The sequence below is a fragment of the Gekko japonicus genome, unplaced genomic scaffold (genome assembly GCF_001447785.1).
Source record: "Gekko japonicus isolate JY-2015 unplaced genomic scaffold, Gekko_japonicus_V1.1 scaffold176, whole genome shotgun sequence".
NCBI classification, from domain to species: Eukaryota; Metazoa; Chordata; class Lepidosauria; order Squamata; family Gekkonidae; genus Gekko; species Gekko japonicus.
In genome coordinates, this window is record NW_015160840.1 from 650,068 (window position 1) to 721,539 (window position 71,472).

The 71,472-nt window shown below is 43.8% G+C and overlaps 3 protein-coding genes across 5 annotated transcripts in view; 1 reads left to right on the forward strand and 2 right to left on the reverse strand.

The window, feature by feature from the left end:
• Window positions 1-11,638, forward strand: part of ITGA2 (integrin subunit alpha 2) — a 69,599-nt gene extending 57,961 nt beyond the window's left edge. The window contains exons 25-30 of the mRNA XM_015419005.1: window positions 873-983; window positions 1,975-2,079; window positions 4,414-4,527; window positions 5,490-5,579; window positions 9,534-9,650; window positions 11,549-11,638. Coding sequence (XP_015274491.1) covers window positions 873-983; window positions 1,975-2,079; window positions 4,414-4,527; window positions 5,490-5,579; window positions 9,534-9,650; window positions 11,549-11,638 — 627 coding nt within the window. The remainder of the gene's footprint in view (window positions 1-872; window positions 984-1,974; window positions 2,080-4,413; window positions 4,528-5,489; window positions 5,580-9,533; window positions 9,651-11,548) is intronic.
• A 14,255-nt stretch (window positions 11,639-25,893) lies between these two features.
• Window positions 25,894-38,049, reverse strand: LOC107117002 (molybdopterin synthase catalytic subunit-like). Of its 2 annotated transcripts, XM_015419044.1 has the most exons (6): window positions 37,972-38,049; window positions 36,294-36,427; window positions 34,237-34,390; window positions 30,802-30,925; window positions 27,751-27,867; window positions 25,894-26,392 (listed from the first exon to the last, which is right to left on the reverse strand). In XM_015419044.1, exons 2-5 carry the CDS (start codon window positions 36,412-36,414, stop codon window positions 27,799-27,801), a joined length of 468 nt encoding a protein of 155 aa, XP_015274530.1. In that variant the 5' UTR covers window positions 36,415-36,427; window positions 37,972-38,049; the 3' UTR covers window positions 25,894-26,392; window positions 27,751-27,798. The 2 variants fall into 2 exon arrangements, with proteins under 2 accessions (XP_015274530.1, XP_015274524.1); XM_015419038.1 differs by lacking the exon at window positions 25,894-26,392 and having other exon boundaries at window positions 27,447-27,867.
• LOC107117019 (molybdopterin synthase sulfur carrier subunit-like) lies at window positions 34,358-43,630 on the reverse strand. Of its 2 annotated transcripts, none has more exons than XM_015419060.1 (4): window positions 43,540-43,630; window positions 40,354-40,475; window positions 37,972-38,118; window positions 34,358-34,390 (listed from the first exon to the last, which is right to left on the reverse strand). In XM_015419060.1, the coding sequence occupies exons 1-3, from the start codon at window positions 43,549-43,551 to the stop codon at window positions 37,992-37,994; spliced, it is 261 nt and encodes an 86-aa protein (XP_015274546.1). In that variant the 5' UTR covers window positions 43,552-43,630; the 3' UTR covers window positions 34,358-34,390; window positions 37,972-37,991. The 2 variants fall into 2 exon arrangements, with proteins under 2 accessions (XP_015274546.1, XP_015274538.1); XM_015419052.1 differs by lacking the exon at window positions 34,358-34,390 and adding an exon at window positions 36,351-36,427.
• Between the last annotated feature and the right edge of the window lie 27,842 nt (window positions 43,631-71,472).

Consider the following 71,472-nt stretch of genomic DNA (forward strand, 5'->3'; position numbering starts at 1 on the left):
ATATGCTAAACTGCCTGCTGTATTTGGAACCCAGACTTAAAATTCTTGTGGCTATTGTAGCAGAACTGCCTTCATGTACAGTTGCGGAGAAAATATTCTAGTGGATATGGACCCAGATGTTACCCATAACTTTATGTGTTTTGCCTGTGAAGAAAATCTATGTAAAAGTTGTGTCTGAAAGCCATGCTTTTTTGTTTTTACAGTATGGAACACTTTTAACATTTATACTCTTGCTTGTTTGGATAGGATGAAGCTTGCTTGATGGTTGGCAACCTGTCTTGTTGATTGTTTTTAGTTTTGTCACCATCCGTAATTCATGTTTTACTTAGTAGAGTAGATATATTTTTATTGCATGTGACCATTACAATATCAGACTAATGTTAAAAACATTTGTTTTACTGTACTATACTAACAGAAATGGAGCTGCGGTGGCTCATGTGGTTAAGACGCTGAACTGCAGGCTGTGGAAGGTCGGTAGTTCAGCAGTTTGAGACCTGAGTTGCCGCATGATGGAGTGAGCTCCCGTCTCTAGTTCCAGCTCCTGCCAACCTAGCAGTTTGAAAGCAAGAAATTGCAAGTAGATAAATAGGTACCACTTCGGTGGGAAGGTAATAGCGTTCCATGTGCCTTGGTGTTTAGTCATGCCAGCCACATGACCACGGAAACGTCTTTGGACAGCGCTGGCTCTTCGGCTTTGAAATGGAGATAAGCACCGCAACCCTAGAGTCGGACTCGACTGGCTTTCGAGCAAGGGAACCTTTACCTTTTTACTAACAGAAAACTAGTCTCACTGTCTAGAATGTTCAGAACTGATAGCCCATGTATGTGATTTTTCATCCAAAGTTTATCTAGTTAATTGTCCATTTTTTCAGGTCACAAGAGGAAGTATTCCAGTAAATATGGCATCATTGAAAATCCATATTCCTAAACACACTGAAGGGAACAATCCATTGATGTATGTGACTGCAGTGCATACCAGTCAGGTGAAGTCATGGTTTATTAGCATTACTTGTCATGTGTAATGAATGCAGTATGAGACCAAAGCAATGCAGCAAGAACTAATATTGATATGATAGTCTACACCTGCAGCCAGTTTGGTGTAGTGGTTAAGTGTGCGAACTCTAATCTGGGAGAACCGGGTTTGATTCCCCACTCCTCCACTTGCACCTGCTCTGAAGGACTCACACGAGACACGATCTTTGAGGGTAGAAGCACTGGTCTGCCCTTTGAGGCAGTGGGAGTTTATTTTACACACTCTGCTCTCAACATGATGAGGCTGGGGTTTACACAATACGTGAAACAAAGGAGAACCAGATGCTCAGGCAGAATGCCTGGAATGTTTGCATAGCATAATTACCAGTGATAACAAGCTACTCCCAGCGCCTAAGACGCCTGCATGGACAAGATGGGCAAAGGTCAGAATTAGTCAGATCAAGTCACTGATCTACTTTATGTTAACAGAGGCAGGATGTAGTGGGATCAAGATCAGTGTGCCATATCGTTAATCCTCCCTACATTGCTGGATGACCTTGGGCAAGCCATAGTTCTGTCAGAGCTGTTCTTGAAAAAGAGCAGTTTCTGTCCGAGCTCTCTCAGCCCCACCTACCTCACAGAGTGTCTGTTGTGGGGAGGGGAAGGGAAAGGAGTTTGTAAGCCGCTCTGAGACACCTTTGGGTAGTGAAGGGCGGGGCATAAATTCAATCTCTTCTTCTTCTTCTAATGTTTGATGCTGCACTGTTTCCCATAATGTAATTGGGACTGCAAAGCAGTGACACTTTCTGTTGGTCCAGGATCAATATGCTTCTTTAATTTTTGTTAGTCATGTCTTTGTAATACTGACGTGATTTAAATACATGGACTTCAAGTATTTTTCTAATGCATTATGTGGAATCATAGTAAAGTTATATGTTACGCAATCATCTATACAAAATTTCCTTCGGCTCCTTTATGTGAAATTTTGCATAATCTTTCTAGGGCAGTGATGTCACCTGTGATGCAAAGATCAATCCATTTAGGATAGGAGAGCAAGCCTATGATGTATCATTCCGGAAGGAAAACTTCAAAGCCGTGAAAGAACTGGTGAGTTCACTTTAGGAAATCACGATCTAAGTGTGTGGTTCCTGCATTGTTATTCAGGGAGGCTGAATTATTAATTATACCGTAGTCTACCTGAATGTGCCATGTATCGTATAGTGTGTGGCATGCAAATAAACCACTTCTCTAGATTTGCAAGTAAATCTGGTTGCTCTTGTGGCCCTGGGTGGAATTCGCTGATGGATATTCAGTTGGGAATTCGGGTATGTCGTAGTTTTGCATTATTTATTTATTTTAGTTATAGTCTACATTTCTTGGTCAGACTCAAGGCAGATTACAAGATATAAAAAGTGGAGCCAGACAACTACTGAACAATGCAATAGCACTATGAATTATAGAATTCTGCAGCATGATAGAAGTATGGGAGCTTTCCTGGCTTCCTCAGGCAGACTGTGCCAAAAGGTGGGAGCCACCACTGAGAATGCATGCAGAATGGCACCTTCAGAAGGGTTTGCTTGGATCAGCAAAGATGTCACAGCAGAGCATAGCAGGGGAGGTGGTTCTGCACGTGTGTGGGTCCAAGGCCATTAAGGGCCTTGTAGGTGATAACCAAAACCTTTAATTGAACTCTGTAAATGGTTGGTAATCAAAGGAGGGTAGACAGAATGGGTGTGACCTGTGTTTTCCACCAAGAGGCAAATAGTAACTAGGCTGCGGAGTTCAGCACCGACTGGAGTTTCTGAATTGTTTCTAAGAGGAAATCCACGTGGCCAGGTCAGCTGAGTCAAGTTGGTGGGGGCGTCTTCCAGGCTAAATGAGAATTCTGAATCCTGAATTTGGTTATCAGGACCTGATAGAACTTTGGCTTTTGCTGGATCTCTTTTAAACATGATATATCCAAATCCTGATAAAAGAGGTCTGTGTCCAGTTCTCTACTTGCTGTATCACCAGACAGGGTATAAATAGGACATATATCCAAATGCCAGTGTTGTTCATGCTGCATTACTTTCAATGCATATTTGGACAAACATCCATATTAAGGTTGGAATAGTCATCTGGGAGGACTGTTTTCAGTGTACGCCTAGACAGGGGGTAGAGTGAGAATCTTAAGTCTAGAAACGTTTCCGGCAGAGAAAGGCGCTTCTATGTGGTGGTGGCGCAGGTGGTAAAACGCCTGCTGGTAACATCAGTGAACAGCTGCTACAGCTGTTCGAGACCCACTGCGGCCAGGGTGAGCTCCTGGCCCTAGTCCCAGCTCCCGCCCACCCAGCGGTTCGAAAGCAATTAATATAAGCGAGTAGATGAATGGGTACCTGCCCTTAGGTGGCAGGGGGCACCCTCCCTGTATGGGTGTGTGTGGCAGGAGCAGTAGAAGCAACAGCAGCGGCAGCGGTGATGGTGGAAATGGCGGCGATGGAGTGGCGTAGCGTCGGAGCGGCAGAGCGAAGGCAAGCGGAGCGATGGAGGTGGAGACAGAGGCGGAGCCACAGAAGGACGTGGTGACGTGACGCAAGCGCAGTGGAGCCGTATGGACATTAGCTGGGCTGTAAGTCGATACGACCCACATACCAGACGGGCCCGCCGAAAGAAAGAAAGAAGCCGCCGGGCCGGACGACCACACCAGGAACTGAGCACTGACACCCGAAAGACCGCCCAGGAAGAACAACCAAGAAAAACAGCGAGCCCTGCTACCTGGGTGCCGGTAGGCAGCCCCAACCCCAACCCCTGTAGACATGTGGCCTTAGCTAAGGATAAATTCGGAACTTGTAAGCCGCTCAGAGACCCTTCGGGGTTGGAGCGGGGTAGAAATCGAAGATATAAATAAATATGTGGGCTGAGATAACTGTCCCACTGTGGGGATGTAGTGACAGGGTCTTAGGTGGCTTAAGAAAGAATTAGCAAATTCATGAAAGATATGACCACCAGAGTTTATTAGCTTTGATGGCTAAATAGGACTTCCATGTTCAGAGGCAGCATACTTCTAAGTGCCAGGTGCTGGGAATGAGGTTTGGTCTATTGCAGCAAAATTAAACAAGATGCTAGTGGCACCTTAAAAGCTTAACAGAAGTTTTTACTCCAGCATATGTTTCTGTGCACTACAGCATACTTCTTCAGATGCAAGGGAGTACTATAATGAGGGAGTATCCACCACATGGGTCTTCAGGTTCATCTAGTTAGCCTCTGTGTGAAATTTAGGCTGCTGGACTAGACAGATTATCTGATCCAGTAGGGCTGTTGTGGTGAGCAGGTAATTTTTAGTTGGAAACTATGAATGCCTTTAAAAAACTTCAAGATGTGAATTGCCATACTGAACATTTGCAAAGTAATGATAAAATGTGTATCTGTTCTAAATTATCCTCTTTCCTCCTTACCTGAAAGAACTGCAAGAATGTCATATGTGAAACAATTTCATGCAAGTTAAAAGACCTCACGCTGAAAGCCGAGTATTATGTTAATGTTTCCACCAGAATCTGGAATGGGACTTTTGCAGCTGTGAGTAACATCCATGTTTTAATGAGTTACCAGTTCCTAAGTATTACATATTTATGAAATAAAACAGTAAAGAAATCTCTTTGTCTTTCCATTTGGTAAAATATTATAAAGGCTAGATTAAAGCTATTATAACAGATGCTGGTGTAGAATTCAAAACATAGACTGCTTAAAATTGTAAGAACCCTATTGAACTGCTAAAGGTAAAATTGTTTAATGTACTTCACACAAAATGAACAGAAGCCACACCAATGCAGCCTTTAGACTGGTTGTTACTGCACTTACATCCTGCCTTTCCTCCATCATGGAACTCAAGCCTGGATACATAGGATCTCCAGAGGTCTCCCACTGATCTTCCAGCCATTGATCTGGTATCAACTTTGGTTGTTCTAGAACAAGTTATTTACCAGTTAAAATCCCTGAAGGATTCAGTGTTGACTTTAAAACCGGCTCCTAAGATGGACCAATGTAGCACTACGGGGTTTGTTTTCCTTTTAAAAGTTAGACGTTACTTTTGTATAATGTCTTAGTTGCTACACATTAGCAAGTCATTTCTCTGTCTTTTTTTTTACTACTGAAGTTGGTTCCAGCTGACTGTCCAAATTAATTGTGTCCTCACTTAATTAATGGTTGCTCTCCTAAACAAAGTCCAGTGAGGCCCATCTTTTTATTTTTTTACTGTATATGTTTAATTTGTAACTACTGCTTATGCAGTTGGTTAATTATAGTTTTATTGGTTCTGGTAACAGTTTATATTAATGTTTGAAACTGTTGGCGTTCGTATCTTTTAATTGGCTAGTTGTCAATTTTGTATATTGTTGGTTGTATGTGTTATATGTTACAGATTTTATAATGGAACTATGAAGATAGGCAACTCTTTAAAATCTATTGGGATAGAAGGGTGGGAGAGACATGCATGTAATTAATTAAAGTTTTTTTTCTATTGTAAATTGCCATGTTTTTAGTCAACTTTCCAGATGTTACAGTTATCTCCAAGTGCACAGATTGATACATTTGACTCAAATATATTTGTGGATGGAGAAAATAATTTATCAGTGAGTAGGACTGTTTTATGTCTTCAATCTTGCTATGCTATTTCTTTTTTTAATCCCCATTAAAAAGCCATATGGCATGCCACAAAACTGTATCTTCCTCTTATAAAAATGTTAAATTGCTGTTGGTCTCATTTATAAAAAATTTATCTTCTGAGTTTTAAAGTTATTGGAAACTCAACAGATTTGACGTGCCAAGGATTACCATGAACATGACGTTACATGTGCCAAAACTTTGATTGGAAGGAAACTTAAAACTCCCCAGAACACTTTTATTAACCAGCTTTGTATAAAGTGGCTCCAGTAAACATTTATTCAGTATGGCAGTTTATCAGCTGAAGCCCTTTACATCGGGCAGGAAGGGAGGGAAGGGGTGGCCGGGCAGGTGGTTGCTCTTGGGGGCAGGGCTTGGGACACCCCAACCCACCCCCAGAACGCCCCCAAAATCCCCCTGCCAAAGTGACAAAGGGACCTGGCAACCCCCTACTTGCTGCTGTTTTGAATGGCGGTGACCAGAAGATTGAGTACTTTGCAAACTGCAGCTAGCCAAAGCATTAAAAAAAAAAATCCTTTATAATCTTTTCTGCTTAATGTGCAGCAGCTACTCCACTATGGCTGAGGTAAGGGGAGAGGCCAGTTGGCAATGCTCTTGTGTCCTAATCTCTATGGTCTTCTACCGCACAGACTAAGGCTGAGATCGCGCAAGCCTTTAGATTCGACATAGCCGCAAATGCCTGACGGATCTAAAGGGCGCGATCAGACAGCAACATCTGGGAAACATCCCACAGTCATCAGCAACCCATGCTGCTCTTCCACACAGGGCTATTTTTGGGCAGGAACGCACAGGAACGGAGTTCCGGCTGGTTCCCAAGTTGGCCACGCCCAGCAGAAACTCATTAGCATAACAGGCCACACCCAACAGCAGAAACTCATTAGGATTGGCTACATTAGGGGTGTGTGGCCTAACATGCAAAGGAGTTCCTGCTACAAAAAAAGGCCCTGGGTTTTGACAACAAACAAGGTAAACAGAATAACAAGCAAAAGGTGGGTGTGGTTGGATAACCACACTTCTGGTAACATGTGGGTGTGGCCTAATGTGCTAATGAGCTGTGCTGTCAGGGGTGTGGCCCGATATGCTAATGAGTTCCTGCGGTTGGGTGTGGCCTATTATGCGAATGAGTTTTTGCTGGGCTTTTTCTACAAAAAGAGCCCTGCTTCCACACAAGTGGAGTTAAAAGACACCAGGGAAAGTCTGGCTGTAATGGGTTCCGACGGGCCACAGACGGACTTTCCCCTGTCTGATCACATAAGCACGCTCTCATGCTCTTGGGATGGTCTGATCATGCCATCCTGGCTCAGTGCCGTTTCCCCCCCTCCCTTTGCAGTATGCGCATCATCACATACTCCATGGGGAGCCCTCAGTGCAGAGGTGCAATTCCCCATTCAAGCACATGGGAAACAAACAGCCAAAAAAAACCCCGACTCACCCGCGGTTGCATCTGATCACACAGTGATGGGCTGAGCACACAGCTTGGAAGGGCTGTGTGATCTCGCAACTGCATGTCAAATTCCTCTGGAGGAGATATCCTCGCTTCCCCTCCACTGCAACTGGCGCGTGTGACTGCAGCCTAGGAGGAAAAATTCATAGAGCATCCCTATGATGGTGGCCATTTTTTCTCTCACTCTCTAGTCTTTCCAGATCAGGAGACTGGGGCTAATAGCAGGAGTTTGCCAATCCGCAGCTGGTAAATGACTTCACGAATCGTTGTATTTTTTGTTAAGAGCTGACATTTCTTCAAACACCTTTCCTGAGTTTCACATGGTATTTGTGGTTCTGCAAAACAAATCTGAAGGCTTTCAAAGATTTATTTATTCAGAAAATTTGTATCCTCCTTTTGTGCCCTTACAAAGGCCACCAAGGCAGCTAACAATTCAAAACATACATGATAAAATCCCATTTTAAGACCAAATACACATCATTAAACCAATTTTTAAAAACAGAGTATTTATTTACAAAAAAGATCCAGATATATCATAGGATCATAGAGTTGGAAGGGACCTCCAGGATCATCTAGTCCAACCCCCTGCACAGAACAGGATATTCACAAATACCTCCCCCTCCACACCCCCAGTGACCCCTGTTCCATACCCAGAAGATGGCACACAAAAAGACACCCTCCAGGATCTCCAGCCAAACTGGCCTGGAGAAAAATTGCTTCCAGACCCCAAAGTGGCAATCAGCATTTCCCTGGGCATGTAAGAAAGGGCCACAAGAACTGATGCAACCCTTCCTGCCCTCCCTCTCATGATCTCCCTAAGTTCACAGAATCAGCATTGCTGTCAGATGGCCATCTAGCCCCTGTTTGAAAACCTCCAAAGAAGGAGAACCCACTGCCTCCCGAGGAAACCTGTTCCACTGAGGAACCGCTCTAACTGTCACAAAGTTCTTCCTAATGAACATGAGTCAGCCATGTGGTGTGGTAGCTAAAAAGGCAAATACAATTTTGGCCTGTATCATCAGACGTATAGTGTCCATATCACACGAAGTGATGATATTGCTTTACTCTGCACTGGTTAGACCTCACTTAGAGTAGAAGGATATAGACAAGCTGGAATGTGTCCAGAGGAGGGCAATGACCTGTATGTAGAAATAAGCTACATAATCAAGTTATTTAATTTAAGCTAATTTGCTTCAATGTAACTGCTGTATGACTAGACTTTATAAAGTTGGTGAGTAAAAAAAATTGAGATATATATTTTTCCCCACACTGTCAGAGAAAGCTACCATTTAAGACTGATTCACCTGCTAAAATCATTACCACAGTGGTTCTGTTGCAAAGTATGTGGGATGACAGCCACAATGAAATGTATAGATATATCTACACCCAGACCAGCATAATAAAAACCTATTCCAGTAATAAATTCTCAAATATCTGAGTGGTTTTAGGGTGGAGCTCCCAGAAGTCATGAGTTTAAATTACATCAGTCAGTTTCATTGTAACACTTTGCGCATCTTGCACTTAAAAAGAAAATGTTCTTCCAAAATTTCAAAGCTCATTTTGGGTTTTCATAGATTTTTGAAACAGTCTAAATATCTTTGAAAGCCAGCAGGCACATCTGTATTTCTAATCAGATTCATGAAAAATTGGCAAGTGCCTCAGTTAATGTCTTACTGTTTGAGAGAGAGGACAGAAAGTGGGCAGCTCTTTAAATTCAGCATTCACTTCAGATTCTCTAGCCTGTGGGAGCCATAGCTATGTGTAGGGACTGAACTACTGAGTAAAGCCCTACAGAATTCTGCACTCTTCCAATAAGAACCCTGCAGAATTCTGCAATCTTCCAATAAAGGACGGGGGGGGGAGCTGTTTGGTCCCAAGAATCGTGAGCAAAGCCCTGTTTGCAGAACTGGATTTTCTTATTGCCCCTTCCTTCCCTCTGCATTCCCAGAAGAGTTACTCTTATGAGTCAGTGAACTCTTCATTTCAGTGTGGATATCAGAAGCCCTCCCTCTGTAAATGGAAATGCCTTCTGGCATTTCAAGGAGCTGCCTTGATCTTATCCATTGGTCCCTGGCTTTCTGGGTCCAAGGCAGTGAATAAAACTGGGCCCTTTGCAGCTGTATTAATCATCATGTAGCTTTCCTCCAGTCCACATCGTATGCATGCAGATAGCATATGCTGATCAGGGACATGCTGATCGCCACTTTGGGGTCAGGAAGCCATTTTTCTCCAGGCCAGTTTGGCTGGGGATCCTGGAGGTTTCTTGGTCATCTTCTGGACATGAAACAGCGGTCACTGCGGGTGTGGAGGGGGTGTGTGTTGGTGAATTCCCTGCATTGTGCCGGGGGTTGGACTAGATGACCCTGGAGGTCCCTCCCAACTCTATGATTCTATGAAATGCTGCTTTCATGTAATAGGCACTTCTGGTTTAGTGACAAATGCCCTTGTTTCTTTTCAGATCCCACTCACAATAATAAAGCCTGATGCTAAAGCAGAAGTGCCAGTCGGGGTTGTGATAGGAAGCGTCCTGGCGGGCCTTCTTTTGCTGATAGCACTGGTGGCTGCTTTGTGGAAAGTAAGTAAACACTTAGGACTTTTTTTCATCCAAATCAAACCAGAGGCTCTTGTTTCCTGAATGTATAGCTAGCACTGATTCATCTGTTATGTATTTCAATCTATATACTCTGTCTTTTATCCTGGAAGGTAGCTCAAGGCAGCTTTGGGAAAAAGCAGGTTTCGGCAATCATGGGCACAGCAGTCATATAAGCATACTTTCCCCTGTAGAATGTCTGACTGTATTTGGATCCCATGGGATGTACTCCCGATGTCAGTGTACCTTTTATTTATTTAAAAAATGTTACCCTGCTATTCTCCTTAAGTAGATCCTAAGTGGTTTGCCACAACCCAGAATTATAACTATTAATAAACTAACAAACAAAACTGCAGACCAGTCCTGGATTCAGTGACAGTCTCATCCAAAGGTACAGAATTGCAAGTCAGGCTGAGACTAATTACCAAGCTTCTGTCCTTGGGCCTCTCTCAAGCTTTATGCCTGCAACAGGAGGGGAGAACAAATGCAACCAACTCACGGCAACCTATGAAGTTCCACCTCAAGGTGTTTTCAAGGCAAGAGATGAGCAGAGGCGATTTGCTATCACCCTCCTCTGTAAAGTAGCCTCCATCTTCCTTGGTGGTCTCCCATCCAAGTACCAAGTCTGCTTAGCTTGTGAGCTCTGATGAAACCATACTAGTCTGGGCTATTCTTGATGCTACAGTAGACCTGAGGATCTATTAGCCACAAGGTATAGATAGGGACTCTGGGGCAAGTGATGCTCTGTCTTCTTGGTGCTTGGGAGGGCCAACAGTGGGAGGGCTTCTAATGTCCTGGCCCCACTGGTGGACCTCCTGATGGCACCTGGTATTTCTGGCCACTGTGTGATACAGAGTGTTGGACTGGATGGGCCTTTGGCCTGATCCAACATTGGCATCTCTTATGTTCTTATGTTCTTATCATGAAATATAGACAAGGCGTCTGATGTTCAGTTTTCACTTTTGTTCCAGAAGCACCTGCACTAAATCAGTTGGACTTTTTATTTTCTGGTCCTGACTAGTAGTGGAGTCATAGTCTTCATGTTACGTGTGCAGTTATTGCCACAATGACGTCTGTTTTGTGATCCTTGCTCAATAATAATCCCATCGTTACCTTCCAGGTCACTGAATCTAAGACATAAAGCAGGAAATCTCTGGTTGTGCTTCTTTCCCACCAGATGTTCTCCAAGTGATTTACACAAAGAAAGTAAAAAGAAAAACGTCCTAAAACGTAACAGTTAACAATATATAAGAGCATTCATCCTGAATGGTGCTTGATCTGAGTGTGGAAATGATGCCTGGATGTTCCTTAAATTCAGAGCCTGATAGTATTTTAAAATATGGAGCTGCTTTATACTTGAGTGAGTGCTTTGGCTGCCTGTTGTCTTCTCTGATGGGCAGTGGCTGTGCAAGGTCTCCAGCAAAGTAAGACCTTTCCTGGAACCATTTATTTATTTTATTTTATTTATTTTGAGATTTATATCCCGCCCTTCCAAGCAGCTCAGGGTGGCTAACAAGCGGCTAATGCCGGATTAAATAGATAAAATACAATAAAACAATATTATATAGCCATAATAAAATTCATAACAATATTTAAGGTGCTCTATTATCCTGTATATAAATCCCCAAGATGGACAGTAATCCCAAATCGATGGCCATCTTTATTAAATAGCGAGGGCTCCAGCAGTGATGTTCTCCCCACTTCCGCCAGGCGACACATACCCCCCCCCATAATAGGGGTAGATGATGGAACAGTACCACGGTGGTGGAATAGTGATGGTGGCAGCTCCTACTCAAAAGCTTTTAATTGAAGATGTTAGGGATTTGATCTGGGAGTCCTCCTGGCATTTTGGTATTAAGAAAACTTCTGAAAACTTCTTACAGCTCGGCTTCTTCAAAAGGAAATACGAGAAAATGGCAAAGGATGCAGAAGATATGGATGAAGCTACAGAACTCACTAAGGAGACTGAATGAATCTAGCAGTACCAAGACTGTGTGTGCCAATCTACTGAGCCACAAATGGTGCTTTCCGTCACACTAGTTCAGCCTTCAGATTACTGTAAAGGTTTACTCCTCTGGGTTTTTTCCCCCCCAATACTGAAAATGTCTTATGCTTTTATAGATGGAAATATTTTACACAGACTGTTTTCTTTTTACAAATAACTGCTGGTCAGTTTGGGGTTTTGTTTACAGGGGTTTAAATATTGGAGGGGGGGGGGGTTTCCCTGGTATGTTTGTATTGTTTTATAAGAACTTCTGAATTGGCAGGACCAGAGGCAGAAATATTGAACTGTGTCACAAAATCTCCAATGTTTTGTATCATGTGTGGTCAACTGGGCCAAGGAAGAGTCACTGGTACAGCATGGAAAGATGTGTTACCTTTCAGTCTGTGATCTAAACAGTTCATTTAGGTATGCAAGAAGGTTTACATGTAGTGATGGGCATAACCTGGGAAAATGTGGTTTGTATCAGTTTGTGGTTCATGGCATATCCACTTCACGAACCACGGACCATCACAAACTATTTGATGGTAGACGAACTGGTTTGGGTTGTGACATTCTTGATGTCATATAATTTCCCCCCCCCCCCCAGCGTGCTAGAAAAACCAAACTCACAGGGAATATCCGGCTGACTCTCTTCTACCTGCCCTCCATGTTTAGTGAGAATTGGATGTACAGGGTCTGAGTTACAGCCTGCCAAAGAAGGTGCCCCCAGGAAAGTGCTTTCTGAGGAGATGACAAGTGCAGGTTCAGGAGGTTCAGGTGTATGGAACAGCTCCTGTGCAGGCTGGAAACACCAAACTCACAGGGGATCTCTGGCTGACTCTCCTCTACATGCTCTCTATGTTTGGTGAGGATTAGGTTTATGGGGTCTGATTTATGCTCCCCCCAAAGAAGGTGCCCCTATCCTCTATTATTTCCAATGGAGGGGGGAAAAACAGCAAAAGTAGCAAGGGCAATAGAAGCCCAGCAGAACAGAATAAAAGTCCCTGAGAATCTCTACAGTAGAAATTTAAGGTGGGGAGCATTTTTGCAAGTCAAAGAGAACCAATGCAATGTGCCCAGCAGAACCAGTGCCACTGTGGCACTGCAAACCCAACACTAATGTCAACCCAGGAAAGTGCTTTGGGGGGAAATGTCAGGAGCAGGTTCAAAAGTGTATAGAATGGACCCCTTCCCTGCAAGCTACAAATGCACAGGGAACCTTACCCTTCCACCCACTCTTCTACAATCTCTCCAAGTTGAGGGCGGATTACATTTCTGCGGTCCTGGTTACAGACCCCCCCCCAAAAAAAGGTCTCCCCAGTGCTCTCTCTGAAAAAGACAACTGCAGTTACAGGAGTCTTGGTTGGGCAAGAAGCTGTAAATAGTCTTTGTTTATTATGCAAAACAGTTTGCATCACTAATCACTTGAAATGGAAAACTCTGATTTCCATTGGTCTGGTGGGGCTGGGGTGCCCGCCAAGCTGTCGTGGGGTAACTTTGGGGAGCCCCCATTGGAAGTCTCTTGCCTTTCTATTGTTGCTTCACTAATAACTTTAAATGGAAAACTCTGATTTCCACTGGTCTTCATGGCAGACCTCTGGAGCAGCCAGGAGGACTGTCAGGACAGGAATGACAGTCCTGCCATCAGGTTACAAAGCGGTTCTGCTCCATGTGCACGGAATGTATGCAGACCACACAGTGCAAAACATTGCTGCTGTGTGATAAACAGAAGCCTGAGGGAGTTGGGTGGGCAGTGGCAACACCTCTGCTTCAAACAGCCCAACCTGGGGAAAGACCCACTACTGGTTGTCAGTAGTGAACTGAGAGGTCAGGAGCAATGGGGGATACCAGGCATGCAATGGCAGGGGATTTGGCAGAGGTGATCGTGTGACAGTACCTTGCCAAGTCCCCTGAGACTGCCGATGTCAATCTGCTGCAGTACTGGTCATGCAAAGCTGTCATCTGGCCCAACCTCTCTTGCATGGCCATGAGCCCTGAATCCACTTAATACTCAATCCCCAGCAGGGGAGAGAAGTTCACAGTAAGGAGGGTATAAAATGTGGGTCCACACTCAGCCAAGTCAACCAGTAACTAACCCCCTGTGCTTGGCATGAGCAGAGAGACGGGGTGGCTCAGAGCCCTGAGTCCACCTAACACCCAAACCCCAGCAGGGAAGAAAAATTCACTATCAGGAGGGAGTAAATGAGTGTGCTCTGCCAGTCTACTTTTAACAAGTTCCCTGCCTCTCTGTGTAACTAACAACAGACAAGAGGGTGTGTGGAGCTGAACTGAGTACATATATTGAGCTTTCTGATCTCATAGAGCAGAATGGGAACTCTCTTATTGACAGCCAGCAGTGCGTATTGAGCTTTGGAGGGCTCCTATTGGTGTTTCCAAGGTTGGAGAATTCTGCCCCCCCCCCATTGCCTTGGGGTTTTGTAAACAGTTTGAGTGAAGACAGTCTGTCTGGAGATGTACCGTTCACGAACCGCCACAAACTGCCACAAACAGCAGCCTTCCATGAACATCGCTTGCTAACCACAAACCGGCCAAAATTTGTGACAAACTTTACTTCGTGAGCCGGTGTGTGCCCATCCCTATTTACATGTGCCCAGCTAGGATAACTGCATCATCATCTCCTTTACCTTCCTGTACTGCATTCTTCTTTCGAAGACCTTCCTAACTTAAAAGACAGTTTGGGATGTTATGCAATAACAGATATTTGAAGTGGAGTTGAGGAGAGTAATAAGGTACTTGAGCTAATAGTGGGTTTCATTGTGGCCGTAACCCCCTGGAAGCCAATATGTTTTGATTTAGGGAGAAACCTCATGCATTGCTTGCATACGACGTTCCAGGGATTGGCACTTCTTGTCATTCCTGTATGTGGGACGACAGGCAGCGTGTGCTCTGCAGAGAGCCCATGTCACCCCAGAGGATACGGGCCAGGAGGGGAAGAAGCTCAGGACTGAGGGGCGACTGGCTGGTCTCCTGACTTCAGGAGGGCCAGACGAATGGGACCTCAGCTCATTCCCACTGAAGGCATGCTCTCTGCTTCCTCTTGGAGCTGACCACTCAGGCTGAACAGGGTTCAAAACCCTTCCATTTTATAGAACTATTTCATGAATGTAAAGAGTAATTTTTGTTTTTAAAATGTGCAATTATTTGATATTTTCTGTAACTAGAAATAGTATATGCAATACATTAAAAATTTATTTGGTATATTAGCAGGCTGGTAAAGACTTCTGGATGGTACTTACTGAGTTGCTATGCCCGTCTCGAACCATAAGCTACTGGGCTGGCTGTGGATGTGATTTGGGTCATCCCTGGAAGGGACGCGGCGGCATTTTTTGAAGACAGAAGAACCTGGACAGCAGCTCTGTACAAGGACAGGCCTGGTAACATACAGTGCAATCCTAAAACTAGGTACACCATCCTAAGCCCATTGACTGCAATGAGCTTAGTCGAGTGTAACTCTGTTTAGGATTACACTGAAAGATAACAATATACGTGCAACCTGATTAGGGACATATGTGTGTCCTCTGGCTGCACGGTCTACAAATGGGTGCTCAGTGCATTGTTCCTGGGGCTTAACGCGGTCCCTTTGGCATATGGAGGCTGCAACTGCTGCCTGGGCTGCTGGGTGGGAAGGGGTAAGCAATTGGCTGCACAGCAGCCCCTCAGCTGAACTGAAGCACCGTTCTGTAATTATGGATTGAGCTGTGTAATGCAAACTTTGGTGCCCGATATATATAACCTGCTGTTTTCAGGTATCTGCATTGACTCACAAAGATGCAACTGTGGCCAAACTGGTACCAGCCGGTTCCAGTGTCATAATTAGTTTATTATTCAGGATTTTGTGGCTGTTCTCCAGAACGCCCTGACAAAAGCTGTAGAGTTTGCAATCCTGGTGTGTGGACATGGGTCTGTTTTTTTCCCTCACATATTCCACTAAACCACCATGTCATGTGTTATAATTCCCAGTAACTGATGTTTCTGTTATTGCACTTTTCAATGTGTATGACTTCTGCAATCCTGCTAAAGATGTGATATAAATATGTAGTTTTATAGCAAGCACAGTTTGTCTTCTTTTATAAAAATGTATTTAAATTGTATTTAGGAATTGGAAGTTTCTGAAAGAACACTATTTTAATAAGATGGGATTTGAAGCAATGTTAAAAGCCATGAAAGAATCAAGGTCGTTGATTACTAAAGGATGAGGCTGATGTAATGCTACTCTGCTGTTAACTAGGGGTTAAAACAGGGGTCTCTAACCTTCAGCCCATGGGTCCCTTTGGAATTCTGACACAGCACGGAGGTCACAGCCACAAAATGGCTGCCATGGGACATGGAGCCTGCCTCAAAATGGCTACCACAGCTTAAAATTACACAGTGAAGATCCTTGTGTTGTGGTGGCAGTTGCTGCCGAAACAGTATTTTTAAAAAATCTGCACAGCCAATCAAATTCCCAGTAGCCAATCAAAAGCCCTGTTTGGCAAAAGCCCCACCCACTTTCTAAAAACACTTGACAGATACCAGGAAATGTGTCAATGGGTGCAATGGCACCCATAGGCACCATGTTTTTTTTGGGGGGGGGCATGGGTTAACTGAACCCAAGGTTGTATAGTGCCTGTCCCTAAGCTCTTCCCTTAGGGCTGCCAAGTGGGCCCGGGGGGGCGGGGAAACCCCCGCTTTGGAGGCCCGATTTCCGCTGTGGCAGAATCGGGCCCCAGGGGGAACTCTGCCCCCCACGTTGCTCACGTTGGGGGCGTGGCCCAGATCGTCGGGGGGGACCATATGGTTTCCCCCCCGATGATCTGGGCCACGCCCCCAGCGTGAGCAACGTAGCACGTCACTTCCTGTGACGTGCTGGTGGCGTGCGTGCACACGCCGACGAGGAGCTCATGGAGCCCAGCGAGGCTCCCCCGCCGGGCAAGGTAAGACCACTTGGCAACCCTATCTTCCCTTCTCACAGGCAAAACCCCCATTTCTTTTTACCACGGATGATTCACATCTGATCAAAGTTTTTGGAACACAGAATCCCAAAAATCTAACTGACTTTATATTTGCATTGGCCCTAAAAGTAAAACTTTTCCAACTAGTGGATTGAACACCTACAATACTCAAAAATACCCTACTTTGAGTTTAGACCACAGTATCTCTTGCATTTCAGCAAAAACAGCTTTTAAAGTAGATTTTTCAAAATCTGTACATTGTGCAGGAGGTCACATGGTCTTTCCCTGGCAGCCATAGAGAGCAAAAGGACATTTCTGGGCAAACACCTGAAAGCTGCTGCAGTTTTGCTAGGATGGGTTATTAAAGGGCCAAACCAATAATTTCCTCCCAAAAATAGATTACTTCACTTGGCACAAGCATGAAAATTACTGAAGACCTGCAGCCAAAGGACTGGCTGGTTATTTCACAACAACAAACAAAAGATACTCAGCCCTTCTCCACTGACCCTTCAGTTTCAGTATACATATGCTGTGCATATGAGACTTTTTAAAAGCAGAATTGCATGTATCTTTATAATGAAGCTCACAATACACTGGGAATGTGTTTCATGCATACTGAGAAAGGAAGGGAAATTGCACAAGAGAAGGAACATACTCTTACACAGTTCAAATTCATCCCAGTGGGGTTTACCCAAGAGATATTCTTGATACATTGTTTCTGTCCCAGTATGGGTGGGGACTGTTTATTTGTTTGGGGGGTTATTATTTGTTTACTGTCTTTTAAGTACAATGTAGCCTTTAGTAACATGTTCTCTTTCTGCATCAAGGGAGAGATTCATGGATGATAACAGTTTGACTGTTTTTTTGTATATTTTGCACTTTGTTCTACAATCAAAAGAATCAGTGTACTCAAAGTGAGTGTGTGAAATAAAGACTGAACTGCTTGAGTGTATTTGAAACCATGCTGGTAACTTTTTGTCAGAGCTGCCAAAGTTCCCTCTTCTACACAACAGAGGAACCATGTCCTTTGTTGAATCCGGTTATACCATGATAGGTTGATCAGGTTACCAACCTCCAGGTGGCGCCTGGAGATCTCCCAGCATTGCAACTGATCTCCAGATTGCAGAGATCAGTCCTTCTGGAGAAAATGGCTGTTTTGGAGGGTGGGCTGTATGGCATGATACCCTCCCATTCCTTAATACCACCCTCTGCAGGCTCCATCCCCAAATCTCAAGGAGATTCCCAACAAAGAGTTGGAAACTTTTATTGGCTGAGTACAGGTAAACTTGTGTTGCAAAAAAGAGAAATAAGTAAAGTTTCTACAAAGCTGGCATTAGAAAAGAAAATGAAATGCCCAGGAATAACAAATGATATGATTAAGAATACAGAAACTAAAGACATTATAAGACAAATTTTAAAATCTGTAAGGAAATTGGATGTTACAAGTACATCAGTTAGGACATGCAGGGTATATTCGACACTCCATTTGGGAATTGCCCTCTCGATGCAACTGCCGAAATATTTTTATCAACTGACAGTCCCAAAACTAAGAAGAGCTTTTACTTTGGCAAGACTGACCTTCCTTCGGCAGTTTTGGAGGGCAGGTATAATAAGAGTATCATACTCTAATAGAACATGCAGGTGCTCATATAATACAATCGAAACCATCGAACATATGATTATGAAGTGCCCTATATTCAACAAGTTGAGGGCTAATTTAGTCACCCCTTTACTTCAAGATACGGAATTGCTAAATGTGCACGTCTACTATCGGATACAAATTATTGTGTCACCCTCCCAGTGGCAAAATTCATAGGCACAATAATCAAATATAAGAGAAATAATACTGAGTAAGGTCTTTTAAAATATTTTGGTTCTAATTTCTGCTTAAGGCGATAGCTGTATGAGCAGTACCAGACAGACAGATAAAAATCTGGCAAATATTTTTATAACTTTCCAATGGATCACATATCTTCAACAATCAAGAAAGACAATATTCATTTATAATAAATGCCTATTTCATCTTTTATACAGAAACCAAAAAAAAACTTTAATTTTATTATTGTTGTAGCTGTTGGGTTATTTTCTTAAACATAATTCCCTGGGTGTATTTTTGTGTACCATAATAATCTCTCCACTGCCACCTACTGGCTAAATTCCCCAATGCACACTCACTATTGCAGGTCTAAATACTACTTTTCAAATTCACAAATTCCTTTAGAAGTTTGGCAAGGAAAAATCCATATTTATACATTCCCATAGTGAAAGTCACCGGCAACTTCAGTTTTGACCAAAGAGCTCTGGATTTCATCTTCCCACAGAAGCTGTAGCTGCAGTTTTGCCCTGTTGCAGATCTTGCATTCCTTCGTATAAATTCTTGCATATCCAAAACCTGGGAGCACAGGAGTTCAGAGGGTTCCTTCTTAATGACTGAGTCCATGTAATCTCATCTACTTTTGCCAGTTACTTTACATTCCACTGTTCCTAGACAGCCTTTCTAGAGAGCTCAGTACGACATGCGAATTACCCAACTACAGAAAAGCAAAAAACTTCTCATATGTATTCAGGTATGTCACCTTGTCAATGGAAATACAATAAACAACATGCTGACTTGATTGACTTTTTTTCTCCAACAATAAAATACAACTATTCATGAGATGCCAAAGTATGGACAATTGTAATGGCAATCACCATGTTTATTATGATTTGCATCTTTCTCCCTTTTTATTAATACTGGTTTATTTATTTATTTATTTATGTTTGGATTTATATCCCGCCCTACCCCGAAGGCTCAGGGCGGCTTACAGGGGCACTATGTGCCAAGATTATAACAGTAAAACACATAATATTTTCCAGATTTTTTTAGGGTGCTTCGAGTAGTATTCTTGGAATAAGAACAGTCGAGTCATGTACGGTGTGATCACTTTCATTCTGTTGCATTTAAAGCTCTTTTGACTTGGCGTGTTGCTTGTACAAGAGCTGTTCAGGTGCTTGTCATGGCTGCTTTCATGAAAACAATAAAAAGTAGCAAAGAATCATAGAATGTTAGAGGTGGAAGGGACCTTGCAGGTCATCTAGTCCAACCCCCTGCATTCTGCAGGAGCGTAGCCAAAAGATAGCCCTACAACATACCCAAAAGATGGTCGTCCAGCTTCCGCTTGAAAACATCCAGCGAAGGAACATCCACCACCTTTCGAGGCAGTCTGTTCCACTGCTCAACCACACTTACAGTTAGGAAGTTTCTCCTGATATTTAGCCGGTATCGACTTCCTTGTAATTTCCACCCATTAGATCTAGTCTTGCAATCCGGAGCAAGAGAGAATAGATCTGCTCCATCTTCTACATGACAGCCCTTCAAATATATTCAAATAACAAAAAACAACTGTGAGCTGAATTTCCCGCAAAATATTCACAAAGGAGACTTCATCAAAGTGAAATGCATCTATTGTCTGGAATAAATCTATCCATATAAACCAATCCAGGAAAATGCAGAAGCCAAAGAAGTCCATCATAGGAAAATGCAGAAGCCAAAGAATAAACATACAAGATAAATATCCAAAAAGTCCAACATTTTTCCTAGATAATTCTTCCAGCGTTTCAGACTTCTGGTCCTTCCTCAGGAACAAAGAGCAACTACTGAGAGTCTCATTCCATCTCCTTTTAAGATAATTTTTTTTATTACGTCAACAGTGGGCAAGGTCTCCTTAGCTCTAATCAGCACCCCTAAAGGCTGCTTCAATGTATCGGGACCAAAACCTGATTCACCTTAATTCTGGTCACCTAGGAGCAAAGTGTATAACCATCACTGTTTGCTGTGATAGTGGGCTGATCTTTCAGTGGCACTACTTAACAATATTTCTCCCCACAGGTATGACATCAAAAAGAGGGTTGATTTTAGATTCTCATACATCAGTTATGAGAATACTGAAAGACATATTGTACATTTTGGAGGGGGTTGTCTTCTTTTTGGTTAAAGGTGTACATTTGACAAAAAAGTAATTTGCCTGTCTCAGGTAATTTACCTGCACAGCTTGTAACACACCAAGCTGAAGACAGTCCTCCAGCCTTGTGTAACAGATCACCAGGTACTCAAGTAGATCTCCCATTTCTGCTGCTTGCCTCTGATTTCAAAAATAGCTGTTGGAAGGGGGGATTATCCTTGCAGGTCACTACAGGGCCTTGCACACTGCTATTGGCTTGGTGGATAAGACATTGCGGGCCTTGATCCCTTTTATACTTCAGACAGGACCCCTCCTTGAGGGCAGTTGCATGCAAACAGTATTACAATAAACCTGAAATACTAATCTCCCTTTTTACATTCCCACTGTAGCATGTGTTCTTCCCTGTTATCTTCTTCCCTTTCTCTCACACTATTACATTTATTCGTTTCAATTTATTTACATTATAGTCTGTTTTCCTCACAGGGACTCAAGGCAGATTACACAAAGCAAAATCAATGAAATGGGGCATTCAATAACCAATGCATTAGGATTTTAGAAGTCTGGAACTACCAGAAAGAACTAAGCATAGCACATGACACATTAAGCGGTACAGGAATTACATAATAGGATCCTACTTGAATAAGCTATACACAGGTGTATAGACCACAGTCCCAAACATTTATCCAAGTGAAGTTCATGAACCATTTTGTATAGTGCAACCCTGTTATTACCTGTGCAGAAAAGCCCTCTTGAATAGTTTAGTTTTACATAGTTTGCAGAAGGCCAGGAGAGTGGGGCCTGACCTCTTCAGGGAGGCCATTCCACAAGGCGAGAGCCACAACAGAGAAAGCAGGTGTACTCCCAGGTGTTGATTTTGCTCATTTGCAGGTTGGCACCTGAAGAAGACTCTGCTGACATGAGCGGAGTAGTCATGGCGGAGCACAGGGAGAGAGGTGGTCCCGGAAATAAGAGGGGCCAAGGCCATGAAGGGCTTTGTACATGACAGCCAATATCTTAAACTGAGCCTGGTAACAGATGGGCAGCCAATGGAGCATCTGCAGAATGGAAGTAATATGCATGCTTTGTCTAGCTCCTGTTAACAGCCGAACCGTGGCATTACATAAGAACATAAGAGACGCCAATGTTGGATCAGGCCAAAGGCCCATCCACTCCAACACTCTGTATCACACAGTGACCAAAAATACCAGGTGCCACCAGGAGGTCCACCAGTGGGGCCAGGACTTTAGAAGCCCTCCCGCTGTTGGCCCCCCCAAGCACCAAGAAGACAGAGCATCACTTGCCCCAGAGCCCCTATCCATACCTTGTGGCTAATAGCCACTGATGGACCTCTGCTCCATATGCCTATCTAATTCCCTTTTGAAGCCGTCTGTGCTTGTAGCCGCCACCACTTCCTGTGGCAGTGAATTCCATCCCCCCCAAGCACCAAGAAGACAGAGCATCACTTGCCCCAGAGCCCCTATCTATACCTTGTGGCTAACAGCCACTGATGGACCTCTGCTCCATATGCCTATCTAATTCCCTTTTGAAGCCGTCCGTGCTTGTAGCCGCCACCACTTCCTGTGGCAGTGAATTCCATGTGTTAATCACTCTTTGGGTGAAGAAGTACTTCCTTTTATCCGTTCTAACCCGACCGGTCAGCAATTTCATGGAGTGCCCACGAGTTCTTGTATTGTGAGAAAGGGAGAAAAGTACCTCTTTCTCTACCTGTTCTTTCCCATGCATAATCTTATAAACCTCAATCATGTCACCCCTCAGTCGTCTTTTCTCCAAGCTAAAGAGCTAGCTGGACTAGCTGGAGTTTCTCACTTAATTCTGAGTGGAGACCAATGTACAGTGCATTACAGTAGTCTAGTCTCAATGTTATTGTGTGGATCCAGGTGGCCAGGTCAGCCAGGGGCCATCTTACGGGCTAGGCTGAGTTGGTAGAAAGCCTTTTTTGCAAATACTTTAACTTGCTTCTCCAGGAATAATACAGTCGGATCCAGTATGACCCCACGGTTTTTAACTGAGTCAGCAAGGATCAGTTGAACTCCATTAAAAGTGGGAGAAAGATGTCCTTCGAGACCCCCTCCTTCCCAACCAGCATTATCTGTCTTCAGGGTTTAGTTTCGGTTTCCTTACTTTTAGACGGATAACCACCACGGCCAGGCAACACTTCAGGACCTCTACCACATCATCAAGAGATCTGAATAAGAATATGTAGAGCTGAGTATCATCAGCATGACAACCAACCCCAGAACTATGAATGATTGTCTTATGGGCTTTATATAGAGATTGAAAAGCATGGGGAATAGAATTGCACCCTGTGGAACCCCAAGAAGATAGGTCCCATACCAATGACAACTGGTTTCCAACAGCAACCCTTTGAGTCTGATCCATGAGAAATTATTTTAACCAGTTCAATGCATGTCCCGATACCTACTTCTGCCTCCAGGGGTCTCAACAAGATGGCATGATCCATCATATCAAAGGCTGCAGATAAAGAGCAACAAAAGGGCTTGTCCTTTCTCTACATTCAGATGGAGGTCATCAACTAAAGCTAGCAGAGCTGTCTCTGTACCATAGAGTGGCCTGAAGCCAGACTGAAAAGGTTCTAGGGCAGATGAGTTATCCAAGACTTCGAGTTCTCTCTCCCACTCACTTTGCCATTCACTCTGCTCTCCCACTCACTTTGCCCAGGAAGGGTAGATTAGAGACCAGACGATAGGTATTTATGTAGGTATTTTTTTAAAGTAGCGGATGGAGTGGCCGAGTGTGGCCAAGGGAAGTTGCCCTAAGCTAGTGACTAATTTATTGCAGATGCTAATGGTTTGATTTTAGCAGCCAGGATGGGCAAGGATCCAGGGTACAAGTAGTAGCTTTCACAGATCCTAGGATCTAGTGCACATCCATCATGGAAACTGGGTCAAAATGATCCATAAATAGGCCAAGCGGTCTATTAGGCCTTTCTTCTGGTGATATCATAACTGACCTCCAGATCAGGGCATATTTTCAATACTTTATCAACAAAAATCTTAGCAAATGTATCATAGCAAATAATCTGTTCTTGGGACATTACAGGCTCAGATTTAGGTGTCAGCAAATGTTGAGCTACCTTGAACAATTAGGGCCCCTGCCACACGGGGGGGGGAGGGGGAACGGCCGAAGTGCGGCTTTTTAAAGCCGCACCAAAAGAGACACGCAGCGGCAGGATCAGATAGATCCCCTGAGACGCCGCGCAGTTGCTCCCCGGCACGATCAGATGCCGGGGGGAAGCCACTGCAGGGAGAACGAGGCAGCCGAACTGTGCATGTGTGCGCGTGCGCAGTTTGACCGGGAGCCTCGATTGCTCCTGCAGACGGGTGCACTGGCGATCTCACGGCTGCACTTGCTGTGCCGTTCCAGGTTGGTGCTACCTTTTACTTGGGGGTTTTTTGCAGCGGGTTTTAGGCCAGAAGGGACGGATCGGGGACGGGTGCACGCCGATTCCCAGATGTTGCGGTGTGCTCGCGCCCGTTTGCTGCGCCCCCAATCCGTCCCTCTTCCTGCCCAAAACCTCCCGTGTGACCGGGGCCTAGGATGAACATGAAGCAGCTGATACTATAATAGTAGAGAAGTAACCTTTCTTTGCCACTGTCACCACCACTTCTTAGGGCTTAAGCCTTACAGTTTGGTGTAGTGGTTAAGAGTATGGACTCTAATCTGGGAGAACTGGGTTTGATTCCCCACTCCTCCACATGCAGCTGCTGGTGTGACCTTGGGTCAGTCATAAGTTCTCTTAGAGCTGTTCTCTCAAGAGCAGTCCTCAAAAGAGCTCTCTCAGCCCCACCTACCTCACAGGGTGTCTGTTGTGGGGAGGGGGAAGGGAAAGAAGATTGTAATCCGCTCTGAGACTAAGTGAAGGACGGGGTATAAATCCAATTTCTTCCTCCACCTCAGATTCAAAATGAATTCTCTACAAAACATTTTAAGATCACCTGGCTCCAGGGTAAACCAGGAGGCTGGGTTTCTTCCCAAGAGCGAGAAAGGTCAACAAGGGGCAACCTCGCTGATAGCTTCAAGGAGCTTCACATTCTATATTTCTCCTGCAGCCTCAACAGACACATTGTTGGAATCCTAAAATCTCCCAGAGCATTCTGGAATCTGGGAGCATTCATGAACCTCCATGGGTGAACTATTTTAACTGGGCCCCCTCTCATGTGGGGTTTCAGGGCCAGATTCACCTTGGTTTCAAGTAGGTAGTGTCAGACCATAGTTCAGGACAAATCTCCAGCCATGAAACCAAACATTTCCTCAAAGGCTCAGTGCAGAAGATTAAGTTTAGGATGTGACCACTTTCATGTATTGGGCCAGTCAAAATTTGGGACCCGAGGCAGTCAAAGAAGCTATGAAATCCTGGGCCAGTTCCAATGAGTTATCATTGGCATGGGTGTTGAAGTCCCTCAGCATGATCAGTCCTGGAGTCTCCAGCACCACATCCAACAATAGCCCTGCCAACTCAGAGAGTGCCCACTGGGAACTAGGTGGACAGTAGACAAGAAGAATGCCTCATCTATTCTTAGTCCCTAATGTAAGGTGCATAAAGTCAATGTCAGTGATAATTTACGCTGGAAGTCTGTAGAAGTTGAAGGATTCTGGCAAAACTTAGTGAAACCTGACATTGTACAATCCCTACAGTGCAAAGGGTGCTGCTGCGTCCCAAATGGCACCATTCTATCAAATGTATTATTCCTTACTCCCACCTTTAATTCACTCCAAGGCTCAGAAAATCCAAAAGTCAGCATGATGGCATTTTACGGCCTGTTCCCTCTTCCACTCTTCCTAGTATCCCAAGCCCCACTGCCCGCATGAAACACTGTTTTCCTTTCCAAAATGTTCTGTCTGGCAGTATTTCGAAGGTGTTGAAGGCTATTTCACCAAACACATAGCCACAAGAAGCAAGTTTAGTGGTGTGCTGACAGTACACATGCTCACATTAAATACACAAATTCTGACAGAGGACATCCTGGCTGGTGTACACTTATCAAAAAGGTAACAGGTTGCATCCAACCCACTTCTCTGCTGGTAAATAAAAACCAGAGGTGGTGTTCCCCTTTGATCACCAAAAAGTGAATGCTGAGGCTCATAGAACCCGCTTGGACAAAAGCCAGGCAGGACAAGGGCTGTAAGGAGGAGGGGACTTGGGCGAGACTGAGTGAAGAAGTTGGCAGAATCCAACCCAACGCATGGTGCAGAACTGGTAGGCTCAACGGTAGCCGTGCAAGTAATCAACACAACAAAATCTGTATTAAACAATTCAGTAGGTTTTTATTTCAACAGCAAATGTGTAAGTCTGTACATCATGTCCAGGTCTTACATTTGACACCAAAGTAAAATCCTAAAAGCATAATAAAACTCAGGCCTTCATAGACTGCCACAAGAGGTACTACAGGTTTATCTGTGCTTAGTATTTCCATGGGTCTTTCATGTGTTCAAAACACTTCACATACATTATCTCAATTATCCTTACAATAGCCCTGTAAGGCTCATTAGTATTTATATCCACATATTATAAATGAAGAGCTGAAGCGGAGAAACAGGTCAATGCAACTGGAGATGCCCAAGCTCACATTCTAAGACACAACATATCAACAGGTTGCATGCTACATTCACAAATATTCCTCATCAACTCATTCCCACCTCTGCTACTCCAGCAACAGCTGGGGAAAGTTGACAAAGCACTCACCTGTGGCTCAGAGTTTAACTTTTCCCAACTGAAGCAGGAGGTGGCAGCAGCGAATAAGGACTAGATAGAAAAGGAGAAATTATAACCTACAACCAGGGTTCCATACACTCATATGCTAGTTCCATCTAGAAGAAGAAGAGAAGAGATTGGATTTATACCCTGCCCTTCACTACCCAAAGGTGTCTCAGAGCGGCTTACAAATTCCTTTCCCTTCCCCTCCCCACAACAGACACCCTGTGAGGTAGGTGGGGCTGAGAGAACTCTTGACAGAAACTGCTCTTTTTCAAGGACAGCTGTGCCAGTGCAGTGGCACCTTAAAGGCTCACAAAGCTTTATTCTACCATAAGCATTCAGGAGTTGGAACTTGCTTCATCAAATACAACTGATGTGAATTCTGACTCAAAAAGCTTACACCAGAGCATATTTTGTTAGCCCCTGCCACTGAATTCCTGTTCTATTTTATTATGCTCAATTTATCAGCACAGCATAGCTAGAAAACACATACTAATCTGTTTGTATTCCCCCTTCGCTTATTACACCAATATTTTCCAGTATCAAAGCATTAATCTTTCCCAATGTTATTGTAAAATAGTAGTTTGAGTTTTACTGATTCTATATATTATTTTCTTATGCAAGCATACCCCTGCATACATTAGTATAGAATTTCAGTGTGAAGAAGAAAATCCATATCTGGCAGTCGTGCCCACGATTCACCAGTTCACATGGTATATTTCTCCGTGTGCAGGCCTAGGAAAACTCAAGGCTGCTCATACAGTGGGGCAGAAAAGGTATGTGTGAATGTTCACACATGGAATTAGTAGTGTTCATAATGTGGATGAGGATTTTAAAAAAATGGTTTTGTGGGAAAGAGCTAACACAGTTCAAGGTTTCAAACACTGTGAGAATGCAAAATACTTAATGGAAAACCAGGAAAGCAATGCATTAAAATCCTGGAATCTTCATGCATGAGGCTATGGCAGATTCATCGAAACAATGCATGATTTCTCCGCAGGGGTAGGGTGTGTGTGTGTGTGGGGGGGGTGCCATCAAGTCACAGCTGACTTATGGTTACCCTGAAGGGTTTTCACAACAAGAGATGTTCAGAGGTGGTTTGCCATTGCCTGCCTCTGCATCCAGACCCTGGTATTCCTTGGAGGTCTCCCATCCAAATACTAACCAGGGCTGGTCCTGCTTAGCTTCTGAGATCTGATGATATCAGACCAGCCTGGGCTATCCTGGGCTACAAACGCCTGGCAAATTGCCTGTAGCCTGGGCTACAAAATGCAGAGTTCAGAATTTGCAAAAGAATACTATTAAAACCCGACTAGCCCTCTGACAAATGCCAGTGAATGATTGCAAAAAAAGAAATAAAGAAATCCATTGTGTAGCCATCTCAAGCCTTAACACTCAAGCCTCAACAAAGAGTTGATTTGAAATGATTTGTGCATTTGTTCATGAGATTTCCTGTAAATTTGTTAAATACCTTCTGTATTATTTTTAACAAAACTAAGCAGTCCCACAAATTGGAAGTCTACTTCATTGTCTTAGCCCAAAAGCACTCCTTGTTTTCTTTCCAGGAATATTCTTCTTCATAGACCTCCTGAAACCAAAGAGTACCACAGAGAATTATTGCCAAGTTGATTACACTGATGTGCATTCTATTACTTGGATGTAAATGAGAAATCCTTTTGTCTGATACTGCAGCCTCTGGCATCTGGTTTTAATTAACTGTCTGTTAACACGTAAAGACAGCCAAGCATGATCCAACAGCCCATGGGTACAGCGGAACAAGAAACTAAATGTGGGTCTTTGGGGGCACTAACTGCATATAATGGAAAAAATTCACGGGCCCTAAGGAAAAAAAATACTGGAGTACGTACACAGGAAAGGACTAGCAGGGAGGAGGACAGTAAAAAATGGTTTAATTAAGTCACACATTGAACCTTTCCGTATTCACAGGTGCACCCACAGAAAGGTCGGCCCAACCTTCATCTTTCCAACTTAAGCAAATATTTGGATCATATGAATGGGCTCTGAGATGGTAGGATAGACATTTTGAGCATAGAAATGTGATGTGTACGGTGGACATGGCTGCGGTGACTCAGGGTGCTTTTGCAGTTTCAGCTGGTGCATCAATGGTGCCCATTCCTGGCTCAGTCTGATCTAGCCACAGTGATTCAAGCCTTAGTTGCATCTAGACTGGACTATGGCAACGTGCTCTACTGGGGCTATCCTTGAAGAGCGTTCAGAAGCTGCAGCTAGTGCAGAATGCTGCAGCTAGACTGCTGGTCGGGGTCAGCTACTGGGAACAGAGGAACCCAGTACTGCAGCACTTATACTGGCTACCGATCCGCTCCCAAGCTCAATTCAAGTTGTTGCTTTTGTCCTTTAAAGCCCTACGTGGCTTGGTACCGGGGTATCTGAAGGACCATCTTCTCCCATACATTCCCGCCTGGGAACTTAGCTCACAGGGAGAGGCCCTCCTGACTGTCCCATCAACCAAAGAAACTTGTCTGGTAGGCATCCAAGAGAGGGCCTTTTGGGTGGCAGCCCCACTCCCCGCGGAGATTCAACGGGCACCCTTACTTTAAGTCCTTTTAGGAGGCAGCTGAATATGACTGTATTTAGGATCACACTTGACTAGTTTAGTTTTGTTTTTTTAATTTACTAACAGTCCTAATTGTGATCTTCTATATATTTTCATAACAGCTGTTTTATTTACATTGTGAGTTCAGCAAGGTAGAGAGGAAGCTAAAAATGTTTTAAATAACTAGAAATAACTAAAGATGCTAGGATTCTGCTGGAATTGTATTAGAGCTTTTCTGGATACTCCCTCTCCTGGGAATCATATGGAAAACAGAAGCGAGTAAGTGGAGGAAATCCACTCCCACTGTTAGCAGCAGGGCCAACTAGGTCCCATCACCTTCCTCACCAATCTGGAGGACATCCATCCATGACTACTGACTCAAAAACAGTTTATGACTCACACAGGCGAGAAAGTGTTTACTCTGCACATGTTTAGGAAGCTCAAATCACTCACTGAAGTCTGTGTAAATATTCTACATACAAACACAATTAAGCTGACTACAAAAGTCTCCAATTTATACTGTTGGAAACGGATTTGAAAAAAAGAGCATTTCAGTAACTGTGGGGCTTGCAGCAAAAGTCATTCATTCAAAATGTTGGAAGCTGAGGTCTGTCCCTGAAACCAAAGGGTAAGAAAGGCATTAAATATGCAAACAACAGGGCAATCCTGTGCAGACTTACTCCAGTCGAAGGGCACTGACTTCAGGAGGCTTAAATTGGAATAACTCTGTTTAGGATGGCAAAGGTGCTACTGGACTCAAATCTAACTGCTCTGCTTAGGATGGCAATGTTAGTCAATGCAGTGTAAAAAAATGTAGCTATTATTTCTTGTCTCCCTTATCGAAATGTTGCCCTGACGTGGATTGCCCAGGCTAGCCCGATCCCATCAGATCTCAGAAGCTAAGCAGGGTTGGCCTTGGCTAATATTTGGAAGGGCAACCTCCAAGGAATACCAGGATCGTGAATACCACCTCTGAAACGTCTCCTGCCTTAAAAACACGTCTAGCTCACCACCTAATAGTGCATAACGTGAAAGAGCTAGAACTTCTGGTCGCCAGACAGTCTTAGGATCTCCTGGCTATTCTACACACAATGCCATAATTATTAATTAATTTTTAATTACCAAACGTCAATCAAACATGTTCACATGAAAATCTTGCCTATAATTTTTAGGAGAGATAAATGGGGGGGAGGGGGGGGCAGGTTGTCTGTTGCCTCCTCATTATGGCAAGAAAAGTGACCCAGTCATAATCTTGTTCTCAGTCTAGCCCAGGACTTGCTAGAAAGGAAGGTAACACACGACTGCCACCTCCTCGTCCGTACTCCTTATCGTAAACCTATTCTCTTTAAGAAAGGCAGACTACAGATTAGGTCTTGCATAGGGTAAATGGGGCTGCACTGCATACATGGTTACTTTCCTGCCTCCCTTCTATCACCACCGCTCACTGTTCCTCCCCGAATTGCGATCAGTGAATCCCCAAGGGGGTCAAAGTGTGGGGGATGCAGTGAGAACAAGAGAACTGGCGAAAGCCACCCTCCTCGTACTGCAGGATCGGAAGTGCCTACTGCCAATGAAATGAAAAGGACACTTTGGATCCAAGCCTCAAAGTGCTAGATAACACAAAAACATTTGGGTTTGTTTTGTAAACAGATAAAAAGTGATACTACTATACAAAACCCTTTCATTGAAAATGGATGTCCTTGTCCCTCTACCACCACTCACTACGTGGAAGTACATTTACAAGAACCAACAACAAATCATCTGTGTTTTTCACCTCATGGAAAGGTTTCCTGTTTTGGTTTTTTAATGGATCATTATTAGCCAGTACGCCCTTGAAAAATAACTGATTCCTTGTCCTCTGTGACTAGCTGTCTCTATGAAGCATGGATGACGTATATGGAATTTACGGTACCGTTTTAGAAAACAGAAGTATTGTGATACACGTACCTTTTTCCAGATAGGTACTGTTGCTTTTAAAGTATTGATGCAGTACTGCACAGCCTCAAGAGATTCTGCTCTGTGAGGAGACGAGATCGCCACAATCACACTCGCTTCGCTAATGGGAACCGTACTACAGAGGCAGTGAAAGGAGACATTTGTTGTTGCTTTTAGCCACATTAACTTAATCTTTAGACGTCTAAATAAAAAGCCAAGGCCTTTCTGCTAAAGGCTGCGCAGACGTACAAAAACAGGCAGGCTGTGTTCTAGGAATCTTAAATTAGATTGGAACCGCACGTCTCTCAGTTGTACTTTGAAAGGTAGGACTCAGCACAAAAACAAATTAAGAAAAGCTAGGAGAACACATAACTTACAACAACAACAACTTGTTATAATGATAATTAAACTCTGAGCTAGGCAACAGTAGCACCGTCAGGAACAGTCCAGGCTCCCAAGCAATTTGTCTGAGGAAAGTTAGGCCTCACAGGCCTCTACTGAATTAGACAGTAGGTTGAACCACTCTCAAAGGCCTTGAACCAGCAACGTATAAGACCAAGGGGAACACATTGCTTAAATTCTCTGAAAACCTCATTTTAAAGGCTTGGGGGGCTAGAGGCAGCAGTTGGGGGAGCCTGGTTTAGACTGCCCAACAAAGCCCGCCAAGGGGACCAACCCTGCGGGGACAGCCGCAGCCAAGCCTGTGGGGAGAACTCTCCCCATGAGATCAGCTCCTTGGCATGCTCTGCCAGAGCCCCAGCAGAGCACATGCACCATACACCTCATTTACCGATAAACTCCTATCGTTAAACTGGTCATGCTTGTTAAAAAAAAAATGAAAGTTTACAAGTGAGCACCGATGAAGGGGGGGAAGATAGCAGAAGGTGCAGAGTGGGAGGAATGCCCTTGATGGGGGCAGTAGAGTGGCCCCTGAAGGGTGAGGAAAGAGAGGGGAAAATCCAGGGGAATATGCAGGGGTCATTTCGTAGAAAAAGAGGTGCAGGAGCTCATTAGCATAGGTCATTAGCATAACTTATTTGCATATGCCACACCCTCTGGTATTACCGGAAGTGTGTCAGAAGGCAACACCCACTGCTCAGGCTCCACTGGACTGTTTTGGATTGCTAGCTATGGGGGGGGGGGACCGGCGCAGATCCTTGTGCTCCTCGTGGCCCGGGGCTGCTGGGAGCAGTGGGCGGGGCTTGTTGCATGTGCCCGCCCCCTGGGCTGTTTACTGCCGGAGCTCCGCTCCTGTGCACTCCTGCAGGAAATGACCCCTGGGAACATGTCTGCTTTTGAATGACTGCTGGCTGGGAAGTGAGGCACAGGGGGAACCCACAGAAAAACCACTCTCAGAAAACTCGGGCCAATGGCAAGCAGAAAGCGAGCTTGGTACCGAAGGGAGGAAAAGTAATGCAGAACTTTTTTTAAAAAAACGCCCATTGAGAATGCACGACAAAAGTGATGGGAATGCGGAACGATGAATAAAAACCAACGGACCTGCATGGGGAAAGCGAGGCAAAACACCCATGCATAATAGGCCCGAGTTAATGCAGCTGCAAAAATTGTTTTCTCCCAACTTTGTCAACCCTTCTACCGTGACTAAGCGAATGTAGTACCTGGATCCAATCCAAGATTAGACTACTGCAGTCAAACTAGAGACTCCAGTTGGTATAGAACTCCACAGCTTGGTTATTATCAGGAGCTATATGGGGCTTGCACATTACACTCGTTCTACAGTCACTCCATTAGCTGTCCAACAGTTACCGGGTTCAATTTGAGATGCTCTCACATACAAAGCCCTGTGTGGCCTTGGACCCTCGTACGTGCAGGACCACCCCCTCCCCCATTCTGCCACAATAGCGCCACTTTTCTGATCACCTTCTGCAAACAGACAACATCAGCAACCACTCATATACATGCTCTCACTGTTGTGACCCCCACTTTGTCGAATGGCCTGCTTGAGGAGGTCAGGAGGACCCCCACACTCCTATCACGTCGCAAACTATCTAAAATGGAATTTGTTCTCTGTGAAGGTAATAGGGCTATATTATAACAGAAGAGTCCAGGGAAGCACTTTATAAAGGGAAAGGGACTGTGGATTATACCGCTGTGTGCAAGACACACTATCAGTTTGCTGCATGTAATACCCAGTTGTCATTTCATAGTTTTCCACTGGTATAATATTATTTTTCTTCATTATATCCACACTCTGAATCATGCCTAATATGCTATGCTTGCTCAGATTTCAGCAATACTAGTCCTATTACATTGCTTATGAGATGTCTTCTCATACTGATTATATCAACCTGCACTGTGCTTCTTTTTAGATGTCTCTTCACACAGACTGTTATCAATTTACACTGTGTAATCCACTTTCGGTCTCAGTAAAAAAAGGCAGACTGTAAATACAGTAAATTAAAAAAGAAAAATTCACAAGGCCCCCTTCCAGTCACAAGTACATGTTTCACACTGGCTTTCTACTGTGGAAATCTGTATTTATGTACTTCATTTTTAGCCCGCCTGTCTTGCTGAGACTCCACACAGATTACAAAATACAGAAAACAATTTAGTAATGCACCATAATGCATCCAATGAACAGTGCAACAGGACTGAGATTACAGAATTAGAACACATGCAAAACAAACAAAGTCTAAGGCATGCTTATACCGTAATGCAGAAAACGGATTTCAAAGATAAAAGGCAATGCAATAGAAATGCAAGGTGATCCATACAACAAACATTGCAATGGACTACAGTCCTATACCTTCATAAAAATGATCTTCTGAGCTATTGCCTTGTACTAGAGTTCTAATCCTTTTATAAAAATGCCCTCCTGAATCATTCTGTTTTGTATGGTACTTTAATACTGGATCACACCTAAAAGCTGGGGCAGCCAAGAAAAATAAAGCAGACTAGAATCTGTAATAAATGAAAACGAAAGACCCGATGGAAAGCCACTATCTAACTGAAGGGAGTCTCATCCCAAGCATCCTACATTAGATTCTGCTGCTGCCTCACAGGCTGTGGGCACCCCCATCTACTTCCATTCAGTTTTCTACATTTATTTATTTCTATCCCCCTTCTCTCCCCAGTTGGGATTCAAAACATGTTTTTTTTTTAGAACAATCATGTCCCCCTCGTCCATCTCCTCATGACAACAGCCCTGTGAGGTAGGCCAGGCTGAGCCTTTGTGACAGGCCCAAGGTCACCCAGCAGGCTTCCATGGTAGAAATGGGGATCGGAACCTGGATTGTCCAAGGTCCTAGTCTGCCACTCTATGACACCACACTGGCTCTCTACTTTCAACAAACCCCCCCTTTCTCACCCAAGACCTCCCTCTCCCCATCAATAGAGACCCAAGCATTTGAAAGCTCAAACGGGCACACACAGAAGGACGAGTTTTTTCAATGATTCAGGAGATGTGTATGCATTGGCCATACATACCCAAGTCTATGATGTACTGCTATATGTCTGACTGAGGGCCATTTTAATCTTATATTAGTGCATATTTTCTTTATTTCCACTCCAGCCATGGATGCATACGCTTCATATTCTAAGCACTTGACTTTCCTCCCATCAAAGTTATTTCTGGTAGTGCCTGAAATAGAAGGACGTGTTATTTCAAAGGATATTTCAGCCTGAAAGAAAAGACCGGCTACCCCTCAGCTTTTGGAACAACAGCTTTGCTAGGTACGCGAATTAACTACAGCTGATGTTTACTAAGAACTTGCCAGGAATTTGAGTTGATAGCAGGCTCAGCCACAGAGCGATTTCTCGCGTCCTTGGTCTAGTGATCCAGCACCCATTTAGATTTGTAGCAAGTTTGTGTTAATTTTGGCACGGGCAGCCTTTCAGGGATAATCCCATGGCATTTCTGGACTCCAAACATGGAGAGCCAGTGTGGTGTACTGGTTAAGAGTGTCAGACTAGAATCTGGTAGACCCCGGTTCAAATCCCCACCCATGCCATGGAAGCATCGGGCCAGTCACATTCTCTCAGCCTAACCTACCTCACAAGGTTGTTGAAAGGAAAAGATGGAGAAGAGGAGAACAATGTAAGCCTCTATAGGTCCCCACAGGGGAGAAGGGCAAGGTTCAAATGTATTACATGAATAAAGATCATAAGATGCATAATTAGCAGGGGACTTGCACGGGCTGAAACTCACAGCACACACAAACTGTGAAAAACAGATGTTCTGAATAAAGTTGTGGGCCACTCTAGCTGAAGAGTTCACTGAGCAGCATGACAACAGACACTGCATTATGTCACTGTAGCCCCAGGAAAGACTGAATGCTTCCCATTGCAGAGGCTTCTCATGGCCTGCATAGGCTGATGACATCATGGAGCACGATTAGGGGTGTGCACACAAAAAAATCAGTATTTTTAGGGTCTGGGTATACACTGAAAAATATCAGTATACACCGATATTCCCAAATCCCAGTAGCGGTATTGTACTGGGATCTGGGAAAACATCAGTATTATTGAAAATATCCCAAGGTGGGCAGCTAGGGGAAGGAAGGCAATGGTCAGTTTCGGCCCCCTCCACCTGGAAGCGGAGAGGACAGAAACTGACACAATCTTCCTTCCCTTCCCCAGCCAGCCAAGGTTTCTTTAATTGTCCCCCTTAATTCCCTAGCCAGTTGCCCCAGTGGGTTGGCTGGGAAAGGGAATAGAGATCAAAGAATTTAAATTACTGTGTTTTTTAAACCACCCTGCAGAAAAAGCCGCCCCCGTATCTTTGCAGGTGGGTAGGCTCTCCTTCCCTGCCACATAGACTCAGCTGGGAGAGGGAATTCCCTCCATCCCCTCCCCGGAGTCAGGCTGCAGTTTAAACCCCTTCCCTTCTCTCCAGAGTCACACCCTAGCTGCAGCCTGACTCCAGGGAGGGGAGGGGAAGGCTTTAAAGTTTAAACCTCTTCCCTTCTCTCTGGAGTTGCACCGCAGCTGCAGCCCAACTCCGGGATGAGATGGGAGGGGTTTAAACTTAAAACCCCTTCCCTTCACTCCGGAAGCCCATATAAAAGCTGAATAATTTTGGTTTTTATTCTGGTGGGGCTACTTCAGTAGCCGAATCCAGATCTCTGATCTGTATTTGGCTGAATAAATACTCGAACAATACTGAAAAGGTATTTTTGGGTGTTTGGCTTGATATATACCGAGCGCACATCCCTACACATGATGCAACAGGCCTCTACAAAGATGCCTCCACAAACACATGCATACAGGAAGTTATGCTAGGAACATTCTTCGGGAGCATCTTTGTTTAGGAGTGATAGTTATCACAATATGCATTTCCATATAGTATCCATATGACGCATGGTATCTTTGAAGAAACTACTTTGAGCCTCCTGGATTTAGGGTTGTGCTGAATGAAATGTCTGAATGAATGCTTCAACGTCCTTCTGTCCGTTCATTTGTATGCCCGCCCAAGATCATTCTACATGTGATATTCTCTCTTGAACAGGCTGCTCTCTCATTTAACGGTATGCATTTAAGCCCACCTATGAACAGGGACACAGCACCACAGCAGGGAGAAATCACCAGGGCTGATACTTCGTCTGCCGAGAGCTTGTCTTCAGTCAATTTAATGAAGTCCTTGGGTTCATCCCCAATTCCATTCATGATATCTCTAGAACTGTGTAATGAAAAATGATTTACTGTTCTGGTTACTGGGATCGTTTACAATGTCATTTCTGAGCTGATAACGTTTACCAAGGAAACATGCATCACATCAATCAATACACTTCTTGGGGGGAGGGGGATTGCATGGCTTTGCATGCAAACCCAACAAAATTACCTTAATAAAAATTGGGGGGGAGGGAGATATTCTTCAAACAATTTTACAGTAATTAAAAACAGATACTAAATAGTCATCAAAATAATTTGATTACACATTCACCAAAATAAAATAGCCTGGTAACATTTCCCAAATTTCTATTACATGGTGAAGGCAAGTTAGAGTAGACAATGGCACTATACACACAACTTAATGCAAGTTGAAACAGACACATACAGCTTTATTTATTTGTTTAATTCATTTGCACCCCACCCTTCTCCCCAGTGGGGACCCAATGCAGCTACACTGTGCTCCTCTCCTCCGTTTTATCCTCACAACAACCCTGTGAGATAAGTCAGGCTGAGAGAGTGTGACTGCCCCAAGGTCACCCAGCAAGCTTCCAAGGTACAAGCAGGGATCTGAACCTGGGTCTCCCAGATACTAGTCCGATACTCTTAATCACTACACGAGACTGGCTTCCCCAAAAGAGAGTGAGCACAGGTGCTTATCTCTTCCCCAAAAGAAAGTGAGCATGGGTGCATTGGCTCCACCCGTGGTGCTCATGGGTGTTCTTAGCAACCAGGGCAGCTTCTCTGGGCCCCACACTAGGTCAGGGGCCCTGACCAGCCACAACCCTGCGGGCACAGAGCAAGCTCTTGCAGCTGTCACCTCTCATGCCCACCCTACCTGGTGCTCAGACAACCAGTTTCTGGTGACACTGGCACCTTCTGCCAGCCTCCCACAAAGGGAGGGCTACCTCTTGCTTGGCTCCAGTGGGTTGATGGCAGGGGGCAGTGATTCTGAACCCCCCCCCCCCGGCCTTATGTTCAGGGCCCCAGAATCACTAATTTATGTTATTTATTTTCATTTAATTTTCATTGCATTTATACCCCGCCCTTCCAGAGAACGGGCTCAGGGCGGCTTACAAGAGCACAAAGTGCATATATATAGTGTACAATATATAAAATGGATAAAAACAGTTAAAAAAAACCCAATACCATCAGGATGCACAAAAGACAAGCGAAAACTCCCACATTTTGCATAGCAGAGGAGAAAACTAGGGCCACGGTTGAGTGTTACACGGTCTTCCGGCGGTAACACTTTCTGGAGAAATGGTGGTGGTGGTGGTGATGGCAGTGGCGGCTCCTACTCATATGTCCTACTCATGGACCTACTAAGACCAGCCCTGCACGTGAGAGTTGGTTCATGAATCTATGCGTACACATGTAAGGCTCCCTTTCCATGTTCAGGAATACAGCTTTTCAAATATCCCTAGATCTCTCTCTTGTATGTATAGGGGAGTCATAGCACTTTTAACAGCCTTAGCTGTTCACATTCATCAATATTTCTCTGCCCTGTCACTGTCAACACAATCACTGTTCAGGAAAAACAGTGCTACACACCTGAAAAGGTCTTCCCAACTTTAGCCCCCACTGATAGGTGGGATAATGGCAATTTCGTCACCCGTGCGTAGGTCCAGCAGCTGGTCCCCGAGGAGCACGTATTCCTGGCGGACAGCAAAAACCACTTGATCCTGTATGGCAGCAAGGCTGAAAGAACAAATTTCACGTGGTTACAGCTTTTCACAAGGAAATTACAAGCCCAACATTACACAACTCCAGCCAGCTAAGTCAGCTCTTTAGCCCCAAAGGATAGGTTTTCAAGAAAACTACATGCTTAATTTTCACTCCTTTTATATTGCTAGCTCCTCAACTGTGATTTCTTAATCTTTCTGTCATACGTTTCTTTGAAGAAATGTTCTGAGGGTACAGAAGAACTCATTATTATTAGTGGTCCTATCTAGATAAACATTAGCTGGGAACAGAACAGAGGCCTGAACCTGAGTGACTCTGCTTCCAACCACAGAAGAGCAGTTCCATCAATCACTGGAAGTAATTTCCACCAATTCCTTCCACCCAGAGCAGAACCACACTTTGCCCCCTGTGTTGTTCAGGAAGGTTCACTGCCCACTGTTTGGGAAAAGGCTTCAGGAGGGGAAGACAGGAAGCTCCTACTCCACAAGCTCTACTCCACTCACAGAGGTCATAAGAACAAGGAGGGAAGAAGGTCACTTGGGGAGTGATCAGTCGCTCTCCAGCGCTGCTGTAACCACTTCCCTTTAGAGGGCCTGCAGCTGCTTCTCTTTTTTTTATTGTGCAAAGGAGACAAAAGCACACGCACACACACACGTTTGCTCTGAATGGGAAAATCACAGCACCCTTTCTCAACTGTCTCTCCTCCTTCTCCATCCATGAACACATGCAGCCTCGTTCTGGATAGGATACAAGAGGTTCTTTCCCCCAGCATCAAAACGGCTGTTTACCTCTCCCATACAAAACACAGAGGTAAACGACATATTTTGTTCCCAGGGCAAGTTACAATTTGAGGTGGGGATGGCTTTTTGTGGAGGGGAACAGCAGAGAAAAAGCTCCCCCATCTGAGCATCACAAACCTGCTCTGAAACACTGTAATTTTTGCACAAACCACTATTTTGTGACTGCCTTACCCACCAAGCTGCCATTTTGTAACTAATATCTCCCAATGCTCTTGAAAATAATTAAGTAGTTTAAAAAAAAACACATGAAGCAGTATTTCTGAACAACAAATGGTACCCATGCTCCCTAAATATCTTGAGGGCCACCTCAGTTTTTATGTAAGTTTGAAAATCACAAACCTCAAATTTTCCCTGAAAAGCTTTAATTCAACACTTTAATTCAACACATCACAACACCACAGTTGAAAGGATAAATTATATCTTTTAACGGGACTACAGCACACAGGGAAAAGGCTGAAAGGGAGATTTTGCTCTCACATCAACAATGGTGTCTAATACAACACTTACATAATACTAAACTTTTAGATATCACTTTCAGTGCTGAAAGAACTTCACACACTTATAAAGTAGGCTAGAATTATTATTATCCACACATTGCAGATACAGGACTGGGAACCCCAACAGGAACCATGACTACAATATATTGAATTTGTCTCAGAAAACTGAAATGGATGTGTCAGGATCAAAGCCTGTTCCTATCTGAGCCAGTGTGTGCGGTAGTACCTATAGTGTCAAACTAGAACTAGAGAGACCTAGATTCAAATTCCTACTCTGGCATAGAACTCATTAGCTCTTCCTACTAACCAACCACACTAGAGTAATACAGAATCCAGAAAAATTATTCTTATCAATGCAATTTAGATGAACAAGCCCAGGAAATCTTGAAACTCTTGTGCTCTTTCCTCTCCTTCCACGCAACCAGCTTAAAAAAAAAAAATCTGCTTTGCAACATCATAAATTACCATTTGGTCCAAGCCAAAAAGTACAGCATGTGCTTCCCCCACAAAACATACCACTGTATGGAATCCCAGTTCGGAAGAACTGCCCAAACTATAGCCTGGCAGCACAGATTTAATGGACTGGAGCATAAAGAGGAAATAATTCATTAAATAGGGGGAGGAGCCATGGCTCAGTGGAAGAGCATCTGCTTGGCTTGCAGAAGATCCCAGGTTCAATCCCCAGCATCACCAGTCAAAAGGATCTGGCAGAAGGTGATGTGAAAGACCTCAGCCTGCGACCCCTGGAGAGCCGCTGCCAGTCCGAGTAGACAATACTGACCCTGATGGACGAATGGTCTGTTTCAGCTTTGTGTATTCAAATATGCACAACAGGAGGACGGAAGGGAAGCACAGAAAACACAAACTTCAGGATCTCTCAGGTCTGTTTATACAGTGACAACATACAGTTACCCACTATAGTTGAGCCAAGGCGTAGGTAAAACGCACAATACCTTGAATGTCTCTTCACAATTTCATCCCACAGCCGCAGCGATGTTATCTGCTGGGGCACAGAAATGGTCTCAGTGCGGACTCCGGCTAAATCAGCACTTCTCGCAAAATACAACACGACCACCTGTTTTTAAAGAGTCCATCAGACAAATAATCACATTCAGCATCGGAACAGCACAGTAATCCCCAACATGGTACCTCCAAACACCAAAAGGACCTCCCTGTAGGTTTTCTGGGCCACACTTGCTTCTTCCCCAAAGCATTCATTTCATTTTATTGGACTTGTTTCCCGCCCCCGCCCCTCCAAGAAGGCTCAGGGAGGGTTCCAAAAATCGCTTCCCTAAAACCAAGGGCCAGTGGCATAACAGGTGCCATCATCTCTGGAGACATACCTGTCTGCATCATAACAGGCTTGCTTTTGTGATTGCTCCCACCTAGGGTTGCCAGGTCCCTTTTGGCCACCAGTGGGGGATGTGGGAGGTAGGGTTGCCATATCGAGGCTGGGAAACTCCTGGAGATTTGGGGATGGAGCCTGGGGAGGACAGGGACCTCAATGAGGTACAATGCATAAAGTCCACCCTCCAAAGCATCCATTTTCTGTTGGGGAACTGCTCTCTGTAGTCTGGAGAGGAGTTGTAATTCCAGGGAATCCCCAGGTCCTTCCTGGAGGCTGGCATCCCTACTCCCACTCCTAAGGCTTGTGATTGGTTCTGCCTCCCATGGCGACCATTTTGTGGTGGCACCCACTATCCTTTCACAAAATTTCAAAAGTGCCCATAGGTCAAGAAGGTTGGGGACCCCTAGTGTAGCCTATATGCAAAGTTTCTCCAGGGTCTCGGAGAATTTATATAATCAATCTGTCTCTAGTGCTTTCTTAAGCACTTAGGGCACTTTATATTACACACATTACCTCAAAATTCTCTACAAAAGTTCTGCACGTTAGACGGGGCTTATTATTCCAGAACAAGTGAGCAGAAGAAGCAAAGACAGCTGCTTCCCAGCGGCCACATACTAACATAAGGGCCAAGTTTAACTTTGAAACACAAACAGATTATGCTTTTAAAGTGCCACACTACACTTGTTCCAAACATCTCAGAATAACCATATTACATCATTTCCCTCTTGTTCCTACAAACGAAAAGCAATCTTCCAGTCCCTGAAAAAGGAATTTCAACAAACTGCTTGAAGTTCTTAAAATCTAGTGGATCAACACACACACGTGCATTTACATACACAAGTATTGAAGTATGAATGCCAAGGACCAGGGTAAACAGAAAGCAAAATTTCACTCTAACATGGAGAATTTCAATATGGTCACTAAACTATAAGGGAAAGAATACATGAACACATGGAGCTGCCTTACACTGAATCAGAGCCTTGGTCCATCAAGGTCAGTATTGTCTACTCAGACCTGAAGCAGCTCTCAAGGGTCTCAGGCTGAAGTCTTTCACGTTACCTACTGCCTGGTCCTTTTAACTGGAGATGCTGGGGATTGAACCTGGGATCTTCTGCATACCAAACAGATGCTCTGCCACTGAGCCACAGCCCCTCCCTCATAAATATGAACAGACCTGTCTGGAGACTAAGATCATCCAAGACTTTGCCCTGTGCAGCCCTATCTTCTGAAATTACTGTGGCAGCCTCAACAGACAGGGCCTTATCAGTAGTGGCCTTTATCATGCAGTTTTCGGCACCAATATGTCCAGCACCATGCTCTTACAGGCATTTGGGTAAAGACAAAAATGGGAGCACAAATGCCATGTGGCTTGCCAGATTCAAGCACAGAGTGACTGAGCGCACTCCGAAAGCATCCTGTGCTCTCTGGTCTCAGACCTGGCTTAAATGGGATGCTGGCAGCCCGGAAGAACTTACTCAGATGATGCTGTACACAGCCAGAGTCTTGCCTTCACATGTGCAACGTTAACCCAACATGGACTGGGTAGGCATTATCCTGGCATGCTAGTGTTGCACGTGTAGTCACTCTGCATGAGTAGCAGTCCAGTTTAAACAATATGACGGGAGTGTGCAAAGCCACACTGGCAAGTTCTTCCCACCCACTGGCATCGTGCCAGGATGCATGAAGAGCATGCAAGGCAGCAAGGAGATGTAAGGAACATTTATCCTAACAGAACAGGAACTTCAGGTTACTAAAGAGCCTACCCAACAGCCATATGCCAGCCGCAGCAACCTATGCTTTAGCAGTACAGCAGTCAAGTTACAATGAACACATGTTCATGAGAGGGGACAGATCTCAGGGTCTCAATAAATGGCATTCTATAATTAAGGATACACCAATCTCCAATTTAGACATATTTATTTCCTTCACTATGCTCCCCCCGCAGAACTGAACCCAAGCAAATGATAACCATACATATAAACTAAGCTTGTTATTCCTGAATCTGATAAACATCTTCATTTTGTTACATGCTAATTTACCACTCTCTGCCTATACGCATGGACTGGTAAGTTCCGTTTCATTGTGTCTGAGGAAGTGTGCCTTGCACATGAAAACTTATACCTTGAAAACTTATACCTTGAATAAAACTATGTTGGTCTAGAAGGTGCCACTGGACTCAGACTTTGTTCTGCTACTTGAAGACCAACATGGCTACCCACCTGAACATGTACAACTTGTTTACACTTGACTTTTCTTTGTATACCTACCTGCTGAAGCCATTTTACTTTACACTCGATGCACACACAGCTGAATATGTGATTTAACCCTACAATTATCCAGGTCTTCAGTTTTATTTCGAAACTCACCCACCCTGGAATTTTCTTACAGGCCCACTCAGCACAGCTTGTGTACAGGGCTCAGTGGGCAGACCCGGGGTCCAGCGCCCGCAGGGCGAAATTTAGCGGCTGCCCTACAACCCGTGCGCCTGGCCTCGACAGAGGGGCACGTGGAACAACAGCAGTCAACATGTTCCCTCTGAGCCCGCATCTCCAAGGAAGGGGTCAGCTCTGTCCCAGATCCGTGCGCCTGGCGTGCAAACGGTTAACAACAGGTATTTCGAAGGCCCAGTGGAGGCTCTCGGATAGCGGGGCGGGGAGTAGGGAGCAAGTCTCGCAAGGGAGGTGGTTACAGAAAGCGTGCGGGGTCCCTGGAAGCGCTTTCCCACGACTCCAAGCGCAGCCCGCGGCCAGCCTCCCCCTCCCGGGGGCCCGGCGGGGGAAGCGCCGAATACCTCGCAGGTCATTGACAGTCCGTCCTGGGCGAGCGGCCGCCCCGCTCGCTCTTCCCCAGCCAGCGACTTCTGCGCCTGCGTCTGTCCTGGAAGCCCCTGCGGCGCTCATCCCGAGTCGGCTGGCCTGCCCCTCCGCACCGCCTCCAACCCGCTCCGCCTCCGAAGGGCCGGCCTCTCGCAACCGAGCAATGCCGGAAGAAACCCGAGATCGAGGGAGGGAGGAGGGAGCCTCGTAGGGCGCCGACCGGGGTAGTTGTCTCGAGTTGGGCTGTGCGACCGCGCTTGTCAGAAACGCCGCATTGCCTCATCTGCACAGGGGGGAGGGATGCCTTTAGCTGGGTCTAGACATGGAAGGCGGGTGTGTCTTTTGTCTGGGTATAATATAGATACCATAACCGTGCAATTAATATGTATAACAGATAGCAGCACAAATCACTCAGGTTTTATCCACTTTTTTCTTACAGTTTACCTTTGCGAATTTTCTGACTAGTTAAATATGCTTGTGTTACAGTAGCCTATGCATAAATGTCTTGTGTGTTTTTTCCTGATAGGAAAAATGTCCTTAAAAGGCTTGCCCCCCCCCCTCCCAAAAAAGTATTCTTGGTTACAGAGCCTGTGAGCTTCTCAAAGAAGTACAGCAGTTCTGCTGGGGATGGATTTTTCCCTCTGCTGGGTCAAACCAGTTCCTCTTACCTATACTGGTTTTAAACTGTATTATAGCTGCAATCACATGAACACTTGCCCACTCTCTGGGAGACTTTGGGCCAGTCCTCTCTCTCAGACTGACCTACCTGGGATGGATGTTGTGATGACAAAATTGGGAAAGGAGACCCATGCATACTACTTTGGGCTTTTTGAAAGAAAGGTGAGGTTTTAAAATGGCATTGGCAAGCAGAAGTAAATATTGGAGTGCAACTGCCATAGCATCCTCTGAAGGTTGTGCTTTCGTGTGGGAGCTGAAAATTGTCAGTTGACAATTCCAAAACTTTGACATTTGCAATCATTTGTTGCTTTGTTGGTGTCCTTGAGTCTAAAGAGATATGATGGCATATAATACATAATTACATACATTTCCCCAGGAAGAAGGAATGGTGATAAAGATTACTGATACTGTAGTCCTCCTAAGAACACTTCCCTGGCAGTAAGCACCATTAAGTAGACATCAATAAAATTTTGAGTAGACCTAATTAGGTTTGCACTGCTGATTTCAAGATACTTAGAACAGTGTAACTCTTCTCAGGGTTGACTTCTAAATAAAAATATGAGTTTACTAGGAGTAAGGCCCGTTGTGGGAAGAAATATAACGAGCTCTAGAAGGAAGCTCCAGGTGAGTGTCCCGGCTGTGGCTGGTGGGGCGGCAGAGGGAAGGGGAAAATAGAGGGAGGCAAGCCATGTTTATTTCCTTCTGCTAGCTATAAGGCAGGGCTGTCTCAAGTCATTTTGCTGCCCCAAGTGGGTAGTATGGGAGGACAGCCTCATGGTAACACCCCTGACTTATGTTGATTTAGGGTTATGCAGTGGCAGCTAAGGTAGAAATGCACCTCCTCCTATGCCATGTCTTCTGGGTCCCAAGGGTCTGGAAAGCGGTTCCATAGCCAGTTACAGGGTTGCCATCTCTGGGTTGGGAAATACCTGTAGATTTGAGGGGTAGAGCCTGGGGAGGGCAGGGTCTGGGGTGCAGAGGGACCTCAGCAGGGTATAATTCCATAGAGTCCATTGCCTAAAGCAGCCATTTTCTCCAGGAGAACTGATCTTGGAGATCTCCAGGTGCTTCCTGGAGGCTGGCAATACTAAGGGAAGTATCAGACCTGTAGATTTGAGGGGTATAGCCTGGGGAGGGCAGGGTTTGGGGGTGCAGAGGGACTTCAGCAGGGTATAATGCCATAGAGTCCACTGGCCAAAGCAGCCATTGTAATAAGCTGGGAAATTTTCTGTAGAGGAAATGATGTGCTGTGGCTGGGGAACACGGTGATTTCTGGGAGATCTCCAGGCCCCACAGGAAGATTAAACATAGACAAAAAGCCACAGCCACAAAAGCAATGAAGATGCACACAAGGAAGCTGCAAAAGTAAACGCTATATAATGTAATAAAGTGTCAATCATTTACTACATAACATCTGTCTATTAATATTCAGTAGTACAAAACATAGAAAATATACAGTATAATACATATAACAAGTAAATAATGGTATAACATGTGGATAGAAAAATGGTAGTAGAAAACTGGTTTGTAGAAAAAATGGTGGTTATTTTAATGAGCCTGCTTTGGCAGGGAGGGCGGGGTATAAATTTATTTATTTATTTATTTAATTAATTAATTTGCCTGCCACTTCGGATTTTCTCAGTGTTGGATAGGGTTGCCAAGTCCTTACCGTAGGTATAGCGGGGGAGTCCAGTGCTGCTCTGGGAGTTCATGTGCGCGCGCTGCAATTACGTCACCCGGAAGTGACGCAACCACGTTGGGCACGCCGGGGGCGGGGCCACAATCATCCGAGGGAAAACCATAGAGTACTCCCTCGGATGACTGCGGCTCCACCCCCAACGCGCCCGACGCGACTGCGTCACTTTTGGGTGACATGCTGACACCGGGCACATCGCGTGCTTTGGGGGTGGGGTTCACCCCGGGGCCCGATTTGCCGGCGGCGGGTAACGGGCCTCTCGGGCAGGGGTTTCCCCGCCCCCAGGGGGGACTTGGCAAGCCTAGTGTTGGAGTCAAGGCAATACAGGGCAACAGCAGGCTGAAAACGGGCTGACCACTGAAGGGAGGTAATGTAATGTAGAATGGGGGGAAAGCCCGGTGTAAAAAGGTTGAATTTGATTTTAGTGCAGAATCGCTTGAACGTGAAGTAAGAGGAGAGGGCAGAAAGGGCCCCTGTGGGTTTGGCCCTCTATTGAAGTTTGGGGGAAAGGTATTTGGTCCCTTTGGGGGAGCCATAGGGGAGGGCTGAGCAAAAGGACGGGGGAGGGAGATTTCTAAGCGGGGGAAAGGGAGATGGCATCTGGGTCCGAGGGCTGAGAAGAGAGTGACCTGAGAAGGGGTATCAAGAGAACTGCAGCCTTCAGAGATCTTAAGCACCACAACCACCCCAGACAGCCAAGGCACTGCAGGCAGAGTGTGAGAGATTTTGAGAAGGTTCCAGAGAGAGACACGATAAAATACTCTAATCATTGTTTTTAGTTCCAATGCCCCTTTTTGCGTTGTCTGAATTTGAGTTTGTATATGGGTGTACTGTTTTCATTCCCCATTCCTCTTTGTTGAATTAAACCCTACTACTGTTTTTGTTCTACTTCTGTTTGGTTTTAGGTGACTGGAGGGTCTGGGAAGTTGAGTGTGACTTTCTTTCTTTCTTTGCCTACTGGCTGTCCCGCCTGTTTGGAAGTGGAGGCCAGTGGGCTGGAGGCACTGCTACTTCCTTTTTTCTTGTCTCATACACATACACACCCTTAACAAACCCAGGTCCCATAAGTTCTTCCCTCAACTGGGGTTGGTGGAAAAAGCTGGGGTTACATACATGTTTTAGTTTGTGATATTTTTAAATTGTGAGTTGTAAGCTGCTTTGAGTTACAAGGATATAAATATTCTTTTTAATCAATAAATTAAAATTCTGGCCACTTTATATTCAAGCTCTTTCCTTGCCTGTTAACAAGCCTGGATTTTCAAACAAGCAAACTGATATCCATATCTTAAGGTTGGAAACATGAAATTGGTGCAGTGGTTAGAGTTTTAGATTGTGTCTGGAGAGCCCCAGGGACCCTGGTTACCACAAACCTAACTATAACTTGAACCAATATTTTTTTTCTCAGCCTAGCCTACCTCACAGGATCGTTGGAGGGTTAAAATGAGAGAACACCTAAATTCCTTCATGTAATGTTGTGATAAAAGTATACTAAATTATACATGCTTGGCTGAGGTTTGGTTCTTACTGCAAACCATGAAAGAGACACAAAGATGAAATGCAGACTGTATGATTCCTTTACACATTAGACATCACACCACTTTTTGTTCCTGACTTGTCATTTATTCATAAGCCATGTATTTTATTGTCTTTTCATTGCAATGAATGATGGAAGCAAAAGAACCAAGCAGTTGTGGGGGGTGGGGAAGTAGACAAGTCCATTTTATTGACTAATGTCCTGTCGAGATGCTCAGTTAAAGTAGCTTGTGTTGCTGCCAGAACACGGCCCTATATATTCTTTTATACGCTTGGCCCTTGCCCTGGTTCTGTCAGCCGTCATTGCTTGCTTTAACAACGCAGGTGCTAGGGAGTTTATTTATCCATTTTGACATTTACCGTACTATTGATTTCTTGCTGAAGCTCCAATTGCGATGCACTTTTACAACCTATGCGCTGTCCACGTTCTGAATTGTTTATATACAGGTCTGTAGTAAAGGGATGAAAAGGGCTGAGTGCATCAAAGTGTCTGTATGAGAGAGAGAAAAATACTAAAAAGACCGTTTTTATTAAAGCTGGGGTTAATGGCATCTGACAATGTTTGCTGGAAAAGGAAGCTTCCCATCCTACCTCTTGCAAATGCTGTCAAACTCTCTTACTATCACTGTGCTGACTGGAAAACTGGGTTTTCCTGAACAAATTGGTGCACGCAGCCAAATATCATACATAGTTAAAAAGAGGTCAAGTTCTAGTATGGTATAGTGGTTTGGAAGCGACTTGATGGCACTTGACTCACACACACACAGAATAAGACTTGGAATACGTGGGTTCAAATCCTCACTCAGCCCATGAACTTGACTGGTTGACCACAGCCCAGTCATTCTCTCTCAGCCTAATCTGCTTCACAGGTTGCTGTGGGAAATAAAGTGTGACAAAAAGAACTCGAGTGGATGAGTTTAGCCCTGTCATCCTCTATCAGCCTAGCCTCTCTCACAGATTGTTGTAAGAATTAAATGTGGAAGGGAGACCTGGTAGTTGCCTACAACTGCTTGTGGAATGGCAGGATAAAAATGTGGTGGAGGAAAGTCATTTTAGAACTCCTGTCCCTTAGTCATGCTGACTCGTATGTTCTCTTATTCTCCAGGGCAGAAGTCCCCAACATTTTTGACCCTGTGAATGCCTTTGGAATTCTGACACAGTATGGTGGGCACAGCCACAAAATGGTGTAGTGGTTAAGAGCAGCGGACTCTAATCTGGAGAACCAGGTTTGATTCCCCACTCCTCCACATGCAGCCAGCTGGGTGACCTTGGGTCAGTCAAAGTTCTCTGAGAGCTGTTCTCTCAAGAGCAGTTCTCTCAGAGCTCTCTCAGCCTCACCTACCTCACAGGGTGTCTGTTGTGGAGAGAGGAAAGGAAGGAGATTGTAAGCCGCTCTGAGACTCTGAGTGAAGGGCAGGGTATAAATCCAATCTCCCCCCCCAGTCACACAGTGAAGATCCTTGTACTGTGGTGGCAGCTGTTGCCCTAGCAATGCTTTCAAAAAAAATTGCACAGCTAATCAAATCTCCAGGAACCAATCAGAAGCCTTACTAGGCAAAAGCCCCACCTGGCCCCACCCATTTCCTCAAAACTCTTGGCAAGCACCATGGCAGCCATGGGCATCACAGTGGGGACCCCTGCTCCAGGGTCTGTGTTCACATTAAAAGGCCAATGCCAACTAAGGGACAGCCATGGTAATGACTGAGAGCTGAGTGTTTGCTTTCATCATTGATTTCAAGTCATTTCTGGCCACATCTGTCATTTCCATTTACAGGACTATCCTATAGTATGTTGATGACGTAATCATACAATCCACTCTGTTCATGTGGGCAGGAATGGCCGGGCTTAGTGGTCATGGCACTGAAACAACAACGCAGGTAACTCCATTGTTCCAAGCAGCAGATAAGGAGTGCTAATGATGGGCACAGCTGATCCAGTAAAAGGTTTCACCTTACTATTTCGAATCAGAGTTTGTGTTTGTTGATGTTGTAAAATCTATTTTTAATCTTTCTGTACAGAAAGAAACTGGAGCAAGTAATAACAGAATTCATTATTTAAATTTAAACAAATCTAAAACAGTAAGAATAAATAAAAAGGTAAAGGTTCCCTTGCTCGAAAGCCAGTCGAATCCGACTCTAGGGTTGCGGTGCTCATCTCCGTTTCAAAGCCGAAGAGCCAGCGCTGTCCGAAGACGTTTCCGTGGTCGTGGCCGGCATGACTAAACACCAAGGTGCACAGAATGCTGTTGCCTTCCCACCGAAGTGGTCCCTATTTATCTACTTGCAATTTCTTGCTTTCGAACTGCTAGGTTGGCAGGAGCTGGAACTAGAGACGGGAGCTCACTCCGTCATGCGGCAACTCGGGTCTCGAACTGCTGAACTACCGACCTTCCACAGCCTGCAGTTCAGCGTCTTAACCACTTGAGCCACCGCAGCTCCTTAAGAATAAATACCACAAAACTAATTAAGTTTTCACACACCTAAAGGAAAAAATATAATAACTGGGGGGGGGGGGAATCAAAACTGCGTTTGAAAACCTGTTTTAAGGCTTAAGGGTATCCTCCCACTATCCCGTGGGAGGAGGATGTTTTATCCTTGAGGTGTGTAAAAACCTTTTAAAAATGTTTGCCTTCAGAAGCCAAAATGGGTTAAAGGACCCCTGTGAAAGGGATGCATCAGAAACCAGCTACAAGCAACAACTATCCTTCCTCCCAAAACTAAGGCCACACCAGAAGCTTAAACTCAGAAAAAGAAGAAGATTTGGATTTATACCCAGCCCTTCACTCAGAGTCTGAGAGCGGCTTACAATCGCCTTCCCCTCCCCACAACAGACACCCTGTGGGGTAGGTGAGGCTGAGAGAGTTCAGAGAGAAATACTCTTGAGAAAACAGCTCTGAGAGAAATGTGACTGACCCAAGATCACCCAGCTCGCTGCATGTGGAGGAGTGGGGAATTAAACCTGGTTCTCCAGATTAGAGTCCGCTGTTCTTAACCATTACACCAAGCTGACTCAGGAGCTTAAAACCAGCAATAATAACACCCCAAAATTATGCCCCACATATCTATTTCAGCCAAAGGGAAAACAAACTAGCAGAAAACCTGGCATAAAAACAGTCCAGTTAGGAGAGGCGGATGTCCAGCACCTCTTGAAGTCCCATAGGAAAAGATCTCCTGAAGGCTATCAAGTGGATCTCTGGGAGAAGAGAGCTCTGAAGCTAAAAAGTCACAGCACAGAAAGTTGTCTCAAGAGTTGCCAGCTCTGGGTTAGGAAATTCCTGGAGATGTGAGGGTGGAGTCTGGGGAAGAGTAGGACCTCATCCGGATAAAATGGCGATACAGTCCACCCTACAAAGCAGCCATTTTCCCCAGGGGAACTGGTTTCTGTGGTTTAGTGATAAGTTGTAATTCCAGGAGATCCCCAGGCCCCACCTATGGACAAGCTCAAATAGCATTTTTAGTACATTTTTATTTATTTATTTGCATTTTTACCCCGCCCTCCCCGCAAACGGGCTCAGGGTGGCTTACACAGGGGCATAAACCCATACATAAAACAATATAAAACAGTAAAAACCATTAAATCACAACAAAGAGATAAAGTGCTCCATACAGACAAGATGGTCTCTGAGGATGGTAACAATCATTTCCTTAGGTGAAATTGTCCTGTCGATGGTCCAAGCCAGTCCAGCAGCATCAGTGCCATGCAAATTTATGGCCGTTCTTCCGGGGACCACTTCCAACCCCGTTGTTTCAGTGGTGGTAGTAGTAGAAGTGGTGGCCCCTATATAAAAGCCTGGCGGAAGAGCTCCGTCTTGCAGGCCCTGCGGAACTGTATAATGTCTACATATAACCAAATGTTGAAGAAGTTTTGGGCCTAAATACAGCAGTAATTGAACAGCTCCATGTGAGACGGGTAGATTGGAATCTGTGGGGGTATTTAATATTTCTTTAACCCACTAGTAGATCAAGGGGTGGGAAAGAGAAGCACGATGAGTTCTATTACATGGTGGGGGGAAACCCATCTTGGCAACAATAGAAGTGGGCCTTAATTTGACATAAAGCAGGTTAAAAAAAAACAGACAAAGCCCCACAGTCCAGGAAGGCTTGCCTGTTCCAAGGCAGTTATGCTCTGTTAAACCAGTGTGATCTCCATCCAACTCCCTCAGGTTAAATTAACTTTGGAAGCCCTGGAATTAGAATTTTACCCTTTTGTGTTTTGATCTCCTGTACTGGGAATCTGAAGAGGTTAATTTTGTTGTAGTCAAGCGTGATCTCCCTTTTGTGAGAGTCGTGGATGATTAACTGCTGTTACAAATTGAACTCTGCTCAAGACATCCTGTGTCGGGTAAATAACATGGCTGCTTATAACCATGGATAACTGGTTTCCTTTAATTCTTCCCTGGGCTGTATAATCTTTTGTCTCTGTATCTGACATTACATCCATCACTTGTGTACCTGATAGGAAAACCATCCCTTGGTTGGCAAGCAGAGAATGAACATCCCTGTTCAAATTGCCAGCTAACTGGTAAAAAAACTAGTCTGGGTTTGATGTTCCTGTGGCTAGGAGTCTTCAGAAATTAGCAATTTTTCACAGCATAGATCTGGCCAGTTGTGTTGTTAGGCAGAATGGTTGCCCACTCTGTGATGGACAATTCCTGGATAACTGGGGGTGGGGCTTGTGAAGGGGAATGATAATAGTGGAGCATAATGCCATTGATATTGCCCTCTAAAGCAGCCAATTTCTACAGGGGAACTGATTTATGTAGTCTGGAGATCAGTTGTTATTCTAGGAGATCTCATGGTCCCACAAGGAGGTTGGCAACACTGCAGAAGAGCAGAGAGGTTGTTTTTTAAAAACAACAACAACAACAAAAACAACAACCCTGGTTCCTGCCAATTATTATAGGATGGAAGCAAGAAAGCTGTACCATTCAAACTGAAAAAGAGGAGTCAGGTTTGTTGCTAAAATGTTAAATATTATGGGGTTTTCATGCTAAAATGTTTGGTGTAGAGCCAGTTTAGTGGTTAAGTGCGCAAACTCTAATCTGGGAGAACCGGGTTTGATTCCCCACGCCTCCACTTGCAGCTACTGGATGACCTTGGGCAAGCTCTAGTTCTGTCAGAACTGTTCTTGAAAGGGCAGCTCTTCATGTACAATATATTTATTGGGTTTTTAAACATATAAACCTGTATCATATACACACAAACAAGAACATCAACAACTACATACAAAAAAACCCCTAAGATAACAATTTTCCATTTCAGCAACACAGATTAATAGAAAAACTAGACAAGAAATAATTTCTTTGTTCCACTTCCACTTTTAGTTCAGTTCTGTGTTGAGTAACTACTTCCATCTCAATTTCCTTTGAAATTTACTGCCTTCTCAAGATTTGGCTGTCAGCTCATATTGGTAATATACGTTAATCATATACACTGTTTATAATCATCCTCCAGTAGTAGTCCATGCTTTGCTCTTAGTATAGGTACAGGATTTAATATTACTATTTTTAATTTTTTAAAAAGTTTTATCAAAATTAATTAGAACTTAATTACACCATCATAACATAATACACCAACCAAACACTCAACCAATTATTAATCCCAGTTCTAACCTATTTATTAACAATTGCTCCACTAATCTATCATTTCATTGCTCTTAATTTTTGGATTCAAATTATCACTCAAAATCACATTACACTATTATTATAATCAATAGCCATTTAACTATAGTATTCCAGCCTGATTAAACAGAATTAAACACCTTTAAGATAATTAAGCATCCTTATTATTACCAGCTTTTGTCTTTTAAGTACACATATTAACACTTTCTCATACTCTGGTTTCTCTTCAGATCGCAACACTTTCTCTTTTTTTCCTTCTTTTTTAAATTAAATATAAAAAACAGTTAAAAATAAGAAAGCAAATCCTGGTGTTTATGCAGGGCAAACAGGGAGGTGTCGATTTTATGTACTGCTGATGCTTCTAAGAGGGGCATCCATTTTTCTTGAAGATTGTCAGGAACGGGTTGATTTTCAGATCGTAGGATGCTAGTGGAAACTTTGTCCTGTAAAAAGAAGTCCCACAATTTCAGATACCAGTCGCTCAATAGCAATATTAACACTTTCTTATCCACCACTAATTTGCAGCAAGGAAGGAAGATATATTTAGTTTTCCTAGCAATTTCTTAAGACCCTTTTACTAATCCTTAATTTAGACATTCAAATTATCACTCAAAATCCTCTTAAATTATTGTTAAAAATAATTACAACTTAACCATAATATTTTAACATAAATAAACATAATTAAACATCTTTAGGCAATTTAGCATTCCTATTATTACCACACCTTTAAGCTTTAAATTACACCTAATAACGCTTTCGTAATCACCACTATTATACAGCAAAAAAGTTTTTAAGGTCATTTCCCCCCAACTAGGCCTATATCAGAAAAAAAAACGGCCTATATCAGAAAAAAACGGACCATTCCACCTCCTTATATAATTTATTTTTCCTCCTACACACCTGTAATCTCTTTTTCTGACACAGCATTTCTACATGCCTTCTTCCTTTATGTGTGTACTGGTTTCCTGGTCTCCCCCCTCTAGCTCTCACAAACTTTGTTTCCCACATTTTAAATTTCCAAGCCTGTGATTTTTTCCTTTTTGTTCTACACATTTCTATATGTCTTTTTCCTTTATGTATGAACTGATTTCGTAATCTCCCCCCTCTAACTCTCACATACGCCAGTTTCCACATTTTGTTGTTTCTTTTAAATTTCCAAGCCCATGCTTTTTTTCTTTTCGCTCTCCTACTTCCTTCTTTTTCATTTTTCAATCGTTGTCCATTTTCTTTTAACAATTCTAACTTTACACCAGATGATTTTTTTTCTTCTTCTTTCTCACTGTTTTGGTCAAGGGGTATTGAATTACTACACAGTCTTTTTCCTGTAGCACTCCCGGGTTTTCTGCCACACAATAACCACCTTTCTCCTTTTGCTGATCAACTAAGGTTTCAGTTAAAGTGGGTTGCTCCTGCTGTTTCTTTGTCTCAGTTTCTACTTGAATGTGATATGTTTTCCTTAAGTTTACACACGCTTCCTCGCATCCTTTTTGAATCCCCTCTTTCAGAACTCTAATAAACTGTTCAATCGTCATCTCGCCCACCTCCATGTTTTTATCCATCTCCTCTTCTGTCCTCAGTGCAAATGCCATTTTATTCAGCCTCTTAAATTCCTTCAAAGTCCAAAGTCAACGCTCTAAATAGCCAACAAGCCCTCAGCCATCCATTCTCCTTTATAAATCCTTTCCAATAAACAGAGAGAGAGAAAAATACGCCAACTATAACTCGTCTTTTCCCCGAAAAAACAAGAAGACACTTAAAGACGTAGAGTCCTCTCCCGCATGCCTCCTGGCCGCTATCCTTCTCAGTTCTATGCAGACTTGGTCGGGGTAATTTTTATTTTTTTCCTCTCTGCATCCCACTCCGAAGTATATGTACTCACAATTGCCTTCCTTTTATTTTCCTCCTGCATTGCTGCAATTGATGTAAGTCTTGAATAACAATAGGTTAAAAGGCGGATGGTCGGGGCTAAGTGGAAAACATGGAAACCATGATCCACTCCACTCTTCATCCCTGCTTCGGGGCAATATTGGACACCCCCCCGCTGTGCCAACTATAACTCGTCTTTTCCCCGCAAAAATAAGAAGACACTTAGAGACGTAGTGTCCTCTCCCGCATGCCTCCTGGCTGCTATCCTTCTCAGTTCTATGCAGACTTGGTCGGGGTAATTTTTATTTTTTTCCTCTCTGCATCCCACTCCGAAGTATATGTACTCACAATTGCCTTCCTTTTATTTTCCTCCTGCATTGCTGCAATTGATGTAAGTCTTGAATAACAATAGGTTAAAAGGCGGATGGTTGGGGCTAAGTGGAAAACATGGAAACCATGATCCACTCCACTCTTCATCCCTGCTTCGGGGCAATATTGGACACCCCCCCGCCGTGCCAGAGTGGGGAGGGGCCAAAAAGAATCACCTGCCACCGGCTCTCCCTCCAGGAGAGCCAGCGAGTCCCTGTCCCCCCGACACTGGGAGGCACTCAAAAAAGATGAAAAGGGATTGGGCGGCTCGGGAGCATCTCGATAATCCGCCCGTCGCCCACACCGTACCGAAAATTAGCCGAAAGGGCAGCTCTTGAAAGAACTCTCTGAGCCCCGCCTACCTCATAGGGTGTCTGTTGTGGGGAGGGGAAGGAAACAGAGTTTGTAAACTGCTCTGAGACTCCGAGTGAAGGGTGGGGTATAAATCCAATCTCTTCTTCTTCTTAAATAGTATGGGTTTTTCATGCAGGAGGGGGAATTGTGGGAAGATGGCTGAGTGGCCCCTGTATGGATGAAGGCTGTGAGCCAGAGGGTAGAAGCAAAACGGCCTTCAGTTCCTAGCTTAGAGCTGGCAGGAAGAACTGCCGGCAGATAAAGAGACAGATCTGCCCTGCATTTAGAAGCATTCCCTCTCCCTTCTACTTCTTCAGAGAAAGGCAGTAAGTTTAACAAAAACTGTATTGTCTTTGATGGATGAGAGGCAGGTGCATGGGATGCTTGGGCAAATGCATTCTACACACTTCTCACAACTGATGCAGTAGCTGGGGTGGTGGAGTTCAGAAGGCTGTCTTTTTCATGCTAGCTAGGGAAAGTGTGGCACTCCTGTGTATCCAAATAGCTGGTTATCCAAACATTTCTGATATGCACCCCATTTTTCACCAGTGAGAATGAATGAAGGTAGGAATCACATCTACCCAGAGCAGAATGCGGGCTCTTACCTTTAATCTGTGTACTTTGTGAACAAAAAACTAGTTAGTCCATCAGTTTTCTGCACTGCAGCCATGTCAGGAAGGCCTGCTAGCTCCAAAAACGCCTGGAAATTCTGTGCGTAATTTCAAATGCTGCCAGCCATCAAGAGAGACTGCTGTAGGGTGTAGGTATGCCAGCCACCAAGTGGGACCTGGCGATCTCCTGTAATTACAGCTCATCTAGTCTACAGAGCTCAGCTCCCCTGGAGAAAATGGATGCTTTGGAGGGTGAATTCTATGGCATTGTACCTCACTGAGGTCCCTGTCCTCCCCATGTTTTACCCCCAAATCTCCAGGATTTTCCTAACCTGGCAACCCTACCACCCCATCTGCCGCCAGTAGCTGGTGTGGGGTCTGGCAACCCTGTTAGGGAGGGCCTTCTTCACCAGATGGGTTGGAGAGAACTGTTGGATTAAAGTATGTAATTATTACTACTTCTGACTTCACTCCTAATGCGTATTCTCTTCTCTTCAAATATGTATTTGGATGACCACTTGAACGGGAAGACAGGACCTGCTTACTGTGTAGAAAATGAATTATTTCACATTCTGCTTGCCATTCAGGGGTGAGGAAAAGCACACCCATAGGCGTAATCTTCGTGGGAGCAGCGGGGCGTCAGCCCCCGCCGAAATTTTCAGGAAGGTGCTCAGCCTCCCCCGGGAGCCACCCTTGCTCCTAGCAAAGCAATGCCTCTGGCCCAGCCCCAGCCCCCCCCCCCCGGGAAATTGGAAAGTCTACACCCTAACTGTCCCTAATCCGAGTGTTAGACAGCTGTGAGACTGCTTCTATCTGTGTATAACATCTTATTGGCCCTCCTCCCCGGTTGTCTTGTTCTGTGTGTCGCTATGTCTATATGTCTTTATTGAATTGTTTAGATATTTTATATATACTTAATCTTCAATGCTGTTTTAATCTTTTAAATGTTCTAATGTTTGACATTCACTGCACTGGGGACCCTCTGAGTGGAAAGGCTGCGTAGAAATGTTTTAAGTAAATAATGAATAAATACATGGGCTAGGGTTGCCAGCTGCAGGTTGGGAAATACCTGGAACTTTTGGGGGTGGAGCCTGAGGAGGGCGGGGTTTGGGGAGGGAATGGACTTCAGTGGGACCTAAGGCCATAGAATCCACCTTCCAAGGTGGCCATTTTCTCCAGGTGAACCTCTCTGTCTCCTGGAGATCAGTTGTAATAGTGAAACATCTCCAGCCACTACCTGGAGGTTGGCAATGCTATTGCCTGCAAGGGAGTTCAGCTCATCAGATTTGGGTTTATTAGTAGTTTCCCCACGCAGGTCAGTGAGAACTGTTTCTACTTGAGCTCGATTTTCTTGGTGGCTGCGTTTATGCTATGGAATGGCATAAGGTTGCCAAGATTTCAGAGGCTCTGCAAAGCAGAGCTTATCTGACACACTTTTCATAGCTCATGAGTGAGGTTGTGGTTTGCTTCTTTTTATCTGTCTGTCTGTCTGTCTGTCTATCTATCTAATTTTAAAATAAACATATTGACATCTTGCATATACAATAATTGTGAGTCTATTTTCCCCACTTATTATCTATCCATGTATATACAGTTTCCCATCATTTTAAGTACAATTCTTCATCTTTTCCTTGTAAAACAATAGTCAATCTATCCATTTCTGCTAGCTCCAACAATTTTTGAAGTATTTCATCTCTTGAGGGGATTCTCTCCGATCTCCAACATTTAGCCACTAAGATTCTAGCTGATGTTAGAATGTAAGTTAGTAAATACAATTCTTTTTGTTTATAACCTTTGGGGATCATATTCAACAAAAAAAGTTTCTAGTATAAAATCTTGATCAATATTCAGTATTTCCTGTATTATCTTATGTATTTTGTGCTAAAAATTTTGGACTTTTCCCCATCTCCACCACATATGATAAAATGTTCCCACATTTGTTTTACATTTCCAACACTTGTTTGATGCACTAGGATAACAGTTGGCTATTTTGTCTGGGAACCAGTGCCATCTGTGAAACATTTTGTAGGTATTTTCTTTATATTATATTGCTCTCATCAATTTTGTTACTTGCCATATTTTGGACCATTGTTTTATGTCTATGCTATGTCCTATATCTTGCATCCAGGAAATCATCCTTGTTTTAACAGCCCCATCTTGCATATAGTCATCTAACCGGAAGTTATAAAGTTTCTGAATCATTTTATCGTTCATAGACAGCCAAATCAAGTTCATTTTGTGTCCGATAGAAACCGATTCTGTCATCCTTGTTATATCTGGTTCTTAATTGTAAATTTTCCCACCGCATTAATTTTATGTTTTGTGCAAGTAAATTTTCATTAGTTTTTAATTTGTTGTTTTTGTCTGATAGAGTCGCATAGACCTCCCTATTGTCTTTTGTGACCAATGTAGGTTTTATAATGGCTTCAAGTGGGGATACCCATTTAGGAGTTTTGTCATAGAAGCGTTCTTTTACTTACTTCCACATTTTCATTAATGATCTTCTTATCAGATGTTTCTGGAAATTTGTATGTATTTTATCCTTTCCATACCATATATACGCATGCCATCCTATATATAGATTAAATAAATTACAATTCAAAGTTCTTGTATTTTCTAAGGTTAACCATTCTTTTATCTATCCTAAAGCCACTGCTTTATAGTATAAATACCAGTTAGGTAGACCAAAGCCCCCCTTTTCTTTTTTATCTTGTAAGATTTTCCATTTAATCCTTGGCCTCTTGTCGCTCCAAACGAATTGGTTGTACATTTTTTCAAGATCTTTAAAATATTATACTGTTTTTAAAACTGGTAAGTTTTGAGCTAAAAATAGAAATCTGGGAAGTACATTAATTTTTATTGTTGCTATCTTGCCCATAAGTGATAATTTCAGATCCTTCCATTCTTTTTCTTTAATTTTTTAATTGATTCTATAATTTCACAAGTTGGAATTGGATCGTTTAATATTGTTTTCTGTTTATTATCAAATCTTTTTGTATTCCATTTTTGAATATATTCTTTTGTTAAATGTATATTTTGCGGCTTTTGTAAATATAAGTTTTTATAGAAGTTTTCCACAATATTCTTCAAATCTTGTATGCTATGTTTCTCTTTGCCTTTTTCATTTCTTAAATCTTTGATTAACCTTTTTTCTCTTTCCTTCCTTAGCTTATAAGCTAATCATCTTGTTGGTTTGTTTGCGTTCTCAAAGTAATATTGTTTGGTATATTCTATATTTCTTGCTACTTCTTGGCAAGAAGATGCAAGGTTGTGGTCTGCTTCTTGATACCTGCATTTTTTTGTGATTTAAGATTGTTTTGAATTTGATGTAAGCTGCTTTTAGACAGGATATAAATGTTCCACATAAATTCCAGAAGCAGAAGTTCTGTGTTCAGATGTTTAGTTGTTAAAATGCCATTTGCAGCTGAATTCCAGATGACATTACCATGAGTATAAAGCCTGCTGACTTTCCTAAATACCTGTCAGAAAGGTTGGTTGAATTCCATGTCCAACCATCAAGGTTACCAACCTCCAGGTGGGGCCTGGTGACCTCCCAGAAATACAACTTCTTTCTATTTTGTGGAGGTCAGTTACCTTGGAGAAAATAGTGGCTTCAGAGGGTGGACTCTAGGAAATTATACCCTGCAGAGGTCCCTCCTCTTCCCACATCCTAGTTTCCTCAGGCTCTACCCCAAAGCTCCAAGAATTTCCCAACCCACAGTTGGCAACATTATCAACAATGCAATCCACTTTTATGAGCAGTGTTTGCAGTCTCATCCTTTAGTCCTGCTGTGGAATGAGGTCAGAGCAGTAATCCGCTTTACAGGGCTAAAAGTAAGCATGAGATTGGATATGCTGGGAAACCCTGCATGTCGGAGTATTTTTATTACAGACAGTGTTTGGTTTGGTTGCCTGTAATTCACATCTTATGAGCAATGTATTTAAAAGGTGTTGTTTCGGCAATTAGGCTGCCAAAACTGCTGTCTCACCAAGCAGCCCATGGCTCTGCTATTTCACTAGTGCCTGATCTTCCTCTTAGTTTAATGTCCTCTAACCTTTGATAGAAGATGGACACACTTTTTCATAACTAAGTTTGAGTCCAGTGGCACCTTTAAGACCAACAAAGTTCATAGTAAGTGAATAAGAGGGTCATAGTATAGGAATGAGAACATAATTATCATAAGGCTCTTTGCTTCACACTGCCAAGGCTTTAATGAAATATTTGCTTCAGAATCAGAGAGGTAAATAACAATAGGAAGTTTTTTTTAAAACATGTTAGGAGTAAGAGGAAGAATAAGGAAATGATAGGTGCATTTAGGGGAGGCGATCGGCAAGTTCTAACAAGCAATGGTGAAACGACTGAGCTTTTAAATTCTTGTTTTGTTAGGTAGGCTTCCTTATAGAGGGAGGGAAGGTGGTATATAGCCTGATCTTGTCTAATCACGGTTAGTACTTGAATGGGAGACTGCCAAGGAAGGCTTTGCAGGGGAAGGCAATGGCAAACTGCCTGCGCTTCTCACTTGCCTTGAAAGCCCTTTGCTAGCGTCACTACAAGTCGGCCGTGACTTAATGGCACTTTACACACACACATAGAGGATCTAGTATACAACAGGGAGGGGATGATCAAGTAGAAGGATTTCATTTTTAATAAGGAAGGATACAGTCAGGAACACCTGGTTGCTTTAAATCCGTAGAAGTCCTCAGCACCTGATGAACCGCATCCTAGGACCTAGGGTGTTGATAGAGTTGGCAGGTGTCATCTCAGAACATCTTTCTTTAATTTTTGAAATATTAATAATAATCATACAGCAATGTGTGCAGTATGGCCAGGAGACCCTAAGATTGTCTGGCAGCCAGAAGTGCTTGTTCTTTTAGCATTATGCACCCCTAGGTGGCCAGCCAGACTTGCTTTTTAAGGCAAGAGATGTTTCAGAGGTGGTTTGCTATTGCTTGCCTCTGCGTCACACCCCTGGTATTCCTTGAAGGTTGTCCATCCAAATACTAGCCAGGGCCAACCCTGCTTCTGAGATCTGACAAGATCAGGCTAGCTTGGGCTGTCCAGGTCAGGGCAATTTTTGGAAAACCTTGGAGGACAGAGAAAGTACAAGGGACTGGGAAATGTAACTATTTTTTAAGAAAAGGAAAAAAGATGTTCTGGAAAATTATCAGCCATCTAGTTTACTGTCAATTCTAGGAAGGATTTCAGAACAGATTATTAAGGGGATCTATTCATGAACATTTGGAGGGCCATGGTGTGATTATTCAGTCTTAGCACAACTTTCTTAGGAATAAGTCATGTTACTTTTTAAAAAAGTTTCTTTTGACTTGACAACTCTCTTAGGAATAAGTCATGTTAGATCTTATCTCTTTTTTCAATAATTACTAGTTTGGTCGATCAGGAGAATGCTGTGGATGTGGTCTATTTGAACTATAGTAAAAGTTTTTGACATGGTGATGCCCTATTATGTTCCAGCCAAAATGTTCCTGGGCCCAACAATGAAACTCATATCTAGAATGAAATTGCAATTCTCCAGCAATGGCCCACAACTCGCAAGTTTGATTCTGTCCCACAGTGTATTGTGTAGCAATAACCTAGAACATGTTCTCACCATTTTTAAACGGCACAGAGAATTCTTTCTTGAAGTTTACTGGCAGCTGAATGAATAACAAGTAAAGAAAAATAATGAATCAGACCAAGGTGCTCTGACCTCGATGTTTTTGTGTGTAAAGGAGACATCATCATCTTCGGGGCAATGTTTTTAACATTGCCTTGGCACCCCTTTGATATTGTCCATAACCAAACAGATGGTGCAACTGTTACTTTGTGAAGGACTAAGCTAGTGTAATGACCACATCTGGAACTAATCTGTAGCCCCCTAAACCAATAGATCACCCAAGTTTAAGAGGGCCTTTCAGTGGAAATGTCTTACAGAACAGCAGGCAAATAATCTCAAACTCTTACGGCTGTCTCAAACGATATCTTGCAGGCTCCCCGCTCTTTTCCTATCTGACTGCTTTCATTAAATAAAGGAGCTCAGGCTTCTCATTTTGAAGAGGGAGTTTGAGGTTGTGACCAGTGTTCCCGCTAAGCTGAGTTAGTGTGAGCTAGCTCACAGTTTTTAGCTTCTGGCTCACACATTTTTGTCTTAGCTCAGAAAGAATGTCTCCAGAGCAAACTAATTTATTCAGTAGCCAAATCGCTTGCTCACAACTTTAATGCCAGTAGCTCACAAAGTAGAATTTTTGCTTACAAGACTCCATGGCTTAGAGGGACCATTGGTTGTGACCAAGGGAAATCAGGGTGGGGAGCCATCAGAGTTCCTATTTGGAAACAAGAGTGGGTTGGATTATTTATCTGTTTCATCTATTTTAAATTTCTGCTTACCAGGGGGCCAATGCCGTTTACAATCAAGAAAAGCCATTGATGATAAAAATGTAAACTATAAAATCCAGATACTAATAAGTATAATATAACCTGTGCTTAAGGCACAATCGCAAACTGTTCCGATAAGAAAGAAAGGTGGGAGACGGGTAATGAAGCCAAGGTGGCTGAACAAGGAACTCTCTGAAGAGCTGAGACTAAAAAGGGAGATGTACAGGAAATGGAAGGAGGGTCAGGTTACTGAGGGTGAGTACAAGAAGCAGGCTCGAATCTGTAGGGATGGTGTCAGAAAGGCTAAAGCACAGATGGAGCTGAGGCTTGCGAGGGATGCTAAAAACAACAAGAAAAAATTCTATGCCTATGTTCAGAGCAAAAAGAAGAACAGGGATGGAGTAAGCTCATTGCTAGGGGAAGATGGTCAAGCCTTAACAAGGGATGAAGACAAAGCAGAATTACTCAACTCTCACTTTGCGTCAGTCTTTAACCGTAAGGTGAGCTGTATGCAAACTGAAGAATGCAGGGAATATGAAGGAAGGGGAAATTGCCAATCCAGAGTAAGTAAGGAAATGGTTAGAGAGCATCTAGCTGCCTTAAATACCTTCAAATCTCCAGGGCCAGATGGTTTGCATCCCAGGGTGCTAAAAGAAATTGCAGATGTTATTTCAGAGCCTCTGGCTCTAATCTTTGAGATGTCCTGGAGTTCTGGTGTTGTGTCGGAAGACTGGAAAAGAGCAAATGTTGTCCCTATCTTCAAGAAGGGAAAAATGACTGACCCGGGAAATTACAGGCCTGTCAGTTTGACATCAATACCTGGGAAAATTCTAGAGCAGATTATTAAACGCTCTGTCTGTGAGCACCTTGAACGGAATGAGTTAATTGGTAGTAGCCAGCATGGGTTCATCAAGAATAAGTCATGCCAGACCAACCTTTTTGATAGAGTTACCAAAATGGTTGACTCTGGCAATGCTGTGGATATAGTGTATCTAGATTTCAGTAAAGCATTTGACAAAGTTTCTCATGATATCCTTGAGGATAAGCTGGTTAAGTGTGGGCTGGATGGTGGAACCATTGGATGGATTCATGGTTGGTTGAAAAACCGTACCCAATGAGTGCTCGTAAATGGATCTGAGTCTACGTGGAGGGAAGTCTCGAGTGGAGTGCCACAGGGCTCGGTCCTAGGCCCGGTGTTGTTCAGTGTTTTTATAAATGACCTGGAGGAAGACATAGAGGGGATGCTTATCAAATTTGCAGATGACACAAAGTTAGGTGGGATTGCTAATTCTGAAGAAGACAGAGTCAGGATTCAAAATGATCTAGATAGGCTGAAACAGTGGGCTGAGACAAATAAAAAGAATTTCAATAGAGATAAATGCAAAGTCCTTAGGTACAAAAAGACATAGATAGAGAATGGGAGGGACTTGGCTTGACAGCAGCACATGTGAAAGGGATCTAGGTGTTCTGGTTGATCACAAGCTAAACATGAGCCTGCAGTGTGATGTGGCTGTGAAGAAAGCTAATGCAATCTTAGGATGCATTAACAGAAGCATTGTGTCCAGATCAAGGGAGGTGGTAGTTCCGCTCTATTCTGCTATGGTCAGGCCCCACCTGGAGTACTGTCTCCAGTTTTGGGCACCACATTTTAGGAAGGATGTTGACAAGCTCGAGTGTGTCCAGAAGAGGGCAACCAGGATGGTGAGAGTGTTGGAATCCAAGTCTTATGAGGAAAGGCTGAAAGAGTTGGGTATATTTAGCCTGGGAAAGAGAAAGCTTAGAGGGGACATGATTGCAATCTTCAAGTATTTGAAAGGCTGTCATGTAGAAGATGGAGCAGATCTATTCTCTCTTGCTCCAGATTGCAAGACTAGATCTAATGGGTGGGAATTACAAGGGAGTCGTTACTGGCTAAATATCAGGAGAAACTTCCTAACTGTAAGAGTGCTTGAGCAGTGGAACAGTCTGCCTCGGGAGGGGTGGATGCTCCTTCACTGGACGTTTTCAAGCGGAGGCTGGACAACCATCTTTCGGGTATGTTGTAGGTATGTAGGGCTATCTTTCAGTATACTCCTGCAGAGTGCAGGGGGTTGGACTAGATGACCTGCAAGGTCCCTTCGAAATCTAAAATTCTATGATTCTATAAGACTGAGTAAAGTCTTCTTAAGGTCCCACCCCTCAAATAGGTAAGATTGGCAGCTCCCTGTATCTGAGCATTCTTGGCTGTGGCTCCCGGAGGAGGCACTTCTGTTGTTCCATAGAATGTATAAAGTGGAGTTGTTCAGGAGAGCATTTTTATAAAGAGAATAGGGATGTAGTAAAATGGAATCATTCAGAACAGGATGGTGTAGGGTTGCCAGGTCAGGGTTGGAAAATACCTGGAGACTTTGGGGGTGGATCCAGGAGAGGGTGGGGTTTGGGAAGGGGAGGGGCCTCAGCGTGGTACAATGCCATAGAATCCACCCTTCAAAGCAGCCATTTTTCTCCAGGGAAGCTGATCTCTGTCAGCCGGAGATCAATTGTAAAAGTGAGAGATCTCCAGGCCACACCTGGAGGCTGGCAACCCTAGGATGGTGCTTTTATTAACGGACTACTTCTGTTCTTTATGGCACTGTTTATTACATGAATAGTTTTGTTCTTACTGCATTATTTTCTTCTGTAATCCAGTTTTTGCATTGCTTATGATATGCCATGTCTTATACTGTTCTATTGAATTGTTTTATGACTTTGTAATCCAATCTTATTGCATTGCTTATTGTGTGATTTATAATGTTTCAATTGTGTGGTCTTTAAATTCTGTAATCGACCTTAGGTCTTGGCAAGAAAGATGGACTGTAGATGAAGTAAATAAAATAAGCCTTAAATACACAAGGAAATAAAGGGTGGTTTTAAAAATAATAACTTGAAACCTAGAAGGTGATTAACGTGGCATCAAGCTGACCTGTGGGGTAAGGGTGCACTAAAATTGGGGGACCACCATAGAGAATGTCCCATCCTCTGGGACCACTTACCTAACTTCAAAAGGCAGGCTATTTGGTGTAGGGTTTTGGATTAAAATCTTAAAGTTTGAGAAGGTTAATTCAGGAGAAGACAATCCTTCATACTCTCTAGGCATTCTTCTCCTTTCTCTAAATCTTGGATTGCCAGTCTGGTAAATCTGGATCCATACTCTCTGGAACCCCATCTGCTTGGAGGCTGTTTTAGTTTCAACATTTTGAATAGATATATTTTATATACTGACTGGTGATTTGGCAAATGAAGCATAAGAACATAAGAGAAGCCAATGCTGGATCAGGCCAATGGTTTATCCAGTCCAACACTCTATCACACAGTGGCCAAAAATACCAGGTGCCATCAGGAGGTCCACTAGCAGGGCCAGGACACTAGAAGCCCTCCCATTGTTGACATCCCCAAACACCAAGAATACAGAGCATCACTTGCCCCAGACTGAGAGTTCCTATCTATATCTCGTGGCTAATAGCCACTGATGGACTTCTGCTCCATATGTTTACTCAGTTCCTTCTTGAAGCCATCCATGCTTGTAGCTGCCACCACTTCCTGTGGCAGTGAATTCCATGTGTTAATGACTCTTTGGGTGAAGAAGTACTTCCTTTTATCCGTTCTTATCTGACTGCTCAGCAGTTTCACTGAGTGCCCACGAATTCTTGTATTGTGCTTTCTTGCACTGGCAATTTCAGATCATATTCCTTGCACCAGGGCATTCTAGGTACCTGTGGATTGTTGTCCTATTTTAAGCAAGAAGCTGCTGCTGCTGCTGCTGCTGCTGCTGCTGCTGCTGCTGCTTCTCTCTCTCTCTCTCTCTCTCTCTCTCTCTCTCTCTCTCTCTCTCTCTCTAATCTGAACTAGTTCTCATTCTATCTGAACACAAGTTCAGCATGTCCACTGAAAACAGAAGCTCCTTCTCTGCTTGTCCTTTCTCTTTGGGATCCCTTGGGCTATTTGATGGAATTTGAGGTCTTATGAAATCCCACAGGTTTTATTACCATTTTTATCTGCCAGGACATCTTCCCACAAAATCGTTCTTCATCCAGTTTTATATAATATGTCAGCAGTCCAGTATTTCCACTTGGGTGTCTCCTTGTCATCTGAGATGTGCAAGACCAAGCTACGTATCTTCATTCCAGTCTGCCTTCTCCTTAGTCCTTCTCCATATCCATGAACAAGATCACCTTTTTTTTTTAACTGCCCCCAAAGGGGCAGAGTTTTATTACATTTTCTACATAACATACACAAATAATCGTAACATATACATACATATACATACATATACATACATACTAACAGTACATACAAATACATGGAGGTTATTTTCAATTTTACCAATATTTATACTGATGCCTATTCCACCTTAATAACAATTTCTCATGAACTGTGTAAGCAACTTTTCTGTCTCTATCATCCTAACAGGTATATATTTCATTTAGTAAACTCTTAGTCTGTCTCTTGCAAGCTTGCCTACATATATTTATCATACCAATTATAGAACCGTGACCAAGTATTCTGGAATGTCGAATCTGTTGCGCCTTTTATCAATAAAGTCAATTTATCCAATTCCGCGGCCTCCAAGATTTTATTTACTAGTTCTCATTTTGTTGGTATCACCTTTTGATCAGGCATGCAGTCTTTCATTATTCTCTCTGCTCTGCACATCCAATCAGTTGCTCTGCTATGTGGTTTCTCCCTTTACAACACTACGACCTCTGCAGTCCCATCCCATAATACAACAGCATGTAAGACTCTCATATAAAAAATGAAAAATACAGTAATGGGCTTTTATCCTGGGCTGAAAATATACCCCCCCCCCCAACAGTGCCATCCTAAGCACAGTTACATCCATCTAGACAAGGGATGCCAGAATGAGGCTGGCAACTGGCAGGAGATTCATGGCTGGGAGGGAACCTTGCCCGCAATGTCTTTATGTTGCTGGCAGCTCTTCGGCATTCAGAGTTTTAACTGAATGCTAGGATATCACCAGTGAAGTCCTGATGTCACTTCTGGAATGGCCTGTGCTGATGCTCCCCTTTCCTTCTTATTTTTCTCTCACCACCCATCTGAGTGTCACAACCACATGGACCATTCTCATTGTTAACTTACTCAATGATACAGCTATTACCATAAAGGAGGAGGAGGAGGAGATTGGATTTATACCCCGCCCTTCACTCGGAGTCTGAGTGGCTTACAAACTCCTTTCGCTTCCCCTCCCTACAACAGACATCCTGTGAGGTAGGTGGGGTTGAGAGAGCTCTTTCCAGAACTGTCCTTGAGAGAACAGCTCTGACAGAACTATGGCTTGCCCAAGATCATCCAGCAGCTGCAAGTTGAGGAGTCGGGAATCAAACCCGGTTCTCCCAGATTAGAGTCCGCACACTTAACCACTACACCAAACTAGTAATTGTAACAGAGACTGAAGTTCTGTTGTTTCCAGTAAAACCTTTGTGTCATCTCCACTTGATGGCACCAGTTTACATCCAGATTTTGTGACATCAGCTCTTAACTGAAATTTTTTTAGCTATTAACTTGTGTTTTACATCCAGGACCTGGAAAACTGGCACACCTTTGTATCTGCTAACATTTCTCTGTAAATCTAATAATCTTTGGGACAGTTCAGATTAAAATCAATTTGGTGGTGGTGATGGAAAGTGCTGTCAGGTTGCAGCTGACCAGTAGTGACCCCATCGGATTTTTAAGGCAAGAGATGTTAAGAAGTGGTTTGCCATTGCCTGTCTCTGCTTCACAACTGGAGTTATGGAGTTCTTTGGTGGTCTCCCATCCAAATACAAAACAGAGCTGACTCGGTTTAGCTTCCAAGAATGTGATGAGATCAGTCTAGCCTGACAATACAGGACAGGACATTTTAGTATCCTCAAAATCTAAAATCCCTATGATTTTTTTTAAAAAAACTATTTCTAAATAATAAATTCTGCAACTAGAAAAACCCATCTGTGACAGACAGGGTAGCTTCTACCACTCCCTAAGAGCAATCAGTGAGAGTTGACAGAATGTTGGGGGGAGACAGTTGGAGAACAGCAATTGGAGGGCAGTTGGGAATTAGCAGTTAGGGAGATGAGAGGGAAAAGGGTATATTTGATTCAGTGAATGTGAAGAAGAGCTGCGTAGAGCTGGCCAAAAAGTGTCAATTTATAACAAAGGGTTCCAGAGATTCATTAGGAAAACCAAGTGTATCAAATGGAAGTAATAAACAAGGATTTAACTTTCATTTATGAGGAAAATAAAGTAGATGTTACAAAATTTCATTTCCAATTGAATTTTTAAACTGTTTCCCTGCTCCGAATGTCAGGAGGCTGAAGACTGCCGGAGGAGCTAAGGAGGTGGAGGAGGCTTCTGAACAGGCAAACATGGAGGAGGCTGGAGAAGAGATCACACTATATGGAACCCCAGACAGTGAGGCAGCAGAGAGAAGGGAAGCTGTGGTGGAGCTTAGGTCAGCCGAAGCAAATGAGGCAGAAGTTGCGCCCGCATTCAGGGAGCACATCAAGGAGCTGCTGGGACTGGCAAACGTTTCAATTCAGGAGAGCCCCAGGATGGACAAAGAAGCCAGGGTTTCAAGGTGTTTAAAGGACTCTGCAGAGACGCTGGGAGCAGGGTATCAGGGAGGGTCTGGTTGGTGGAGTAACTGGGAAGGCACGGAGGTCTAAGACTTCAGAGTTTGGGGGGGGGCTTGCTGGCATGTGTTTGTATAAGAAGGGTAGCCTGTGAGGAACTGAGAAGGGAAAGCGGGAGGGCGGGGTAAAAAAAATCTAATAAATAAATAAATAAATAAAAAATTCCTAGACTGTGTGCAAGGACCCCTGGTCTGAGGCTGTTCAAATTATGACAACTGGATACTGTAACTTTGGATTCCGGGGGAAGAACAATGGTTAAAGACCAAAACAAACAAGGTTTTAATTTGGATCTTAAAAGAATAACTAAGATCAACATGGAAAATTACTCATAATGCTATAAAATGTGTTTTTCTAAGTACCCTGAATGAAATATATATCAAATACATGAACAAAGCCACAAAAAGTGATACTTTGTTTTGTGAAGTTTCTAATGCAGCCAGCTTTTTTCATGGAACATGGAGAAACAGTATTTTGCACTGTTCCCATTAAGGGATGATGTTACCACTAACCTCCGAGAAAATCCTAGAACAAGTGAATTGTTAATTCCCCCCCCCCCAGTAATTCAGACCTTTACAAGCAATCACCTTCCCATTTCTCTAAGGTGAAATTTTCAAATGCAGCTCTGATTTAAACTATATATTCTTTTTCACCGAGGATTGACTTTCCCATTTTAAAGGAAGATCGAATAGTAAACTCAGATCCGTATATAATAAATGGGCCTCAACCCTGCTATAAAGATGAGTTGTGAATCAACGGGACTGGGCAGCCCTAATGGCAGCCCTAATGGTGGTGGCAAAGTCATTATGTGATGGCCTCATCACACACAGTGAGTGTGGGTTGGAGCCAGACTAAATTTTCTGCCAGTGGAAGGTTAAGGTAAAGGTTCCCTTGCTCGAAAGCCAGTCGAGTCCGACTCTAGGGTTGCGGTGCTCATCTCCATTTCAAAGTTGAAGAGCCAGCGCTGTCCGAAGATGTTTCCGTGGTCATGTGGCCGGCGTGACTAAACACCAAGGCGCACGGAACGCTGTTACCTTCCCACCGAAGTGGTACCTATTTATCTACTTGCAATTTCTTGCTTTCGAACTGCTAGGTTGGCAGGAGCTGGAACTAGAGACGGGAGCTCACCCCGTCATGCGGCAGACTCGGGTCTCGAACTGCTAAACTACTGACCTTCCGCAGCCTGCAATTCAGCATCTTAACCACTTGAGCCACCACAGCTCCTAAAGTGTGGTGCACTTTCTATCAATTCCCTTTTCTGGCTGCAGACCCCCAGTTTTCTTCTCATGTTGTTCTTGAGGGTCTCCTGTCCCCTCAGGAGAAGCATTTCAGGGAGATCAGGCACAGGAGGGGGAAGGTAGCTGATTTTGAGACTGGAAAATTTAGCCTGGATACAACCCACACTGTGATAGGGCAGGGGAAAGAAGGAATTAACTATCAATATACTAATTCCTGTAGTAAAAGTAATATACAGGTGGTTCTCAATTTAGTATAGCGCAATAGAAATTAGCTGGAAATTAGCCTACAAAATCCTTCAGGAACATCCATATCTCAAGGGTAGAGGCAAGCAGGGGCAGACTGATCATTTAATTTGCATGAGGGAAATTTAACTTGGAGGGAAATACACTGAGCCTGCTATGCAGGGAGGGCGGGATACAAATCTAATTTAAAAAATAAAATTTCCTGATGGGCTGTTGCCTTAAAGGGTTGCTGACACCTACAAGCAAGTAGAACCAAGCCCCAGCAACTCTACCACCTGAAGCGACACCACGTAGCTTCAGGGCCACTTACTCAGACCCTTCAACGGCAGAATTACCTCTTCCTGCCCTGCCACCGTTTTGTGGGAGGAAGCAATGGATGAGCTGATGCCTGTTGCTGGCAGCACTGAGCCGAGCAGCCCCTGCAGTACTCACTTGAAGCGCTGCAGGGGCCACTCAGCTTTGTTTGCTCCAGGGCCTTTCGGACTTTCCACCCTGCCTCTGGGTGCAGGGCCAGTTCTCCAGCCCACCCATCTAAGCAGCTGCTTGGATGGCATGATAAGGAGTGTGCCAATGCACCACAGGGGCTCTGCCAGCTCCCATAAGGAGATTACAAGTACCCCCTCCTGGGCCTATGCCACCCTTGGCTGAATCCAAGCCAAGGCCCTGAAGTGCTTCCACAGGGGCTG

What these genes read in the sequence shown, in the direction of transcription:
- LOC107117002 (XM_015419044.1), bottom strand. Translation starts at nt 36,414, where the DNA reads ATGAATGGAATTGGGGATGAACCCAAGGACTTCATTAAATTGACTGAA. An exon ending in GCAGTACATCATAGACTTGG is followed by an intron (nt 30,926 to 34,236) that starts GTATGTATGGCC and finishes CTGCCTCTGTAG; the next exon opens with TACGGTTCCCATTAGCGAAG. An exon ending in CAGTACCTATCTGGAAAAAG is followed by an intron (nt 27,868 to 30,801) that starts GTACGTGTATCA and finishes CTTTGGTTTCAG; the next exon opens with GAGGTCTATGAAGAAGAATA.
- LOC107117019 (XM_015419060.1), bottom strand. An exon ending in ATTGTGAAGAGACATTCAAG is followed by an intron (nt 38,119 to 40,353) that starts GTATTGTGCGTT and finishes TTGTTCTTTCAG; the next exon opens with CCTTGCTGCCATACAGGATC.